This window comes from Lissotriton vulgaris, chromosome 10 (assembly GCF_964263255.1).
Source record: "Lissotriton vulgaris chromosome 10, aLisVul1.2, whole genome shotgun sequence".
In the NCBI taxonomy this organism is placed as follows: Eukaryota; Metazoa; Chordata; class Amphibia; order Caudata; family Salamandridae; genus Lissotriton; species Lissotriton vulgaris.
The window spans coordinates 1,023,986,008-1,024,052,471 of NC_141698.1; positions in this window are offsets into that span (position 1 = coordinate 1,023,986,008).

Below are 66,464 nucleotides of genomic sequence, written 5' to 3' on the forward strand. Positions count from 1 at the left end.
CCCCCAGGCTGTGCTTGGTCCAGCAGGCTGTGCTTGGTCCCCCAGGCTGTGCTTGGTCCCCCTGGTTGCTCTTGGTCCCCCAGGCTGAGCTTGGTCCCCCAGGCTGTGCTTGGTCCCCCAGGCTGTGCTTGGTCCCCCTGGTTGCTCTTGGTCCCCCAGGCTGCGCTTGGTCCCCCAGGTTGTGCTTGGTCCCCCTGGTTGCTCTTGGTCCCCCAGGCTGTGCTTGGTCCCCCAGGCTGTGCTTGGTCCCCCTGGTTGCTCTTGGTCCCCCAGGCTGTGCTTGGTCCCCTTGGTTGCTCTTGGTCCCCCAGGCTGTGCTTGGTCCCCCAGGCTGTGCTTGGTCCCCCTGGCTGTGCTTGGTCCCCCAGGCTGTGCTTGGTTCCCCTGGTTGCTCTTGGTCCCCCAGGCTGTGCTTGGTCCCCCAGGCTGTGCTTGGTCCCCCTGGTTGCTCTTGGTCCCCCAGGCTGTGCTTGGTCCCCCAGGCTGTGCTTGGACCCCTTGGTTGCTCTTGGTCCCCCAGGCTGTGCTTGGTCCCCCAGGCTGTGCTTGGTCCCCCTGGTTGCTCTTGGTCCCCCAGGCTGTGCTTGGTCCCCCGGGCTGTGCTTGGTCCCCCTGGTTGCTCTTGGTCCCCCAGGCTGTGCTTGGTCCCCTTGGTTGCTCTTGGTCCCCCAGGCTGTGCTTGGTCCCCCAGGCTGTGCTTGGTCCCCCTGGCTGTGCTTGGTCCCCCAGGCTGTGCTTGGTCCCCCTGGTTGCTCTTGGTCCCCCAGGCTTTGCTTGGTCCCCCAGGCTGTGCTTGTTCCCCCAGGCTGTGCTTGGTCCCCCAGGCTGTGCTTGGTCCCCCTGGTTGCTCTTGGTCCCCCAGGCTGTGCTTGGTCCCCCTGGTTGCTCTTGGTCCCCCAGGCTGTGCTTGGTCCCCGAGGCTGTGCTTGGTCCCCCAGGCTGTGCTTGGTCCCCCAGGCTGTGCTTGGTCCACCACGCTGTGCTTGGTCCCCCAGGCTGTGCTTGGTCCCCTTGGTTGCTCTTGGTCCCCCAGGCTGTGCTTGGTCCCCCAGGTTGTGCTTGGTCCCCTTGGTTGCTCTTGTTCCCCCAGGCTGTGCTTGGTCCCCCAGGCTGTGCTTGGTCCCCTTGGTTGCTGTTCGTCCCCCTGGTTGCTCTTGGTCCCCCAGGCTGTGCTTGGTCCCCTTGGTTGCTCTTGGTCCCCCAGGCTGTGCTTGGTCACCCTGGTTGCTCTTGCTCCCCCAGGCTGTGCTTGTACCCCCAGGCTGTGCTTGGTCCCCCTGGCTGTGCTTGGTCCCCCAGGCTGTGCTTGGTCCCCCTGGTTGCTCTTGGTCCCCCAGGCTGTGCTTGGTCCCCCAGGCTGTGCTTGGTCCCGCTGGCTGTGCTTGGTCCCCCAGGCTGTGCTTGGTCCCCTTGGTTGCTCTTGGTCCCCCAGGCTGTGCTTGGTCCCCCTGGTTGCTCTTGGTCCCCCAGGCTGTGCTTGGTCCCCCAGGCTGTGCTTGGTCCCCCAGGCTGTGCTTGGTCCCCCTGGTTGCTCTTGGTCCCCCAGGCTGTGCTTGGTCCCCTTGGTTGTTCTTGGTCCCTCAGGCTGTGCTTGGTCCCCCAAGCTGTGCTTGGTCCCCCTGGCTGTGCTTGGTCCCCCAGGCTGTGCTTGGTCCCCCTGGTTGCTCTTGGTCCCCCAGGCTGTGCTTGGTCCCCCAGGCTGTGCTTGGTCCCCCTGGCTGTGCTTGGTCCCCCAGGCTGTGCTTGGTCCCCCTGGTTGCTCTTGGTCCCCCAGGCTTTGCTTGGTCCCCCAGGCTGTGCTTGGTCCCCCAGGCTGTGCTTGGTCCCCCAGGCCGTGCTTGGTCCCCCTGGTTGCTCTTGGTCCCCCAGGCTGTGCTTGGTCCCCCAGGCTGTGCTTGGTCCCCCTGGTTGCTCTTGGTCCCCCAGGCTGTGCTTGGTCCCCCAGGCTGTGCTTGGTCCCCCTGGCTGTGCTTGGTCCCCCAGGCTGTGCTTGGTCCCCCAGGCTGTGCTTGGTCCCCCTGGTTGCTCTTGGTCCCCCAAGCTGTGCTTGGTCCCCCAGGCTGTGCTTGGTCCCCCAGGCTGTGCTTGGTCCCCCTGGTTGCTCTTGGTCCCCCAGGCTGCACTTGGTCCCCCAGGTTGTGCTTGGTCCCCCTGGTTGCTCTTGGTCCCCCAGGCTGTGCTTGGTCCCCCAGGCTGTGCTTGGTCCCCCTGGTTGCTCTTGGTCCCCCAGGCTGTGCTTGGTCCCCTTGGTTGCTCTTGGTCCCCCAGGCTGTGCTTGGTCCCCCAGGCTGTGCTTGGTCCCCCTGGCTGTGCTTGGTCCCCCAGGCTGTGCTTGGTCCCCCTGGTTGCTCTTGGTCCCCAGGCTGTGCTTGGTCCCCCAGGCTGTGCTTGGCCCCCCTGGTTGCTCTTGGTCCCCCAGGCTGTGCTTGGTCCCCCAGGCTGTGCTTGGACCCCTTTGTTGCTCTTGGTCCCCCAGGCTGTGCTTGGTCCCCCAGGCTGTGCTTGGTCCCCCAGGCTGTGCTTGGTCCCCCTGGTTGCTCTTGGTCCCCCAGGCTGTGCTTGGTCCCCTTGGTTGTTCTTGGTCACTCAGGCCGTGCTTGGTCCCCCAGGCTGTGCTTGGTCCCCCTGGCTGTGCTTGGTCCCCCAGGCTGTGCTTGGTCCCCCTGGTTGCTCTTGGTCCCCCAGGCTGTGCTTGGTCCCCCAGGCTGTGCTTGGTCCCCCTGGCTGTGCTTGGTCCCCCAGGCTGTGCTTGGTCCCCCTGGTTGCTCTTGGTCCCCCAGGCTTTGCTTGGTCCCCCAGGCTGTGCTTGGTCCCCCAGGCTGTGCTTGGTCCCCCAGGCTGTGCTTGGTCCCCCAGGCTGTGCTTGGTCCCCCTGGTTGCTCTTGGTCCCCCAGGCTGTGCTTGGTCCCCCAGGCTGTGCTTGGTCCCCCTGGTTGCTCTTGGTCCCCCAGGCTGTGCTTGGTCCCCCAGGCTGTGCTTGGTCCCCCTGGCTGTGCTTGGTCCCCCAGGCTGTGCTTTTTCCCCCAGGCTGTGCTTGGTCCCCCTGGTTGCTCTTGGTCCCCCAAGCTGTGCTTGGTCCCCCAGGCTGTGCTTGGTCCCCCAGGCTGTGCTTGGTCCCCCTGGTTGCTCTTGGTCCCACAGGCTGCGCTTGGTCCCCCAGGTTGTGCTTGGTCCCCCTGGTTGCTCTTGGTCCCCCAGGCTGTGCTTGGTCCCCCAGGCTGTGCTTGGTCCCCCTGGTTGCTCTTGGTCCCCCAGGCTGTGCTTGGTCCCCTTGGTTGCTCTTGGTCCCCCAGGCTGTGCTTGGTCCCCCAGGCTGTGCTTGGTCCCCCTGGCTGTGCTTGGTCCCCCAGGCTGTGCTTGGTCCCCCTGGTTGCTCTTGGTCCCCCAGGCTGTGCTTGGTCCCCCAGGCTGTGCTTGGCCCCCCTGGTTGCTCTTGGTCCCCCAGGCTGTGCTTGGTCCCCCAGGCTGTGCTTGGACCCCTTTGTTGCTCTTGGTCCCCCAGGCTGTGCTTGGTCCCCCAGGCTGTGCTTGGTCCCCCTGGTTGCTCTTGGTCCCCCAGGCTGTGCTTGGTCCCCCTGGTTGCTCTTGGTCCCCCAGGCTGTGCTTGGTCCCCTTGGTTGCTCTTGGTCCCCCAGGCTGTGCTTGGTCCCCCAGGCTGTGCTTGGTCCCCCTGGCTGTGCTTGGTCCCCCAGGCTGTGCTTGGGCCCCCTGGTTGCTCTTGGTTCCCCAGGCTTTGCTTGGTCCCCCAGGCTCTGCTTGGTCCCCCAGGCTGTGCTTGGTCCCCCAGGCTGTGCTTGGTCCCCCAGTCTGTGCTTGGTCCCCTTGGTTGCTCTTGGTCCCCCAGGCTGTGCTTGGTCCCCCAGGCTGTGCTTGGTCCCCCTGGTTGCTCTTGGTCCCCCAGGCTGTGCTTGGTCCCCCAGGCTGTGCTTGGTCCCCCTGGCTGTGCTTGGTCCCCCTGGCTGTGCTTGGTCCCCCTGGTTGCTCTTGGTCCCCCAGGCTGTGCTTGGTCCCCCAGGCTGTGCTTGGTCCCCCTGGCTGTGCTTGGTCCCCCAGGCTGTGCTTGGTCCCCCTGGTTGCTCTTGGTCCCCCAGGCTGTGCTTGGTCCCCCTGGTTGCTCTTGGTCCCCCAAGCTGTGCTTGGTCCCCCAGGCTGTGCTTGGTCCCCCAGGCTGTGCTTGGTCCCCCTGGTTGCTCTTGGTCCCCCAGGCTGTGCTTGGTCCCCCTGGTTGCTCTTGGTCCCCCAGGCTGTGCTTGGTCCCACAGGCTGTGTTTGGTCCCCCAGCCTGTGCTTGGTCCCCCAGGCTGTGCTTGGTCCCCTTGGTTGCTCTTCGTCCCCCAGGCTGTGCTTGTCTCCCTGGTTGCTCTTGGTCCCCCAGGCTGTGCTTGGTCCCCTTGGTTGCTCTTGGTCCCCCAGGCTGTGCTTGGTCCCCTAGGCTGTGCTTGGTCCCCCTGGTTGCTCTTGGTCCCCCAGGCTGTGCTTGGTCCCCTTGGTTGCTCTTGGTCCCCCAGGCTGTGCTTGGTCCCCCTGGTTGCTCTTGGTCCACCAGGCTGTGCTTGGTCCCCCAGGCTGTGCTTGGTCCCCCAGGCTGTGCTTGGTCCCCCTGGTTGCTCTTGGTCCCCCAGGCTGTGCTTGGTCCCCCTGGTTGCTCTTTGTCCCCCAGGCTGTGCTTGGTCCCCCAGGCTGTGCTTGGTCCCCCTGGTTGCTCATGGTCCCCCAGGCTGTGCTTGGTCCCCCACGCTGTGCTTGGTCCCCCTGGTTGCTCTTGGTCCCCCAGGCTGTGCTTGGTCCCCCAGGCTGTGCTTGGTCCCCTTGGTTGCTCTTGGCCCCCCAGGCTGTGCTTGGTCCCCCAGGCTGTGCTTGGTCCCCTTGGTTGCTCTTGGTCCCCCAGGCAGTGCTTGGTCCCCCAGGCTGTGCTTCGTCCCCCTGGCTGTGCTTGGTCCCCCAGGCTGTGCTTGGTCCCCCTGGCTGTGCTTGGTCCCCCAGGCTGTGCTTGGTCCCCCTGGTTGCTCTTGGTCCCCCAGGCTGTGCTTGGTCCCCCTGGTTGCTCTTGGTCCCCCAGGCTGTGCTTGGTCCCCCAGGCTGTGCTTGGTCCCCCAGGCTGTGCTTGGTCCCCCTGGTTGCTCTTGGTCCCCCAGGCTGTGCTTGGTCCCCCTGGTTGCTCTTGGTCCCCCAGGCTGTGCTTGGTCCCCCAGGCTGTGCTTGGTCCCCTTGGTTGCTCTTGGTCCCCCAGGCTGTGCTTGGTCCCCTTGGTTGCTCTTGGTCCCCCAGGCTGTGCTTGGTCCCCCAGGCTGTGCTTGGTCCCCTTGGTTGCTCTTGGTCCCCCAGGCTGTGCTTGGTCCCCCAGGCTGTGCTTGGTCCCCCTGGCTGTGCTTGGTCCCCCAGGCTGTGCTTGGTCCCCCTGGTTTCTCTTGGTCCCCCAGGCAGTGCTTGGTTCCCCTGGTTGCTCTTGGTCCCCCAGGCTGTGCTTGGTCCCCCAGGCTGTGCTTGGTCCCCTTGGTTGCTCTTGGTCCCCCAGGCTGTGCTTGGTCCCCCAGGCTGTGCTTGGTCCCCCTGGTTGCTCTTGGTCCCCCAGGCTGTGCTTGGTCCCCCTGGTTGCTCTTGGTCCCCCAGGCTGTGCTTGGTTCCCCTGGTTGCTCTTGGTCCCCCAGGCTGTGCTTGGTCCCCCAGGCTGTGCTTGGTCCCCTTGGTTGCTCTTGGTCCCCCAGGCTGTGCTTGGTCCCCTTGGTTGCTCTTGGTCCCCCAGGCTGTGCTTGGTCCCCCAGGCCATGCTTGGTCCCCTTGGTTGCTCTTGGTCCCCCAGCCTGTGCTTGGTCCCCCAGGCTGTGCTTGGTCCCCCTGGCTGTGCTTGGTCCCCCAGGCTGTGCTTGGTCCCCCTGGCTGTGCTTGGTCCCCCAGGCTGTGCTTGGCCCCCCTGGTTGCTCTTGGTCCCCCAGGATGTGCTTGGTCCCCCAGGCTGTGCTTGGTCCCCCTGGCTGTGCTTGGTCCCCCAGGCTGTGCTTGGTCCCCCTGGTTGCTCTTTGTCCCCCAGGCTGTGCTTGGTCCCCCAGGCTGTGCTTGGTCCCCCCCCTGGCTGTGCTTGGTCCCCCAGGCTGTGCTTGGTCCCCCAGGCTGTGCTTGGTCCCCCAGGCTGTGCTTGGTCCCCTTGGTTGGTCTTGGTCCCCAGGCTGTGCTTGGTCCCCCTGGTTGCTCTTGGTCCCCCAGGCTGTGCTTGGTCCCCCAGGCTTTGCTTGGTCCCCTTGGTTGCTCTTGGTCCCCCAGGCTGTGCTTGGTCCCCCAGGTTGTGCTTGGTCCCCCTGGTTGCTCTTGGTCCCCCAGGCTGTGCTTGGTCCCCCTGGCTGTGCTTGGTCCCCCAGGCTGTGCTTGGTCCCCCTGGCTGTGCTTGGTCCCCCAGGCTGTGCTTGGTCCCCCTGGTTGCTCTTGGTCCCCCAGGCTGTGCTTGGTCCCCCAGGCCGTGCTTGGTCCCCCAGGCTGTGCTTGGTCCCCCGGGCTGTGCTTGGTCCCCCAGGCCGTGCTTGGTCCCCCTGGCTGTGCTTGGTCCCCCTGGTTGCTCTTGGTCCCCCAGGCTGTGCTTGGTCCCCCAGGCTGTGCTTGGTCCCCCAGGCTGTGCTTGGTCCCCCTGGTTGCTCTTGGTCCCCCAGGCTGTGCTTGGTCCCCCAGGCTGTGCTTGGTCCCCCTGGCTGTGCTTGGTCCCCCAGGCTGTGCTTGGTCCAGCAGGCTGTGCTTGGTCCCCCAGGCTGTGCTTGGTCCCCCTGGTTGCTCTTGGTCCCCCAGGCTGAGCTTGGTCCCCCAGGCTGTGCTTGGTCCCCCAGGCTGTGCTTGGTCCCCCTGGTTGCTCTTGGTCCCCCAGGCTGCGCTTGGTCCCCCAGGTTGTGCTTGGTCCCCCTGGTTGCTCTTGGTCCCCCAGGCTGTGCTTGGTCCCCCAGGCTGTGCTTGGTCCCCCTGGTTGCTCTTGGTCCCCCAGGCTGTGCTTGGTCCCCTTGGTTGCTCTTGGTCCCCCAGGCTGTGCTTGGTCCCCCAGGCTGTGCTTGGTCCCCCTGGCTGTGCTTGGTCCCCTAGGCTGTGCTTGGTTCCCCTGGTTGCTCTTGGTCCCCCAGGCTGTGCTTGGTCCCCAGGCTGTGCTTGGTCCCCCTGGTTGCTCTTGGTCCCCCAGGCTGTGCTTGGTCCCCCAGGCTGTGCTTGGACCCCTTGGTTGCTCTTGGTCCCCCAGGCTGTGCTTGGTCCCCCAGGCTGTGCTTGGTCCCCCTGGTTGCTCTTGGTCCCCCAGGCTGTGCTTGGTCCCCCGGGCTGTGCTTGGTCCCCCTGGTTGCTCTTGGTCCCCCAGGCTGTGCTTGGTCCCCTTGGTTGCTCTTGGTCCCCCAGGCTGTGCTTGGTCCCCCAGGCTGTGCTTGGTCCCCCTGGCTGTGCTTGGTCCCCCAGGCTGTGCTTGGTCCCCCTGGTTGCTCTTGGTCCCCCAGGCTTTGCTTGGTCCCCCAGGCTGTGCTTGTTCCCCCAGGCTGTGCTTGGTCCCCCAGGCTGTGCTTGGTCCCCCTGGTTGCTCTTGGTCCCCCAGGCTGTGCTTGGTCCCCCTGGTTGCTCTTGGTCCCCCAGGCTGTGCTTGGTCCCCGAGGCTGTGCTTGGTCCCCCAGGCTGTGCTTGGTCCCCCAGGCTGTGCTTGGTCCACCACGCTGTGCTTGGTCCCCCAGGCTGTGCTTGGTCCCCTTGGTTGCTCTTGGTCCCCCAGGCTGTGCTTGGTCCCCCAGGTTGTGTTTGGTCCCCTTGGTTGCTCTTGTTCCCCCAGGCTGTGCTTGGTCCCCCAGGCTGTGCTTGGTCCCCTTGGTTGCTGTTGGTCCCCCTGGTTGCTCTTGGTCCCCCAGGCTGTGCTTGGTCCCCTTGGTTGCTCTTGGTCCCCCAGGCTGTGCTTGGTCACCCTGGTTGCTCTTGCTCCCCGAGGCTGTGCTTGGACCCCCAGGCTGTGCTTGGTCCCCCTGGCTGTGCTTGGTCCCCCAGGCTGTGCTTGGTCCCCCTGGTTGCTCTTGGTCCCCCAGGCTGTGCTTGGTCCCCCAGGCTGTGCTTGGTCCCGCTGGCTGTGCTTGGTCCCCCAGGCTGTGCTTGGTCCCCTTGGTTGCTCTTGGTCCCCCAGGCTGTGCTTGGTCCCCCTGGTTGCTCTTGGTCCCCCAGGCTGTGCTTGGTCCCCCAGGCTGTGCTTGGTCCCCCAGGCTGTGCTTGGTCCCCCTGGTTGCTCTTGGTCCCCCAGGCTGTGCTTGGTCCCCTTGGTTGTTCTTGGTCCCTCAGGCTGTGCTTGGTCCCCCAGGCTGTGCTTGGTCCCCTGGCTGTGCTTGGTCCCCCAGGCTGTGCTTGGTCCCCCTGGTTGCTCTTGGTCCCCCAGGCTGTGCTTGGTCCCCCAGGCTGTGCTTGGTCCCCCTGGCTGTGCTTGGTCCCCCAGGCTGTGCTTGGTCCCCCAGGCTGTGCTTGGTCCCCCTGGTTGCTCTTGGTCCCCCAGGCTGTGCTTGGTCCCCCAGGCTGTGCTTGGTCCCCCAGGCTGTGCTGGGTCCCCCTGGTTGCTCTTGGTCCCCCAGGCTGTGCTTGGTCCCCCAGGCTGTGCTTGGTCCCCCTGGCTGTGCTTGGTCCCCCAGGCTGTGCTTGGTCCCCCAGGCTGTGCTTGGTCCCCCTGGTTGCTCTTGGTCCCCCAGGCTGCACTTGGTCCCCCAGGTTGTGCTTGGTCCCCCTGGTTGCTCTTGGTCCCCCAGGCTGTGCTTGGTCCCCCAGGCTGTGCTTGGTCCCCCTGGTTGCTCTTGGTCCCCCAGGCTGTGCTTGGTCCCCTTGGTTGCTCTTGGTCCCCCAGGCTGTGCTTGGTCCCCCAGGCTGTGCTTGGTCCCCCTGGCTGTGCTTGGTCCCCCAGGCTGTGCTTGGTCCCCCTGGTTGCTCTTGGTCCCCCAGGCTGTGCTTGGTCCCCCAGGCTGTGCTTGGCCCCCCTGGTTGCTCTTGGTCCCCCAGGCTGTGCTTGGTCCCCCAGGCTGTGCTTGGACCCCTTTGTTGCTCTTGGTCCCCCAGGCTGTGCTTGGTCCCCCAGGCTGTGCTTGGTCCCCCAGGCTGTGCTTGGTCCCCCAGGCTGTGCTTGGTCCCCCTGGTTGCTCTTGGTCCCCCAGGCTGTGCTTGGTCCCCTTGGTTGTTCTTGGTCACTCAGGCCGTGCTTGATCCCCCAGGCTGTGCTTGGTCCCCCTGGCTGTGCTTGGTCCCCCAGGCTGTGCTTGGTCCCCCTGGTTGCTCTTGGTCCCCCAGGCTGTGCTTGGTCCCCCTGGCTGTGCTTGGTCCCCCAGGCTGTGCTTGGTCCCCCTGGTTGCTCTTGGTCCCCCAGGCTTTGCTTGGTCCCCCAGGCTGTGCTTGGTCCCCCAGGCTGTGCTTGGTCCCCCAGGCTGTGCTTGGTCCCCCAGGCTGTGCTTGGTCCCCCTGGTTGCTCTTGGTCCCCCAGGCTGTGCTTGGTCCCCCAGGCTGTGCTTGGTCCCCCTGGTTGCTCTTGGTCCCCCAGGCTGTGCTTGGTCCCCCAGGCTGTGCTTGGTCCCCCTGGCTGTGCTTGGTCCCCCAGGCTGTGCTTTTTCCCCCAGGCTGTGCTTGGTCCCCCTGGTTGCTCTTGGTCCCCCAAGCTGTGCTTGGTCCCCCAGGCTGTGCTTGGTCCCCCAGGCTGTGCTTGGTCCCCCTGGTTGCTCTTGGTCCCACAGGCTGCGCTTGGTCCCCCAGGTTGTGCTTGGTCCCCCTGGTTGCTCTTGGTCCCCCAGGCTGTGCTTGGTCCCCCAGGCTGTGCTTGGTCCCCCTGGTTGCTCTTGGTCCCCCAGGCTGTGCTTGGTCCCCTTGGTTGCTCTTGGTCCCCCAGGCTGTGCTTGGTCCCCCAGGCTGTGCTTGGTCCCCCTGGCTGTGCTTGGTCCCCCAGACTGTGCTTGGTCCCCCTGGTTGCTCTTGGTCCCCCAGGCTGTGCTTGGTCCCCCAGGCTGTGCTTGGCCCCCCTGGTTGCTCTTGGTCCCCCAGGCTGTGCTTGGTCCCCCAGGCTGTGCTTGGTCCCCCTGGTTGCTCTTGGTCCCCCAGACTGTGCTTGGTCCCCCTGGTTGCTCTTGGTCCCCCAGGCTGTGCTTGGTCCCCCTGGCTTTGCTTGGTCCCCCAGGCTGTGCTTGGCCCCCCTGGTTGCTCTTGGTTCCCCAGGCTTTGCTTGGTCCCCCAGGCTCTGCTTGGTCCCCCAGGCTCTGCTTGGTCCCCCAGGCTGTGCTTGGTCCCCCAGTCTGTGCTTGGTCCCCTTGGTTGCTCTTGGTCCCCCAGGCTGTGCTTGGTCCCCCAGGCTGTGCTTGGTCCCCCTGGTTGCTCTTGGTCCCCCAGGCTGTGCTTGGTCCCCCAGGCTGTGCTTGGTCCCCCTGGCTGTGCTTGGTCCCCCTGGCTGTGCTTGGTCCCCCTGGTTGCTCTTGGTCCCCCAGGCTGTGCTTGGTCCCCCAGGCTGTGCTTGGTCCCCCTGGCTGTGCTTGGTCCCCCAGGCTGTGCTTGATCCCCCTGGTTGCTCTTGGTCCCCCAGGCTGTGCTTGGTCCCCCTGGTTGCTCTTGGTCCCCCAAGCTGTGCTTGGTCCCCCAGGCTGTGCTTGGTCCCCCAGGCTGTGCTTGGTCCCCCTGGTTGCTCTTGGTCCCCCAGGCTGTGCTTGGTCCCCCTGGTTGCTCTTGGTCCCCCAGGCTGTGCTTGGTCCCACAGGCTGTGTTTGGTCCCCCAGCCTGTGCTTGGTCCCCCAGGCTGTGCTTGGTCCCCTTGGTTGCTCTTCGTCCCCCAGGCTGTGCTTGTCTCCCTGGTTGCTCTTGGTCCCCCAGGCTGTGCTTGGTCCCCTTGGTTGCTCTTGGTCCCCCAGGCTGTGCTTGGTCCCCTAGGCTGTGCTTGGTCCCCCTGGTTGCTCTTGGTCCCCCAGGCTGTGCTTGGTCCCCTTGGTTGCTCTTGGTCCCCCAGGCTGTGCTTGGTCCCCCTGGTTGCTCTTGGTCCACCAGGCTGTGCTTGGTCCCCCAGGCTGTGCTTGGTCCCCCAGGCTGTGCTTGGTCCCCCTGGTTGCTCTTGGTCCCCCAGGCTGTGCTTGGTCCCCCTGGTTGCTCTTTGTCCCCCAGGCTGTGCTTGGTCCCCCAGGCTGTGCTTGGTCCCCCAGGCTGTGCTTGGTCCCCCTGGTTGCTCATGGTCCCCCAGGCTGTGCTTGGTCCCCCACGCTGTGCTTGGTCCCCCTGGTTGCTCTTGGTCCCCCAGGCTGTGCTTGGTCCCCCAGGCTGTGCTTGGTCCCCTTGGTTGCTCTTGGCCCCCCAGGCTGTGCTTGGTCCCCCAGGCTGTGCTTGGTCCCCTTGGTTGCTCTTGGTCCCCCAGGCAGTGCTTGGTCCCCCAGGCTGTGCTTCGTCCCCCTGGCTGTGCTTGGTCCCCCAGGCTGTGCTTGGTCCCCCTGGCTGTGCTTGGTCCCCCAGGCTGTGCTTGGTCCCCCTGGAGTTCTGGACTTTTTTGGTTCCGTCCAGAGGTGTCAGGGTACAACACCCAAAGACCCCGGAGTTCCACCTGCCTTGGTGCACAAATGAACAGAAACACGGGCTTCTCGATGGTGGCGTCAAAGACCAAAGGTTTATTACTGCAGGGACACAGAAGTCACAGAATCTACGCACGGGCAGAAACTAGGAGCCTGTTCGATTTGTACAAAGTGGGTTGCTCCTTATATACCAAAAATTGTGCTCTAGGCAAATATTTCACATGTCGGTACATTCCCAAACCTTTTGTGTCTCTAAACAATAAATATTTGGCGTTACACAGGAACTGTCGATAATATCTGATACCAAACATCACGAAGAGGGGTTCCCACTAGTTCATCACAATCCCCTGTCAATATTGCTTTCAGGACCCGGACCGCCTCATCGTAAAGTTCGTTACCTCCCCCTAATAAAGATTCAGAAAGAAAGAAACAGAGCCAGGTGTGGAAGATAGAAAAGTGGGATAAGGGATGTTTGTAGGTCGTAAATGGGCAAGGCTACCGGCTTCGGCCGCCTAATCATGATCAGGTACAATGGACACGAAGACCAGTTTGGCAAGACTGGCCTTGGGCAGAGGAGGCAGCCTTTGTCGAGTCATGCAGCTACAGCGTGATCTGGTTTAAGGTGCACGTGTCATGTAAGAGGTGAATCTCCGGCTAAGGCTACGTGTCCTTAATCAAAGTGGAGTGAATGAAGTGATCCGAGGCTATTGCATATGTGAGGGCAAGGAAACACAAAATGGCGGCCATGATCTAAGATGGATGCCGTGGGTATATCAGAAATATGTCAATGGAAGGAGTGCTCTTGCTCGTAGCGTAGCGAAAACACTAGGATATACTAAATGGATCATTTGCGGTTCACTGATACCATTTTTATGTATTTCCGACAAACTTGAAAACACGGGTTCAAGTCGTCACGGAACCGTCACGGAACCTCAGACCCTCCTTTTGCCCTTACATAGGCAATTACTCAATCTATGTCTGAATCTAGTTCTATGCTCATCAGGTCAGTGACATGCTGTTGTATCATCATCCTTTCTCCTGTCTTTTCTCCAAACGCAGGTGGTTTTCTGAGACAAGTTGTAGCACAAAGACTACACAGAGCAGGACCACACTGGATAATCAGACAACATGAGAATAGGAATACTAGGATGACACCAATGACCATTAGAACTTTCCATCCCCACGCTGAGATCAGAGTCCAAAACCACTCCATGAAGGACCAGTTTCCCTTGTCTACATGAATGGAGTCCGAAATCTTGTGCAACTTAGAGATCGCCTCGTAAACTGTTGGAGCATTATTAGGAATAAAGACACAGCAGCTCGATTGGATCATTCTGCATACCCCACCTCGATCTGCAAGTATAACGTCTAGAACCATACGGTTCTGCAACGTCATGAGCCTATCCGCCTGAAGCTCAGCTGCCAGATTGCTAAGGGCACCAGCAGTTTCGGTAATAGTATATTCGACTACCCGTGTTAGCTGACGTATGTTTCTACTATTGGCCATAGGCCCCCAGAACGGAAGGAAGCCTTTGAAAAAGTCTCCAGCTTCCTGACCAGCGGTATCTTCCTTGCTGAAAACACCTCTAGCTACTCTTGTTCTGTGGTAATCCGGTGAAGCAGTGTATGTCGGAGGTAACAATCGAGCAATATAACATGATCCTGAGAAGTCGGCAGGCAACCATGTATAAGCTCTGTCTCGACAAATGAAGTAGGTACCCCTAGCAGTGAGGAAGGCAGGGGAAGAGTTAGCCGGAAACACATAAGTCTCTACGCACTCACTCCTCCCTAGCTGAGCTCTCGGATTTCTCCCATTACCTTGCAAACAGACCTGACCTCGGTGAGGTACGACCCAGATTGGAGTTGAGCTTTTACGCTTGCTTTCTCCTAAACTAAGGCGATACTCTGAAGTATTCCAACTTAAATATACTCGTAATTCGTCTCTAGGGTAAGATGGAGTATTATTGACGTCCTTGACCATGTCAATAATTCCCTGGACTAAGGCTTTGTTGGCAGAGTTATATTTAGTGGAACGTGGTGGACGTGGAGGATAGGTTTCAAGGGCATAAGCAAAGATGGTTTGGAAGGCCTGAAATGATCCATTATAGCTGTAAGGCAAAACCAGATATGGAATACCTTTATCCATAGTGTGAGGTATCAAGCCACATACCCAGCAGTCTGTAGTGTTAACTACCAGTTGGTGTTGGTGCAAGAGCTGTACAAAAGTGTTGTTGGTGAATTCTGAGCGTCTGGCTTGCTCATGTTCCGGAAACGAGTGAAAAGAGTGTATAAAGGAAACAGTAGAAATAGCAGGATCAAGGGGAGGTACTGTAGAAACTGGCACAAAAATCAAATTTATGCTAAAGACGATTCCACCCACCAATGTTGCTAAAACAATCAAAAATGTAACGGCACATTGCATCAAGAAACATTTGCTGTGAAGAATTCTATTAAGTCTGTTTCTGCGAACGTAGATCACATTCTTTCGTTGCAGCGCAGGAAGCTCCATCTTCTACAATCCGCTCGCGACCACTGATGATGTGTACGTAGATGAAAATGCCTCTGTCAGCCCTGGGAGTTCCCAGAACCAACAGAAAGATCGACCTTGTGTCAGACCCCTGCAAATTCAAACTAGGCACACAGCCACGACCCTACGGCTACCCAGACGGCAAGGCAATTTTAAAAACAATAAACAATAGCAAACTTCCTGGCTGAAGGCAAAAGTTCAAAATATATATAAATATATCAAAATCACAGTATGCAGTTGCCTGCTTTATTAGTCCTTTTTATGGCTTCTAAGGTTGTATCTTTTCTTCGCTGGTACTGTCTGATCGGAAAATAGTGTATTACTAGCAGCTGTTGCAGAGTTTAAGTTCGCAGATAGCAAAGTTTCTTGTGATGCTGGAGACAAATGTTCAGTGTTCAAAGGAGTCCTTTCAGGAGGAGAGTCAAGTTTCAAAGTGTCAGTAATCAAATCGGCATCGCTGAAAGGGACAAATTTCGGAGTTATTTCAGATTCGGAGGCACCAATTCCCTTCTTCACCCAGTCGTCGTAAGGCAGCGGCAGTGGAACACGCTTTACGTGAGAAGCGTGGATCCAGTGCTTGCGACCAGCAACACGTACAGCTGTCCTCGTCGCCAGCAGGACCTGGAAGGGGCCGATGTAGCGAGGCTGAAGATTCTTTGTCCTCGCAAAATTTCTGACCACCACGTGGTCGCCGGGTTTCAGCTGATGCCCTGGACTCTCCGGAGGTTTTGGCAAAGCATCAAAGACCTGTTGATGAATAAGACTCAATTTAGCAGTCAAGTCGTAAAGGTAATCTATCAACATAGGATATTCAATGGAGCAAAACCTTTTAGGCCTTGGCACACCCCAGATATTTGCTGGGCGGCCAAACACAATCTCATATGGAGAAAGCCCTATTCTAGAATGCACTGTTGCTCTCGTTGATAACAAAGCCAAAGGAAGTGCGTCTGGCCAAGCCAAACCTGTGGATGCTTGTATTTTGGCTATTTTAAGCTTGAGGGTGCCATTGTAACCCTCGACTAAACCAGCAGACTGGGGATGGTTTGCACTATGGAATTTTTGTTTCACTCCTAGACCAGCACACACACTCTGCATAACTTTCCCTATAAACTCACTTCCGTTATCTGACCATACAATCCGTGGCATTCCAAACCTAGGGAAATATTCCTTGAGAAGAATTTTGGCAGTTGATAGGGCAGTGTTGTCCTTTAATGGGTATGCTTCTATCCACCTGGAAAAAGCACAAACTACCACCAGGACGTACTTTAAATTGTTGCAGCGTTCCATGTGAATGAAGTCTAACTGAATCACTTCAAAGGGACAGGAAGGAGGAGCGAAATGACCAGCTGGAGTTGGAGTTCCCTTGCCAGGATTATGCATCAAGCACACCATACAATTTTTCACCACTCTCTCTGCACACTTACTGATTCCCTCATTCTTCCAGACCGGAGCTAACATCTTACATATCCCTTTAGAACTTATGTGCGCCACTCCATGCGCCATCGTCACTACTGCAAGCACATATGCATCAGGCAACATCCAACGCTGCTGTTCTGTCAAATCAATCCAACATCCATTCGAGTCCAACTTGCCCGTACTTTCTCTCCATACACGTTTCTCTTCCTCAGTCGCTTCTTTCTGAATCTCTTTCACACTTTCCATAGTGTCCTCACACATTCCAGACTCAGCAATCCATCTTGCAGACGTAGCAACGTACATTCTACTCATCATGTCTCTAGCTGTCTGTTTAGCAGTTTCATCAGCAAAGGCATTCCCACGACCAACATCATCCGTGATCGCTTTATGAGCACTGCACTTCACAATCGCAACTTCAGTCGGTAAGGTTAGAGATTCCAACAAGTCGTTAACTAGCTGACCATGTTGAATCTTAGTCCCATGGGACGTAATGAAACCCCTTTCTCTCCACAACCGGCCAAAACTATGGGCCACGCCAAATGCGTACTGACTATCTGTAAACACATTCACTCTCTTTCCCTCAGCTAAAACACACGCTCTCGTTAGAGCTATTAATTCTGCTGCTTGGGCAGAATTCTGACTCACTCTTGCAGTCTCCACAATCGTCTTCAAAGTCGTTACCGCGTAGGCAGCAGTCACATCACCATTCTCCAATTTAAAACATGACCCGTCCACATATAGCGTACCATCTGGGTCGGATAGGGGAGTATCCCTCAAGTCGATGCGACCTTTTGTCTCTTCCTCCGTTTTGAAATAGCAGTCATGTGGCTCAGAATCACTCGACTCTTGATCAGTCGGCAACAATGTTGCTGGATTCAATACATTGCATCTTTTGATCTGAATATGACTCGCTAATAATGTCAGCTCGTAACCAGATAATCTCGCACTAGTAAGGTGTTGAGTCTTCGTTCGGTTCATGAGTGTGTCCACTGCATGAGGAACCATGACCACTAGCATATTGTTCATCACCAAACCAGCAGATTGTCGAATGGAAGCTGCAGCTGCCGCTGTAGCCCTCAAACAACTAGGTAACGCTCTAGCTACCGGATCTAATGTTGATGAAAAATACGCACAAGGGCGTTGTTTATCACCAAATTTCTGTGTCAGAACACTCAACGCGCAACCTTCTCTTTCGTGAACGTAGAGCGTGAATGGCTTGCTGTAATCAGGTGTACCCAATACAGGAGCTGAACACAATGCTTTTCGTAATTCAATAAAACTCTCTTGACATTCATCAGACCATGGCACCGGACTCGGAACATTTTTCCCAGTCAAAGCTACCAACGGTTTCGCTAAAAGTGAAAAATTTGGAATCCACTGCCTACAGTAAGAGGTAATACCTAGAAAGGCACGTACTTCTCTCTGTGTGCGTGGAACACTCATCTGCGTAATTGCTTTTATTCTTTCTGGGGTCAACTTCCTTCCCTCCTTTGATAAGAGGTGACCTAGGTAGGTTACCTCTTGGCAGCAGTATTGCATTTTGGAAGGTGACACCTTGTGATTCAAATTAGACAAATGATGCAATAGTGAAATTGTAGCTGCTTTGCAAGTTTCCTTGTCATCGGCAGCCACTAAAAGATCGTCTACGTACTGTACTAGGGCAGAACCTGGAGGAAGGACAAAAGAATCTAGCTGACTTTTTAAAGCTTGACTGTAAATGGATGGACTTTCACAATAGCCTTGTGGAGCGCGTTTAAATCTGAAACTTCGACCTCCTAGACAGAAGCCGAAAATATCCCTACTTTCTTCAGCTATCGGAATGCTGAAAAAGGCATTCTTAAGGTCTATAACTGAGAACCACGTAGCTGTGGCAGGAATCAATGTTAACAAGGCAGTAATGTCTGGCACTACAGGAAACTGCGGAATTACAATCTTATTAACTTCTCTAAGGTCTATGACAAACCTATAAACTGGAGGTTTTGTAGGGTCAGTTCGCTTCAAGATCGGCAATACAGGACTGTTACAGACATTTCCTCGCGTTTCTTCAACTACACCCTTCTTAATCAAGTCTTGCACAATCAATAAAAGTGCACGCTCACCTTCACTCGATATTTTATACTGGGGAATTCTTGGAAATTTCACATTTGCTTTCAAAGTCACTACATACGGTGGAATTTCTAGGAGACCTACATCGTTGGGACCAGTCGCCCAAAGAGAATCAGGGAGTGAACGTAGCTCCGGCGGGAGTGCGTCCATTGACAAGTACATCGGAGAGGTGAGTCTTTTACCCAAAGTAAGCTGTACTCCTTCCGGAGAACAGTACAATGTCGCATATAGTCGCTTTAACAAATCTAAACCAAGCAGATTTTCATTACAACCTGTCGTCAAAATCAGGGGTGCTTTCAAGTGACACGGTCCAACAGAAATAGACAAAGGACCAGATATCGGGTTGTACACAGGGGCGCCTGAAAAACCTACGGAAACATTTGTTGAGCCAGACAAAGGTGCGCCAGGGAGTTTCGCATGCATTATAGAACTTTTTGCGGCACCAGTATCCAACAGAAACGGTTCGACTACACCTGATGTTGCTACTGCGACATAAGGCCCACTCTGATCCACTGGAACTGATACTACTCCCTCTCTCTGTCCATGGCTGTCCTAGTACCCATTTTGTTGAGAATCCTCATCTACTTCACAATAGTCTTCAACAAGATATTGTTGAGATCTATTTTGCTGAGCAGATTGTCCATTTCGTTGATCAAAGTGATTGGAGGGACGATCATTAGTTTGTGGAGGCATAGCACCTCGTCCTCGTCCTCTAGAATTCTGCACAAAACCACCACGACCTCTCTGAGCTGCTGCTGCATTATTTTGCGCCAAGATCGGACATTCATTTTTATAGTGACCCTCTTTCTTACAGTACGCGCACTGATTCCACTGATATTGAGGCCTTGATGTACTATAATCTGTCCTTTGGTATGAGTTCTGCTGCGTATTAGTCTGGTTCGCGCGAGGCGGATACGCCTGCTGCAAAAGAACTTTAGTTTTTAAATCTTTCGTTTTCTTTTCTGATTTTTCCTTTTCCTCTTTATCTCTATTTTCGTAGTACTGCGCAGTCGCAAGTATTTGCGCTGTCGTAGATACAGCCCACGCACTTTCTGAGTCTTTCAATTTATTGCATAATTCAGGTAACAAATTATGCACAAATTTATCGACAAACAATCTTTGCCCTCCTTCTGTACTCATGTCCTGGCCACTATGATCCACAAAAGTCTCTTCGAACCTCGTGAAGAAGTCCGAGACGCTTTCGTCTTTCTTTTGCCTACATGCTGACAACTTGTCCCAATTAACACGCAATGCTGGCATCAGAGTCTTCATTAGATCAATTATTCTACCTGGCAGATTAGCGATCAAAGGTTCGGGTTTCGCACCACCTATTTGTTGACCATCTGCTGCAGTGATAGCTGCCCAATCACCACCCAAAGCAACTTGATGATCTTCTCTACGAATTTTAGCCCACACTGGTTGCGGAACTACATTACCAAACAACATATCAATGTCGGCTAAGTTCATTATACAAGCCTCAACTGTCTGCGTCAATTCCTTGTAATATCCGGCTGGATTCTTACGCGGATCTGGCAAGGCCTGCTTCACTGCTAACACTTCTGCTCGCTTCCATGGAATATGTATCCATACTCTTTGGAACTGTGCTGGAGCAGCTGCAATTCCTGCATTATCATCACGTTGTACTGCTTCGCGCCAAATTGGAGGAACCTCCCTCATAGGATATTGGCGACTTGGCTTCACTTTACCTTTCTCTAAATCTCTCGGTGAACGAAGAGATGGATCACTCCTAAAACTTAAAATGAGTTCCATCGCTTGCTTTATTTTCTCACCCACTATCATTCCAGCAGCAAACTCCTTTTGAACTTTAATTAAATCTTCCAAATCTGATTCGACATCGTCTTCTTCTATCTCTTCACGTAACAACGAGCACATCTCATCAAAGACGTATCGTTGCGTTGGCTCTCCCCATTGCATAAATGTCTCTAACACATCTCTCGTACTATATCTTCTACCCTTCGAAATCCATCTGAGAGCCGTGGAGTCTAAAACTCCCCGTTCCTCAGTACTTGGAAGCTGACTCCGTCTCTGTACAGAGTCAGGAGTAGGAGTCTTAATCAAGGTTTTATATATAGGAGACAGCATATTAGTAACTGAATCAGTGATTCTTCGACGAACAGAAAGTGGAGTTAGTACACTCGCAGACATAGAGAATGCAGTAGAGGTAGGAATAGATGAGGAAGCAGTAGGAGTATTGAGGAAAATAGTTTGAGGACCAGTAGGTGCAGTGGTAGGTATAGGAGCTGGCAGTGCGGGAAGAGGAGGAGCTGTAGGAACATTTACATTCACCACAGGAAGTACAGGAACTTGGTTCTGAGGGACAGGAGCAGGAGCACCAGGTTGTCCAGCAACCGGCAATTGAACATTCGGGACGAGCGGAGCCGTAGCACCTTGTGCATACGATGGAGGTGACCGTAACAGATAAGACAGCAGAGGATCGTTTTCGGAGTCCTCCAATATCTTAGCCATTTTCGATGGCAAGGCAGGATAGCACTTGTCAATCGCTAGGTTATGCTCTCTAATGGCTACATCTATGGCCTTCTCACACTCGTTAGCCTGCAACTGTTTAGTCACTTGCTCTAGAGTTAACTCTTCTTGTTCTTTTTGCTCTTTCTTCAACCTTTTCATTTCTCTCTGTTTGGATTCTTTCCGCCAATAACGAAAAGAGTCAAACATTGCCGGCCGGGCTTTCTTCCTAAACAATTTCGCTTCTAAATTGTCGAGAATCTCTTGCTCAAAACTACCATGCAGTGGCCAACTAAGGACACCATCCTTCTTACAATAGCGGACCCATATCTCATTATAATTTATAGGACCCACACCATACTTACAATATAAATCATATAGGGGAGTCCCAATCGGAGGAACCAGACAAGAGTCCTCCAATCGCGAGTCACTGTTGCAACTAAAACAAGACAACATTTTCCGACTTACCATTTTCAGTCCGGAACACAAAACAAACAAACACGAAACAAATTGTGCACTCGAACCAAGAACTTAGGCCTACCAAAACGAACTGATGTATCGATACCCAAAACTAAACCAAATAGATTATCGTAACTAGAACAACCAATGATAATCTAACAAAACCAAACTAAACCAAGAACCGATCAAGGATTTTTAACAATCCTCACAAAAGTAACCAGCTAGCTATCACTAAATACTTAACTGAGGCACTGAAGACGTCACCAAGGAGAAACCCGTCACGTTTCGCCGTACTAAGGACTGCACCACTTCGGGTCCAAGACAGGGCGACGGTCAAGGCAACGGCCCACTGCAGCCGTCCTGAACGGGAAACCCTCGTGGAAGAGAACTTCAGGGCCACTTTTGCGATATGCCGGGATCGATGAAGTGGGGCGCCTCCCTCAGGAATCTTCACACGAAGCTTCTCGAACTCTTCAGGCTTTTGGACCGGTACCGAATGACGTCGCCCCACGTTGGGCGCCAATTGGAGTTCTGGACTTTTTTGGTTCCGTCCAGAGGTGTCAGGGTACAACACCCAAAGACCCCGGAGTTCCACCTGCCTTGGTGCACAAATGAACAGAAACACGGGCTTCTCGATGGTGGCGTCAAAGACCAAAGGTTTATTACTGCAGGGACACAGAAGTCACAGAATCTACGCACGGGCAGAAACTAGGAGCCTGTTCGATTTGTACAAAGTGGGTTGCTCCTTATATACCAAAAATTGTGCTCTAGGCAAATATTTCACATGTCGGTACATTCCCAAACCTTTTGTGTCTCTAAACAATAAATATTTGGCGTTACACAGGAACTGTCGATAATATCTGATACCAAACATCACGAAGAGGGGTTCCCACTAGTTCATCACAATCCCCTGTCAATATTGCTTTCAGGACCCGGACCGCCTCATCGTAAAGTTCGTTACCTCCCCCTAATAAAGATTCAGAAAGAAAGAAACAGAGCCAGGTGTGGAAGATAGAAAAGTGGGATAAGGGATGTTTGTAGGTCGTAAATGGGCAAGGCTACCGGCTTCGGCCGCCTAATCATGATCAGGTACAATGGACACGAAGACCAGTTTGGCAAGACTGGCCTTGGGCAGAGGAGGCAGCCTTTGTCGAGTCATGCAGCTACAGCGTGATCTGGTTTAAGGTGCACGTGTCATGTAAGAGGTGAATCTCCGGCTAAGGCTACGTGTCCTTAATCAAAGTGGAGTGAATGAAGTGATCCGAGGCTATTGCATATGTGAGGGCAAGGAAACACAAAATGGCGGCCATGATCTAAGATGGATGCCGTGGGTATATCAGAAATATGTCAATGGAAGGAGTGCTCTTGCTCGTAGCGTAGCGAAAACACTAGGATATACTAAATGGATCATTTGCGGTTCACTGATACCATTTTTATGTATTTCCGACAAACTTGAAAACACGGGTTCAAGTCGTCACGGAACCGTCACGGAACCTCACCCCTGGTTGCTCTTGGTCCCCCAGGCTGTGCTTGGTCCCCCTGGTTGCTGTTGGTCCCCCAGGCTGTGCTTGGTCCCCCAGGCTGTGCTTGGTCCCCCAGGCTGTGCCTGGTCCCCCTGGTTGCTCTTGGTCCCCCAGGCTGTGCTTGGTCCCCCTGGTTGCTCTTGGTCCCCCAGGCTGTGCTTGGTCCCCCAGGCTGTGCTTGGTCCCCTTGGTTGCTCTTGGTCCCCCAGGCTGTGCTTGGTCCCCTTGGTTGCTCTTGGTCCCCCAGGCTGTGCTTGGTCCCCCAGGCTGTGCTTGGTCCCCTTGGTTGCTCTTGGTCCCCCAGGCTGTGCTTGGTCCCCCAGGCTGTGCTTGGTCCCCCTGGCTGTGCTTGGTCCCCCAGGCTGTGCTTGGTCCCCCTGGTTTCTCTTGGTCCCCCAGGCAGTGCTTGGTTCCCCTGGTTGCTCTTGGTCCCCCAGGCTGTGCTTGGTCCCCCAGGCTGTGCTTGGTCCCCTTGGTTGCTATTGGTCCCCCAGGCTGTGCTTGGTCCCCCAGGCTGTGCTTGGTCCCCCTGGTTGCTCTTGGTCCCCCAGGCTGTGCTTGGTCCCCCTGGTTGCTCTTGGTCCCCCAGGCTGTGCTTGGTTCCCCTGGTTGCTCTTGGTCCCCCAGGCTGTGCTTGGTCCCCCAGGCTGTGCTTGGTCCCCTTGGTTGCTCTTGGTCCCCCAGGCTGTGCTTGGTCCCCTTGGTTGCTCTTGGTCCCCCAGGCTGTGCTTGGTCCCCCAGGCCATGCTTGGTCCCCTTGGTTGCTCTTGGTCCCCCAGGCTGTGCTTGGTCCCCCAGGCTGTGCTTGGTCCCCCTGGCTGTGCTTGGTCCCCCAGGCTGTGCTTGGTCCCCCTGGCTGTGCTTGGTCCCCCGGGCTGTGCTTGGCCCCCCTGGTTGCTCTTGGTCCCCCAGGATGTGCTTGGTCCCCCAGGCTGTGCTTGGTCCCCCTGGCTGTGCTTGGTCCCCCAGGCTGTGCTTGGTCCCCCTGGTTGCTCTTTGTCCCCCAGGCTGTGCTTGGTCCCCCAGGCTGTGCTTGGTCCCCCTGGCTGTGCTTGGTCCCCCAGGCTGTGCTTGGTCCCCCAGGCTGTGCTTGGTCCCCCAGGCTGTGCTTGGTCCCCTTGGTTGGTCTTGGTCCCCAGGCTGTGCTTGGTCCCCCTGGTTGCTCTTGGTCCCCCAGGCTGTGCTTGGTCCCCCAGGCTTTGCTTGGTCCCCTTGGTTGCTCTTGGTCCCCCAGGCTGTGCTTGGTCCCCCAGGTTGTGCTTGGTCCCCCTGGTTGCTCTTGGTCCCCCAGGCTGTGCTTGGTCCCCCTGGCTGTGCTTGGTCCCCCAGGCTGTGCTTGGTCCCCCTGGCTGTGCTTGGTCCCCCAGGCTGTGCTTGGTCCCCCTGGTTGCTCTTGGTCCCCCAGGCTGTGCTTGGTCCCCCAGGCCGTGCTTGGTCCCCCAGGCTGTGCTTGGTCCCCCAGGCTGTGCTTGGTCCCCCAGGCCATGCTTGGTCCCCCTGGCTGTGCTTGGTCCCCCTGGTTGCTCTTGGTCCCCCAGGCTGTGCTTGGTCCCCCAGGCTGTGCTTGGTCTCCCAGGCTGTGCTTGGTCCCCCTGGTTGCTCTTGGTCCCCCAGGCTGTGCTTGGTCCCCCTGGCTGTGCTTGGTCCCCCTGGCTGTGCTTGGTCCCCCAGGCTGTGCTTGGACCCCCTGGCTGTGCTTGGTCCCCCAAGCTGTGCTTGGTCCCCCTTGTTGCTCTTGGTCCCCCAGGCTGTGCTTGGTCCCCCAGGCTGTGCTTGGTCCCCCAGGCTGTGCTTGGTCCCCCTGGTTGCTCTTGGTCCCCCAGGCAGTGCTTGGTCCCCCAGGCTGTGCTTGGTCCCCCAGGCTGTGCTTGGTCCCCCTGGTTGCTCTTGGTCCCCCAGGCTGTGCTTGGTCCCCTTGGTTGCTCTTGGTCCCCCAGGCTGTGCTTGGTCCCCCTGGTTGCTCTTGGTCCCCCAGGCTGTGCTTGGTCCCCCAGGCTGTGCTTGGTCCCCCTGGTTGCTGTTTGTCCCCCAGGCTGTGCTTGGTCCCCCAGGCTGTGCTTAGTCCCCCAGGCTGTGCTTGGTCCCCCTGGTTGCTCTTGGTCCCCCAGGCTGTGCTTGGTCCCCCAGGCTGTGCTTGGTCCCCCTGGTTGCTCTTGGTCCCCCAGGCTGTGCTTGGTCCCCTTGGTTGTTCTTGGTCCCCCAGGCTGTGCTTGGTCCCCCTGGTTGCTCTTGGTCCCCCAGGCTGTGATTGGTCCCCCAGGCCGTGCTTGGTCCCCCAGGCTGTGCTTGGTCCCCCAGGCTGTGCTTGGTCCCCCTGGTTGTTCTTGGTCCCCAAGGCTGTGCTTGGTCCCCCAGGCTGTGCTTGGTCCCCCAGGCTGTGCTTGGTCCCCCAGGCTGTGCTTGGTCCCCTTGGTTGCTCTTGGTCCCCCAGGCTGTGCTTGGTCCCCCAGGCTGTGCTTGGTCCCCCTGGCTGTGCTTGGTCCCCCAGGCTGTGCTTGGTCCCCCTGGTTGCTCTTGGTCCCCCAGGCTGTGCTTGGTCCCCCTGGCTGTGCTTGGTCCCCCAGGCTGTGCTTGGTCCCCCTGGTTGCTCTTGGTCCCCCAGGCTGTGCTTGGTCCCCCTGGTTGCTCTTGGTCCCCCAGGCTGTGCTTGGTCCCCCAGGCTGTGCTTGGTCCCCTTGGTTGCTCTTGGTCCCCCAGGCTGTGCTTGGTCCCCTTGGTTGCTCTTGGTCCCCCAGGCTGTGCTTGGTCCCCCAGGCTGTGCTTGGTCCCCTTGGTTGCTCTTGGTCCCCCAGGCTGTGCTTGGTCCCCCAGGCTGTGCTTGGTCCCCCTGGCTGTGCTTGGTCCCCCAGGCTGTGCTTGGTCCCCCTGGTTTCTCTTGGTCCCCCAGGCAGTGCTTGGTTCCCCTGGTTGCTCTTGGTCCCCCAGGCTGTGCTTGGTCCCCCAGGCTGTGCTTGGTCCCCTTGGTTGCTCTTGGTCCCCCAGGCTGTGCTTGGTCCCCCAGGCTGTGCTTGGTCCCCCTGGTTGCTCTTGGTCCCCCAGGCTGTGCTTGGTCCCCCTGGTTGCTCTTGGTCCCCCAGGCTGTGCTTGGTTCCCCTGGTTGCTCTTGGTCCCCCAGGCTGTGCTTGGTCCCCCAGGCTGTGCTTGGTCCCCTTGGTTGCTCTTGGTCCCCCAGGCTGTGCTTGGTCCCCTTGGTTGCTCTTGGTCCCCCAGGCTGTGCTTGGTCCCCCAGGCCATGCTTGGTCCCCTTGGTTGCTCTTGGTCCCCCAGGCTGTGCTTGGTCCCCCAGGCTGTGCTTGGTCCCCCTGGCTGTGCTTGGTCCCCCAGGCTGTGCTTGGTCCCCCTGGCTGTGCTTGGTCCCCCAGGCTGTGCTTGGCCCCCCTGGTTGCTCTTGGTCCCCCAGGATGTGCTTGGTCCCCCAGGCTGTGCTTGGTCCCCCTGGCTGTGCTTGGTCCCCCAGGCTGTGCTTGGTCCCCCTGGTTGCTCTTTGTCCCCCAGGCTGTGCTTGGTCCCCCAGGCTGTGCTTGGTCCCCCTGGCTGTGCTTGGTCCCCCAGGCTGTGCTTGGTCCCCCAGGCTGTGCTTGGTCCCCCAGGCTGTGCTTGGTCCCCTTGGTTGGTCTTGGTCCCCAGGCTGTGCTTGGTCCCCCTGGTTGCTCTTGGTCCCCCAGGCTGTGCTTGGTCCCCCAGGCTTTGCTTGGTCCCCTTGGTTGCTCTTGGTCCCCCAGGCTGTGCTTGGTCCCCCAGGTTGTGCTTGGTCCCCCTGGTTGCTCTTGGTCCCCCAGGCTGTGCTTGGTCCCCCTGGCTGTGCTTGGTCCCCCAGGCTGTGCTTGGTCCCCCTGGCTGTGCTTGGTCCCCCAGGCTGTGCTTGGTCCCCCTGGTTGCTCTTGGTCCCCCAGGCTGTGCTTGGTCCCCCAGGCCGTGCTTGGTCCCCCAGGCTGTGCTTGGTCCCCCTTGCTGTGCTTGGTCCCCCAGGCCGTGCTTGGTCCCCCTGGCTGTGCTTGGTCCCCCTGGTTGCTCTTGGTCCCCCAGGCTGTGCTTGGTCCCCCAGGCTGTGCTTGGTCCCCCAGGCTGTGCTTGGTCCCCCTGGTTGCTCTTGGTCCCCCAGGCTGTGCTTGGTCCCCCTGGCTGTGCTTGGTCCCCCTGGCTGTGCTTGGTCCCCCAGGCTGTGCTTGGACCCCCTGGCTGTGCTTGATCCCCCAAGCTGTTCTTGGTCCCCCTTGTTGCTCTTGGTCCCCCAGGCTGTGCTTGGTCCCCCAGGCTGTGCTTGGTCCCCCTGGTTGCTCTTGGTCCCCCAGGCTGTGCTTGGTCCCCCAGGCTGTGCTTGGTCCCCCAGGCTGTGCTTGGTCCCCCTGGTTGCTCTTGGTCCCTCAGGCTGTGCTTGGTCCCCTTGGTTGCTCTTGGTCCCCCAGGCTGTGCTTGGTCCCCCTGGTTGCTCTTGGTCCCCCAGGCTGTGCTTGGTCCCCCAGGCTGTGCTTGGTCCCCCAGGCTGTGCTTGGTCCCCCTGGTTGCTGTTTGTCCCCCAGGCTGTGCTTGGTCCCCCAGGCTGTGCTTAGTCCCCCAGGCTGTGCTTGGTCCCCCTGGTTGCTCTTGGTCCCCCAGGCTGTGCTTGGTCCCCCAGGCTGTGCTTGGTCCCCCTGTTTGCTCTTGGTCCCCCAGGCTGTGCTTGGTCCCCTTGGTTGTTCTTGGTCCCCCAGGCTGTGCTTGGTCCCCCTGGTTGCTCTTGGTCCCCCAGGCTGTGATTGGTCCCCCAGGCCGTGCTTGGTCCCCCAGGCTGTGCTTGGTCCCCCAGGCTGTGCTTGGTCCCCCTGGTTGTTCTTGGTCCCCAAGGCTGTGCTTGGTCCCCCAGGCTGTGCTTGGTCCCCCAGGCTGTGCTTGGTCCCCCAGGCTGTGCTTGGTCCCCTTGGTTGCTCTTGGTCCCCCAGGCTGTGCTTGGTCCCCCTGGCTGTGCTTGGTCCCCCAGGCTGTGCTTGGTCCCCCTGATTGCTCTTGGTCCCCCAGGCTGTGCTTGGTCCCCCAGGCTGTGCTTGGTCCCCCTGGCTGTGCTTGGTCCCCCAGGCTGTGCTTGGTCCCCCTGGTTGCTCTTGGTCCCCCAGGCTGTAATTGTACCCCCAGGCTGTGCTTGGTCCCCCAGGCTGTGCTTGGTCCCCCAGGCTGTGCTTGGTCCCCCAGGCTGTGCTTGGCCCCCCTGGTTGCTCTTGGTCCCCCAGGCTGTGCTTGCTCCCCCTGGTTGCTCTTGGTCCCACAGGCTGTGCTTGGTCCCAAGGCTGTGCTTGGTCCCCTTGGTTGCTCTTGGTCCCCCAGGCTGTGCTTGGTCCCCCAGGTTGTGCTTGGTCCCCTTGCTTGTTCTTGTTCCCCCAGGCTGTGCTTGGTCCCCCAGGCTGTGCTTGGTCCCCCTGGTTGCTCTTGGTCCCCCAGGCTTTGCTTGGCCCCCCAGGCTGTGCTTGGTCCCCCAGGCTGTGCTTGGTCCCCCAGGCTGTGCTTGGTCCCCCTGGTTGCTCTTGGTCCCCCAGGCTGTGCTTGGTCCCCCAGGCTGTGCTTGGTCCTCCAGGCTGTGCTTGGTCCCCCTGGCTGTGCTTGGTCCCCCAGGCTGTGCTTGGTCCCCCTGGTTGCTCTTGGTCCCCCAGGCTGTGCTTGGTCCCCCAGGCTGTGCTTGGTCCCCCAGGCTGTGCTTGGTCCCCCAGGCTGTGCTTGGTCCCCCTGGTTGCTCTTGGTCCCCCAGGCTGTGCTTGGTCCCCCTGGTTGCTCTTGGTCCCCCCAGGCTGTGCTTGGTCCCCAGGCTGTGCTTGGTCCCCTTGGTTGCTATTGGTCCCCCAGGCTGTGCTTGGTCCCCCAGGCTGTGCTTGGTCCCCCTGGCTGTGCTTGGTCCCCCTGGTTGCTCTTGGTCCCCCAGGCTGTGCTTGGTCCCCCAGGCTGTGCTTGGTCCCCCAGGCTGTGCTAGGTCCCCTTGGTTGCTCTTGGTCCCCCAGGCTGTGCTTGGTCCCCCTGGCTGTGCTTGGTCCCCCTGGTTGCTCTTGGTCCCCCAGGCTGTGCTTGGTCCCCCAGGCTGTGCTAGGTCCCCTTGGTTGCTCTTGGTCCCCCAGGCTGTGCTTGGTCCCCCAGGTTGTGCTTGGTCCCCTTGGTTGCTCTTGTTCCCCCAGGCTGTGCTTGGTCCCCCCAGGCTGTGCTTGGTCCCCAGGCTGGGCTTGGTCCCCTTGGTTGCTATTGGTCCCCCAGGCTGTGCTTGGTCCCCCAGGCTGTGCTTGGACCCCCAGGCTGTGCTTGGTCTCCCTGGCTGTGCTTGGTCCCCCAGGCTGTGCTTGGTCCACCTGGTTGCTCTTGGTCCCCCAGGCTGTGCTTGGTCCGCCAGGCTGTGCTTGGTCCCCCTGGCTGTGCTTGGTCCCCCAGGCTGTGCTTGGTCCCCTTGGTTGCTCTTGGTTCCCCAGGCTGTGCTTGGTCCCCCTGGTTGCTCTTGGTCCCCCAGGCTGTGCTTGGTCCCCCAGGCTGTGCTTGGTCCCCCTGGTTGCTCTTGGTCCCCCAGGCTGTGCTTAGTCCCCTTGATTGCTCTTGGTCCCTCAGGCTGTGCTTGGTCCCCCAGGCTGTGCTTGGTCCCCCAGGCTGTGCTTGGTCCCCCTGGCTGTGCTTGGTCCCCCAGGCTGTGCTTGGTCCCCCTGGTTGCTCTTGGTCCCCCAGGCTGTGCTTGGACCCCCAGGCTGTGCTTGGTCCCCCAGGCTGTGCTTGGTCCCCCAGGCTGTCCTGTGTCCCCCTGGTTGCTCTTGGTCCCCCAGGCTGTGCTTGGTCCCCCTGGTTGCTCTTGGTCCCCCAAGCTGTGCTTGGTCCCCCAGGCTGTGCTTGGTCCCCCAGGCTGTGCTTGGTCCCCCTGGTTGCTCTTGGTCCCCCAGGCTGCGCTTGGTCCCCCAGGTTGTGCTTGGTCCCCCTGGTTGCTCTTGGTCCCCCAGGCTGTGCTTGGTCCCCCAGGCTGTGCTTGGTCCCCCTGGTTGCTCTTGGTCCCCGAGGCTGTGCTTGGTCCCCTTGGTTGCTCTTGGTCCCCAGGCTGTGCTTGGTCCCCAGGCTGTGCTTGGTCCCCCTGGCTGTGCTTGGTCCCCCAGGCTGTGCTTGGTCCCCCTGGTTGCTCTTGGTCCCCCAGGCTGTGCTTGGTACCCCAGGCTGTGCTTGGTCCCCCAGGCTGTGCTTGGTCCCCCTGGTTGCTCTTGGTCCCCCAGGCTGTGCTTGGTCCCCCAGGCTGTGCTTGGTCCCCCAGGCTGTGCTTGGACCCCTTGGTTGCTCTTGGTCCCCCAGGCTATGCTTGGTCCCCCAGGCTGTGCTTGGTCCCCCTGGTTGCTCTTGGTCCCCCAGGCTGTGCTTGGTCCCCCAGGCTGTGCTTGGTCCCCCTGGTTGCTCGTGGTCCCCCAGGCTATGCTTGGTCCCCTTGGTTGCTCTTGGTCCCCCAGGCTGTGCTTGGTCCCCCAGGCTGTGCTTGGTCCCCCTGGCTGTGCTTGGTCCCCCAGGCTGTGCTTGGTCCCCCTGGTTGCTCTTGGTTCCCCAGGCTTTGCTTGGTCCCCCAGGCTGTGCTTGGTCCCCCAGGCTGTGCTTGGTCCCCCAGGCTGTGTTTGGTCCCCCAGGCTGTGCTTGGTCCCCAGGCTTTGCTTGGTCCCCCAGGCTGTGCTTGGTCCCCCAGGCTGTGCTTGGTCCCCCAGGCTGTGCTTGGTCCCCCAGGCTGTGCTTGGTCCCCCTGGTTGCTCTTGGTCCCCCAGGCTGTGCTTGGTCCCCCAGGCTGTGCTTGGTCCCCCTGGTTGCTCTTGGTCCCCCAGGCTGTGCTTGGTCCCCGAGGCTGTGCTTGGTCCCCCAGGCTGTGCTTGGTCCCCTAGGCTGTGCTTGGTCCCCCAGGCTGTGCTTGGTCCCCCTGGCTGTGCTTGGTCCCCTCTGGTTGCTCTTGGTCCCCCAGGTTGTGCTTGGTCCCCCAGGCTGTGCTTGGTCCCCCTGGCTGTGCGTGGTCCCCCTGGCTGTGCTTGGTCCCCCAGGCTGTGCTTGGTCCCCCTGGTTGCTCTTGGTCCCCCAGGCTGTGCTTGGTCCCCCAGGCTGTGCTTGGTCCCCCTGGCTGTGCTTGGTCCCCCCAGGCTGTGCTTGGTCCCCCTGGTTGCTCTTGGTCCCACAGGCTGTGCTTGGTCCCCCTGGTTGCTCTTGGTCCCCCAAGCTGTGCTTGGTCCCCCAGGCTGTGCTTGGTCCCCCAGGCTGTGCTTGGTCCCCCTGGTTGCTCTTGGTCCCCCAGGCTGTGCTTGGCCCCCCTGGTTGCTCTTGGTCCCCCAGGCTGTGCTTGGACCCACAGGCTGTGTTTGGTCCCCCAGCCTGTGCTTGGTCCCCCAGGCTGTGCTTGGTCCCCCAGGCTGTGCTTGGACCCCCTGGTTGCTCTTGGTCCCCCAGGCTGTGCTTGGTCCCCTTGGTTGCTCTTGGTCCCCCAGGCTATGCTTGGTCCCCCTGGTTGCTCTTGGTCCCCCAGGTTGTGCTTGGTCCCCCAGGCTGTGCTTGGTCCCCCAGGCTGTGCTAGGTCCTCCAGGCTGTGCTTGTCCCCCCTGGTTGCTCTTGGTCCCCCAGGCTGTGCTTGGTCCCCCTGGTTGCTCTTGGTCCCCCAGGCTGTGCTTGGTCCCCCAGGCTGTGCTTGGTCCCCCAGGCTGTGCTTGGTCCCCCAGGCTGTGCTTGGTCCCCTTGGTTGCTCTTGGTCTCCCAGGCTGTGCTTGGTCCCCCAGGCTGTGCTTGGTCCCCCTGGTTGCTCTTGGTCCCCCAGGCTGTGCTTGGTCCCCCAGGCTGTGCTTGGTCCCCTTGGTTGCTCTTGGTCCCCCAGGCTGTGCTTGGTCCCCCAGGCTGTGCTTGGTCCCCTTGGTTGCTCTTGGTCCCCCAGGCAGTGCTTGGTCCCCCTGGTTGCTCTTGGTCCCCCAGGCTGTGCTTGGTCCCCCAGGCTGTGCTTGGTCCTCCAGGCTGTGCTTTGTCCCCCTGGCTGTACTTGGTCCCCCAGGCTGTGCTTGGTCCCCCTGGCTGTGCTTGGTCCCCCAGGCTGTGCTTGGTCCCCCTGGTTGCTCTTGGTCCCCCAGGCTGTGCTTGGTCCCCCTGGTTGCTCTTGGTCCCCCAGGCTGTGCTTGGTCCCCCAGGCTGTGCTTGGTCCCCCAGGCTGTGCTTGGTCCCCCTGGTTGCTCTTGGTCCCCCAGGCTGTGCTTGGTCCCCCAGGCTGTGCTTGATCCCCTTGGTTGCTCTTGGTCCTCCAGGCTGTGCTTGGTCCCCCAGGCTGTGCTTGATCCCCTTGGTTGCTCTTGGTCCCCCAGGCTGTGCTTGGTCCCCCAGGCTGTGCTTGGTCCCCTTGGTTGCTCTTGGTCCCCCAGGCTGTGCTTGGTCCCCCAGGCTGTGCTTGGTCCCCCTGGTTGCTCTTGGTCCCCCAGGCTGTGCTTGGTCCCCCAGGCTGTGCTTGGTCCCCCTGGCTGTGATTGGTTTCCCAGGCCGTGCTTGGTCCCCCTGGCTGTGCTTGGTCCCCCAGGCTGTGCTTGGTCCCCCTGGTTGCTCTTGGTCCCCCAGGCTGTGCTTGGTCACCCAGGCTGTGCTTGGTCCCCCAGGCTGTGCTTGGTCCCCCTGGCTGTGCTTGGTCCCCCAGGCTGTGCTTGGTCCCCCTGGTTGCTCTTGGTCCCCCAGGCTGTGCTTGGACCCCCAGGCTGTGCTTGGTCCCCCAGGCTGTGCTTGCTCCCCCTGGTTGCTCGTGGTCCCCCAGGCTGTGCTTGGTCCCCAGGCTGTACTTGGTCCCTTTGGTTGCTCTTGGTCCCCCAGGCTGTGCTTGGTCCCCCAGGTTGTGCTTGGTCCCCTTGGTTGCTCTTGTTCCCCCAGGCTGTGCTTGGTCCCCCAGGCTGTGCTTGGTCCCCCTGGTTGCTCTTGGTCCCCCAGGCTTTGCTTGGTCCCCCAGGCTGTGCTTGGTCCCCCAGGCTGTGCTTGGTCCCCCAGGCTGTGCTTGGTCCCCCTGGCTGTGCTTGGTCCCCCTGGTTGCTCTTGGTCCCCCAGGCTGTGCTTGGTCCCCCAGGCTGTGCTTGGTCCCCCATGTTGTGCTTGGTCCCCTTGTTTGCTCTTGGTCCCCCAGGCTGTGCTTGGTCCCCCAGGTTGTGCTTGGTCCCCTTGGTTGCTCTTGTTCCCCCAGGCTGTGCTTGGTCCCCCAGGCTGTGCTTGGTCCCCTTGGTTGCTCTTGGTCCCCCTGGTTGCTCTTGGTCCCCCAGGCTGTGCTTGGTCCCCTTGGTTGCTCTTGGTCCCCCAGGCTGTGCTTGGTCCCCCTGGTTGCTCTTGCTCCCCCGGGCTGTGCTTGGACCCCCAGGCTGTGCTTGGTCCCCCCGGCTGTGCTTGGTCCCCCAGGCTGTGCTTGGTCCCCCTGGTTGCTCTTGGTCCCCCAGGCTGTGCTTGTTCCCCCAGGCTGTGCTTGGTCCCCCTGGCTGTGCTTGGTCCCCCAGGCTGTGCTTGGTCCCCTTGGTTGCTCTTGGCCCCCCAGGCTGTGCTTGGTCCCCCTGGTTGCTCTTGGTCCCCCAGGCTTTGCTTGGTCCCCCAGGCTGTGCTTGGTCCCCCAGGCTGTGCTTGGTCCCCCTGGTTGCTCTTGGTCCCCCAGGCTGTGCTTCGTCCCCTTGGTTGCTCTTGGTCCCTCAGGCTGTGCTTGGTCCCCCAGGCTGTGCTTGGTCCCCCTGGCTGTGCTTGGTCCCCCTGGCTGTGCTTGGTCCCCCAGGCTGTGCTTGGTCCCCCTGGTTGCTCTTGGTCCCCCAGGCTGTGCTTGGACCCCCAGGCTGTGCTTGGTCCCCCAGGCTGTGCTTGGTCCCCCAGGCTGTGCGTGGTCCCCCTGGTTGCTCTTGGTCCCCCAGGCTGTGCTTGGTCCCCCTGGTTGCTCTTGGTCCCCCAGGCTGTGCTTGGTCCCCAGGCTGTGCTTGGTCCCCTTGGTTGCTCTTGGTCCCCCAGGCTGTGCTTGGTCCCCCAGGCTGTGCTTGGTCCCCCTGGCTGTGCTTGGTCCCCTGGTTGCTCTTGGTCCCCCAGGCTGTGCTTGGTCCCCCAGGCTGTGCTTGGTCCCCCAGGCTGTGCTAGGTCCCCTTGGTTGCTCTTGGTCCCCCAGGCTGTGCTTGGTCCCCCAGGTTGTGCTTGGTCCCCTTGGTTGCTCTTGTTCCCCCAGGCTGTGCTTGGTCCCCTTGGTTGCTCTTGGTCCCCCTGGTTGCTCTTGGTCCCCCAGGCTGTGCTTGGTCCCCTTGGTTGCTCTTGGTCCCCCAGGCTGTGCTTGGTCCCCCTGGTTGCTCTTGCTCCCCCAGGCTGTGCTTGGACCCCCAGGCTGTGCTTGGTCCCCCTGGCTGTGCTTGGTCCCCCAGGCTGTGCTTGGTCCCCCTGGTTGCTCTTGGTCCCCCAGGCTGTGCTTGGTCCCCCTGGCTGTGCTTGGTCCCCCAGGCTGTGCTTGGTCCCCTTGTTTGCTCTTGGTCCCCCAGGCTGTGCTTGGTCCCCCTGGTTGCTCTTGGTCCCCCAGGCTGTGCTTGGTCCCCCAGGCTGTGCTTGGTCCCACAGGCTGTGCTTGGTCCCCCTGGTTGCTCTTGGTCCCCCAGGCTGTGCTTGGTCCCCTTGGTTGCTCTTGGTCCCTCAGGCTGTGCTTGGTCCCCCAGGCTGTGCTTGGTCCCCCTGGCTGTGCTTGCTCCCCCAGGCTGTGCTTGGTCCCCCTGGTTGCTCTTGGTCCCCCAGGCTTTGCTTGGTCCCCGAGGCTGTGCTTGGTCCCCCAGGCTGTGCTTGGTCCCCCAGGCTGTGCTTGGTCTCCCTGGTTGCTCTTGGTCCCCCAGGCTGTGCTTGGTCCCCCAGGCTGTGCTTGGTCGCCCTGGTTGCTCTTGGTCCCCCAGGCTGTGCTTGGACCCCCAGGCTGTGCTTGGTCCCCCAGGCTGTGCTTGGTCCCCCAGGCTGTGCGTGGTCCCCCTGGTTGCTCTTGGTCCCCCAGGCTGTGCTTGGTCCCCCTGGTTGCTCCTGGTCCCCCAGGCTGTGCTTGGTCCCCAGGCTGTGCTTGGTCCCCTTGGTTGCTCTTGGTCCCCCAGGCTGTGCTTGGTCCCCCAGGCTGTGCTTGGTCCCCCAGGCTGTGCTTGGTCCCCCTGGTTGCTCTTGGTCCCCCAGGCTGCGCTTGGTCCCCCAGGTTGTGCTTGGTCCCCCTGCTTGCTCTTGGTCCCCCAGGCTGTGCTTGGTCCCCCAGGCTGTGCTTGGTCCCCCTGGTTGCTCTTGGTCCCCCAGGCTGTGCTTGGTCCCCTTGGTTGCTCTTGGTCCCCCAGGCTGTGCTTGGTCCCCCAGGCTGTGCTTGGTCCCCCTGGCTGTGCTTGGTCCCCCAGGCTGTGCTTGGTTCCCCTGGTTGCTCTTGGTCCCCCAGGCTGTGCTTGGTCCCCCAGGCTGTGCTTGGTCCCCCTGGTTGCTCTTGGTCCCCCAGGCTGTGCTTGGTCCCCCAGGCTGTGCTTGGACCCCTTGGTTGCTCTTGGTCCCCCAGGCTGTGTTTGGTCCCCCAGGCTGTGCTTGGTCCCCCTGGTTGCTCTTGGTCCCCCAGGCTGTGCTTGGTCCCCCAGGCTGTGCTTGGTCCCCCTGGTTGCTCTTGGTCCCCCAGGCTGTGCTTGGTCCCCTTGGTTGCTCTTGGTCCCCCAGGCTGTGCTTGGTCCCCCAGGCTGTGCTTGGTCCCCCTGGCTGTGCTTGGTCCCCCAGGCTGTGCTTGGTCCCCCTGGTTGCTCTTGGTCCCCCAGGCTTTGCTTGGTCCCCCAGGCTGTGCTTGTTCCCCCAGGCTGTGCTTGGTCCCCATGGTTGCTCTTGGTCCCCCAGGCTGTGCTTGGTCCCCCTGGTTGCTCTTGGTCCCCCAGGCTGTGCTTGGTCCCCCAGGTTGTGCTTGGTCCCCTTGGTTGCTCTTGTTCCCCCAGGCTGTGCTTGGTCCCCCAGGCTGTGCTTGGTCCCCTTGGTTGCTGTTTGTCCCCCTGGTTGCTCTTGGTCCCCCAGGCTGTGCTTGGTCCCCTTGGTTGCTCTTGGTCCCCCAGGCTGTGCTTGGTCACCCTGGTTGCTCTTGCTCCCCCAGGCTGTGCTTGGACCCCCAGGCTGTGCTTGGTCCCCCTGGCTGTGCTTGGTCCCCTTGTTTGCTCTTGGTCCCCCAGGCTGTGCTTGGTCCCCCTGGTTGCTCTTGGTCCCCCAGGCTGTGCTTGGTCCCCCAGGCTGTGCTTGGTCCCACAGGCTGTGCTTGGTCCCCCTGGTTGCTCTTGGTCCCCCAGGCTGTGCTTGGTCCCCTTGGTTGCTCTTGGTCCCTCAGGCTGTGCTTGGTCCCCCAGGCTGTGCTTGGTCCCCCTGGCTGTGCTTGCTCCCCCAGGCTGTGCTTGGTCCCCCTGGTTGCTCTTGGTCCCCCAGGCTTTGCTTGGTCCCCGAGGCTGTGCTTGGTCCCCTTGGTTGCTCTTGCTCCCCCAGGCTGTGCTTGGACCCCCAGGCTGTGCTTGGTCCCCCTGGCTGTGCTTGGTCCCCCAGGCTGTGCTTGGTCCCCCTGGTTGCTCTTGGTCCCCCAGGCTGTGCTTGGTCCCCCTGGCTGTGCTTGGTCCCCCAGGCTGTGCTTGGTCCCCTTGTTTGCTCTTGGTCCCCCAGGCTGTGCTTGGTCCCCCTGGTTGCTCTTGGTCCCCCAGGCTGTGCTTGGTCCCCCAGGCTGTGCTTGGTCCCACAGGCTGTGCTTGGTCCCCCTGGTTGCTCTTGGTCCCCCAGGCTGTGCTTGGTCCCCTTGGTTGCTCTTGGTCCCTCAGGCTGTGCTTGGTCCCCCAGGCTGTGCTTGGTCCCCCTGGCTGTGCTTGCTCCCCCAGGCTGTGCTTGGTCCCCCTGGTTGCTCTTGGTCCCCCAGGCTTTGCTTGGTCCCCGAGGCTGTGCTTGGTCCCCCAGGCTGTGCTTGGTCCCCCAGGCTGTGCTTGGTCTCCCTGGTTGCTCTTGGTCCCCCAGGCTGTGCTTGGTCCCCCAGGCTGTGCTTGGTCGCCCTGGTTGCTCTTGGTCCCCTAGGCTGTGCTTGGACCCCCAGGCTGTGCTTGGTCCCCCAGGCTGTGCTTGGTCCCCCAGGCTGTGCGTGGTCCCCCTGGTTGCTCTTGGTCCCCCAGGCTGTGCTTGGTCCCCCTGGTTGCTCCTGGTCCCCCAGGCTGTGCTTGGTCCCCAGGCTGTGCTTGGTCCCCTTGGTTGCTCTTGGTCCCCCAGGCTGTGCTTGGTCCCCCAGGCTGTGCTTGGTCCCCCAGGCTGTGCTTGGTCCCCCTGGTTGCTCTTGGTCCCCCAGGCTGCGCTTGGTCCCCCAGGTTGTGCTTGGTCCCCCTGCTTGCTCTTGGTCCCCCAGGCTGTGCTTGGTCCCCCAGGCTGTGCTTGGTCCCCCTGGTTGCTCTTGGTCCCCCAGGCTGTGCTTGGTCCCCTTGGTTGCTCTTGGTCCCCCAGGCTGTGCTTGGTCCCCCAGGCTGTGCTTGGTCCCCCTGGCTGTGCTTGGTCCCCCAGGCTGTGCTTGGTTCCCCTGGTTGCTCTTGGTCCCCCAGGCTGTGCTTGGTCCCCCAGGCTGTGCTTGGTCCCCCTGGTTGCTCTTGGTCCCCCAGGCTGTGCTTGGTCCCCCAGGCTGTGCTTGGACCCCTTGGTTGCTCTTGGTCCCCCAGGCTGTGTTTGGTCCCCCAGGCTGTGCTTGGTCCCCCTGGTTGCTCTTGGTCCCCCAGGCTGTGCTTGGTCCCCCAGGCTGTGCTTGGTCCCCCTGGTTGCTCTTGGTCCCCCAGGCTGTGCTTGGTCCCCTTGGTTGCTCTTGGTCCCCCAGGCTGTGCTTGGTCCCCCAGGCTGTGCTTGGTCCCCCTGGCTGTGCTTGGTCCCCCAGGCTGTGCTTGGTCCCCCTGGTTGCTCTTGGTCCCCCAGGCTTTGCTTGGTCCCCCAGGCTGTGCTTGTTCCCCCAGGCTGTGCTTGGTCCCCATGGTTGCTCTTGGTCCCCCAGGCTGTGCTTGGTCCCCCTGGTTGCTCTTGGTCCCCCAGGCTGTGCTTGGTCCCCCAGGTTGTGCTTGGTCCCCTTGGTTGCTCTTGTTCCCCCAGGCTGTGCTTGGTCCCCCAGGCTGTGCTTGGTCCCCTTGGTTGCTGTTTGTCCCCCTGGTTGCTCTTGGTCCCCCAGGCTGTGCTTGGTCCCCTTGGTTGCTCTTGGTCCCCCAGGCTGTGCTTGGTCACCCTGGTTGCTCTTGCTCCCCCAGGCTGTGCTTGGACCCCCAGGCTGTGCTTGGTCCCCCTGGCTGTGCTTGGTCCCCCAGGCTGTGCTTGGTCCCCCTGGTTGCTCTTGGTCCCCCAGGCTGTGCTTGGTCCCCCAGGCTGTGCTTGGCCCCCCTGGCTGTGCTTGGTCCCCCAGGCTGTGCTTGGTCCCCTTGGTTGCCAGTGGTCCCCCAGGCTGTGCTTGGTCCCCCTGGTTGCTCTTGGTCCCCCAGGCTGTGCTTGGTCCCCCAGGCTGTGCTTGGTCCCCCAGGCTGTGCTTGGTCCCCCTGGTTGCTCTTGGTCCCCCAGGCTGTGCTTGGTCCCCTTGGTTGTTCTTGGTCCCTCAGGCTGTGCTTGGTCCCCCAGGCTGTGCTTGGTCCCCCTGGCTGTGCTTGGTCCCCAAGGCTGTGCTTGGTCCCCCTGGTTGCTCTTGGTCCCCCAGGCTTTGCTTGGTCCCCCAGGCTGTGCTTGGTCCCCCAGGCTGTGCTTGGTCCCCCAGGCTGTGCTTGGTCCCCCAGGCTGTGCTTGGTCCCCCTGGTTGCTTGGTCCCCGAGGCTGTGCTTGGTCCCCCAGGCTGTGCTTGGTCCCCCAGGCTGTGCTTGGTCTCCCTGGTTGCTCTTGGTCCCCCAGGCTGTGCTTGGTCCCCCAGGCTGTGCTTGGTCGCCCTGGTTGCTCTTGGTCCCCCAGGCTGTGCTTGAACCCCCAGGCTGTGCTTGGTCCCCCAGGCTGTGCTTGGTCCCCCAGGCTGTGCGTGGTCCCCCTGGTTGCTCTTGGTCCCCCAGGCTGTGCTTGGTCCCCCTGGTTGCTCCTGGTCCCCCAGGCTGTGCTTGGTCCCCAGGCTGTGCTTGGTCCCCTTGGTTGCTCTTGGTCCCCCAGGCTGTGCTTTGTCCCCCAGGCTGTGCTTGGTCCCCCAGGCTGTGCTTGGTCCCCCTGGTTGCTCTTGGTCCCCCAGGCTGCGCTTGGTCCCCCAGGTTGTGCTTGGTCCCCCTGCTTGCTCTTGGTCCCCCAGGCTGTGCTTGGTCCCCCAGGCTGTGCTTGGTCCCCCTGGTTGCTCTTGGTCCCCCAGGCTGTGCTTGGTCCCCTTGGTTGCTCTTGGTCCCCCAGGCTGTGCTTGGTCCCCCAGGCTGTGCTTGGTCCCCCTGGCTGTGCTTGGTCCCCCAGGCTGTGCTTGGTTCCCCTGGTTGCTCTTGGTCCCCCAGGCTGTGCTTGGTCCCCCAGGCTGTGCTTGGTCCCCCTGGTTGCTCTTGGTCCCCCAGGCTGTGCTTGGTCCCCCAGGCTGTGCTTGGACCCCTTGGTTGCTCTTGGTCCCCCAGGCTGTGTTTGGTCCCCCAGGCTGTGCTTGGTCCCCCTGGTTGCTCTTGGTCCCCCAGGCTGTGCTTGGTCCCCCAGGCTGTGCTTGGTCCCCCTGGTTGCTCTTGGTCCCCCAGGCTGTGCTTGGTCCCCTTGGTTGCTCTTGGTCCCCCAGGCTGTGCTTGGTCCCCCAGGCTGTGCTTGGTCCCCCTGGCTGTGCTTGGTCCCCCAGGCTGTGCTTGGTCCCCCTGGTTGCTCTTGGTCCCCCAGGCTTTGCTTGGTCCCCCAGGCTGTGCTTGTTCCCCCAGGCTGTGCTTGGTCCCCATGGTTGCTCTTGGTCCCCCAGGCTGTGCTTGGTCCCCCTGGTTGCTCTTGGTCCCCCAGGCTGTGCTTGGTCCCCCAGGTTGTGCTTGGTCCCCTTGGTTGCTCTTGTTCCCCCAGGCTGTGCTTGGTCCCCCAGGCTGTGCTTGGTCCCCTTGGTTGCTGTTTGTCCCCCTGGTTGCTCTTGGTCCCCCAGGCTGTGCTTGGTCCCCTTGGTTGCTCTTGGTCCCCCAGGCTGTGCTTGGTCACCCTGGTTGCTCTTGCTCCCCCAGGCTGTGCTTGGACCCCCAGGCTGTGCTTGGTCCCCCTGGCTGTGCTTGGTCCCCCAGGCTGTGCTTGGTCCCCCTGGTTGCTCTTGGTCCCCCAGGCTGTGCTTGGTCCCCCAGGCTGTGCTTGGCCCCCCTGGCTGTGCTTGGTCCCCCAGGCTGTGCTTGGTCCCCTTGGTTGCCAGTGGTCCCCCAGGCTGTGCTTGGTCCCCCTGGTTGCTCTTGGTCCCCCAGGCTGTGCTTGGTCCCCCAGGCTGTGCTTGGTCCCCCAGGCTGTGCTTGGTCCCCCTGGTTGCTCTTGGTCCCCCAGGCTGTGCTTGGTCCCCTTGGTTGTTCTTGGTCCCTCAGGCTGTGCTTGGTCCCCCAGGCTGTGCTTGGTCCCCCTGGCTGTGCTTGGTCCCCAAGGCTGTGCTTGGTCCCCCTGGTTGCTCTTGGTCCCCCAGGCTTTGCTTGGTCCCCCAGGCTGTGCTTGGTCCCCCAGGCTGTGCTTGGTCCCCCAGGCTGTGCTTGGTCCCCCAGGCTGTGCTTGGTCCCCCTGGTTGCTCTTGGTCCCCCAGGCTGTGCTTGGTCCCCCAGGCTGTGCTTGGCCCCCCTGGTTGCTCTTGGTCCCCCAGGCTGTGCTTGGTCCCCCAGGCTGTGCTTGGTCCCCCTGGCTGTGCTTGGTCCCCCAGGCTGTGCTTGGTCCCCCTGGTTGCTCTTGGTCCCCCAAGCTGTGCTTGGTCCCCCAGGCTGTGCTTGGTCCCCCAGGCTGTGCTTGGTCCCCCTGGTTGCTCTTGGTCCCCCAGGCTGCGCTTGGTCCCCCAGGTTGTGCTTGGTCCCCCTGGTTGCTCTTGGTCCCCCAGGCTGTGCCTGGTCCCCCAGGCTGTGCTTGGTCCCCCTGGTTGCTCTTGGTCCCCCAGGCTGTGCTTGGTCCCCTTGGTTGCTCTTGGTCCCCCAGGCTGTGCTTGGTCCCCCAGGCTGTGCTTGGTCCCCCTGGCTGTGCTTGGTCCCCCAGGCTGTGCTTGGTCCCCCTGGTTGCTCTTGGTCCCCCAGGCTGTGCTTGGTCCCCCAGGCTGTGCTTGGTCCCCCAGGCTGTGCTTGGACCCCTTTGTTGCTCTTGGTCCCCCAGGCTGTGCTTGGTCCCCCAGGCTGTGCTTGGTCCCCCTGGTTGCTCTTGGTCCCCCAGGCTGTGCTTGGTCCCCCTGGTTGCTCTTGGTCCCCCAGGCTGTGCTTGGTCCCCTTGGTTGCTCTTGGTCCCCCAGGCTGTGCTTGGTCCCCCAGGCTGTGCTTGGTCCCCCTGGCTGTGCTTGGTCCCCCAGGCTGTGCTTGGTCCCCCAGGCTGTGCTTGGTCCCCCTGGCTGTGCTTGGTCCCCCAGGCTGTGCTTGGTCCCCCTGGTTGCTCTTGGTTCACCAGGCTTTGCTTGGTCCCCCAGGCTGTGCTTGGTCCCCCAGGCTGTGCTTGGTCCCCCAGGCTGTGCTTGGTCCCCCAGTCTGTGCTTGGTCCCCTTGGTTGCTCTTGGTCCCCCAGGCTGTGCTTGGTCCCCCAGGCTGTGCTTGGTCCCCCTGGTTGCTCTTGGTCCCCCAGGCTGTGCTTGGTCCCCCAGGCTGTGCTTGGTCCCCCTGGTTGCTCTTGGTCCCCCAGGCTGTGCTTGGTCCCCCAGGCTGTGCTTGGTCCCCCAGGCTGTGCTTGGTCCCCCTGGTTGCTCTTGGTCCCCCAGGCTGCGCTTGGTCCCCCAGGTTGTGCTTGGTCCCCCTGCTTGCTCTTGGTCCCCCAGGCTGTGCTTGGTCCCCCAGGCTGTGCTTGGTCCCCCTGGTTGCTCTTGGTCCCCCAGGCTGTGCTTGGTCCCCTTGGTTGCTCTTGGTCCCCCAGGCTGTGCTTGGTCCCCCAGGTTGTGCTTGGTCCCCCTGGCTGTGCTTGGTCCCCCAGGCTGTGCTTGGTTCCCCTGGTTGCTCTTGGTCCCCCCAGGCTGTGCTTGGTCCCCCAGGCTGTGCTTGGTCCCCCTGGCTGCTCTTGGTCCCCCAGGCTGTGCTTGGTCCCCCAGGCTGTGCTTGGACCCCTTGGTTGCTCTTGGTCCCCCAGGCTGTGCTTGGTCCCCCAGGCTGTGCTTGGTCCCCCTGGTTGCTCTTGGTCCCCCAGGCTGTGCTTGGTCCCCCTGGTTGCTCTTGGTCCCCCAGGCTGTGCTTGGTCCCCTTGGTTGCTCTTGGTCCCCCAGGCTGTGCTTGGTCCCCCAGGCTGTGCTTGGTCCCCCTGGCTGTGCTTGGTCCCCCAGGCTGTGCTTGGTCCCCCTGGTTGCTCTTGGTCCCCCAGGCTTTGCTTGGTCCCCCAGGCTGTGCTTGTTCCCCCAGGCTGTGCTTGGTCCCCCAGGCTGTGCTTGGTCCCCCTGGTTGCTCTTGGTCCCCCAGGCTGTGCTTGGTCCCCCTGGTTGCTCTTGGTCCCCCAGGCTGTGCTTGGTCCCCGAGGCTGTGCTTGGTCCCCCAGGCTGTGCTTGGTCCCCGAGGCTGTGTTTGGTCCACCACGCTGTGCTTGGTCCCCCAGGCTGTGCTTGGTCCCCTTGGTTGCTCTTGGTCCCCCAGGCTGTGCTTGGTCCCCCAGGTTGTGCTTGGTCCCCTTGGTTGCTCTTGTTCCCCCAGGCTGTGCTTGGTCCCCCAGGCTGTGCTTGGTCCCCTTGGTTGCTGTTGGTCCCCCTGGTTGCTCTTGGTCCCCCAGGCTGTGCTTGGTCCCCTTGATTGCTCTTGGTCCCCCCAGGCTGTGCTTGGTAACCCTGGTTGCTCTTGCTCCCCCAGGCTGTGCTTGGACCCCCAGGCTGTGCTTGGTCCCCCTGGCTGTGCTTGGTCCCCCAGGCTGTGCTTGGTCCCCCTGGTTGCTCTTGGTCCCCCAGGCTGTGCTTGGTCCCCCAGGCTGTGCTTGGTCCCCCTGGCTGTGCTTGGTCCCCCAGGCTGTGCTTGGTTGCTCTTGGTCCCCCAGGCTGTGCTTGGTCCCCCTGGTTGCTCTTGGTCCCCCAGGCTGTGCTTGGTCCCCCAGGCTGTGCTTGGTCCCCCTGGTTGCTCTTGGTCCCCCAGGCTGTGCTTGGTCCCCTTGGTTGTTCTTGGTCCCTCAGGCTGTGCTTGGTCCCCCAGGCTGTGCTTGGTCCCCCTGGCTGTGCTTGGTCCCCAAGGTTGTGCTTGGTCCCCCTGGTTGCTCTTGGTCCCCCAGGCTTTGCTTGGTCCCCCAGGCTGTGCTTGGTCCCCCAGGCTGTGCTTGGTCCCCCAGGCTGTGCTTGGTCCCCCTGGTTGCTCTTGGTCCCCCAGGCTGTGCTTGGTCCCCCAGGCTGTGCTTGGTCCCCCTGGTTGCTCTTGGTCCCCCAGGCTGTGCTTGGTCCCCCAGGCTGTGCTTGGTCCCCCTGGCTGTGCTTGGTCCCCCAGGCTGTGCTTGGTCCCCCAGGCTGTGCTTGGTCCCCCTGGTTGCTCTTGGTCCCCCAAGCTGTGCTTGGTCCCCCAGGCTGTGCTTGGTCCCCCAGGCTGTGCTTGGTCCCCCTGGTTGCTCTTGGTCCCCCAGGCTGCGCTTGGTCCCCCAGGTTGTGCTTGGTCCCCCTGGTTGCTTTGGTCCCCCAGGCTGTGCCTGGTCCCCCAGGCTGTGCTTGGTCCCCCTGGTTGCTCTTGGTCCCCCAGGCTGTGCTTGGTCCCCTTGGTTGCTCTTGGTCCCCCAGGCTGTGCTTGGTCCCCCAGGCTGTGCTTGGTCCCCCTGGCTGTGCTTGGTCCCCCAGGCTGTGCTTGGTCCCCCAGGCTGTGCTTGGTCCCCCCGGTTGCTCTTGGTCCCCCAGGCTGTGCTTGGTCCCCCAGGCTGTGCTTGGTCCCCCTGGCTGTGCTTGGTCCCCCAGGCTGTGCTTGGTCCCCCTGGCTGTGCTTGGTCCCCCAGGCTGTGCTTGGTCCCCCTGGTTGCTCTTGGTCCCCCAGGCTGTGCTTGGACCCCCAGGCTGTGCTTGGTCCCCCAGGCTGTGCTTGCTCCCCCTGGTTGCTCGTGGTCCCCCAGGCTGTGCTTGGTCCCCAGGCTGTACTTGGTCCCTTTGGTTGCTCTTGGTCCCCCAGGCTGTGCTTGGTCCCCCAGGTTGTGCTTGGTCCCCTTGGTTGCTCTTGTTCCCCCAGGCTGTGCTTGGTCCCCCAGGCTGTGCTTGGTCCCCCTGGTTGCTCTTGGTCCCCCAGGCTTTGCTTGGTCCCCCAGGCTGTGCTTGGTCCCCCAGGCTGTGCTTGGTCCCCCATGTTGTGCTTGGTCCCCTTGTTTGCTCTTGGTCCCCCAGGCTGTGCTTGGTCCCCCAGGTTGTGCTTGGTCCCCTTGGTTGCTCTTGTTCCCCCAGGCTGTGCTTGGTCCCCCAGGCTGTGCTTGGTCCCCTTGGTTGCTCTTGGTCCCCCTGGTTGCTCTTGGTCCCCCAGGCTGTGCTTGGTCCCCTTGGTTGCTCTTGGTCCCCCAGGCTGTGCTTGGTCCCCCTGGTTGCTCTTGCTCCCCCGGGCTGTGCTTGGACCCCCAGGCTGTGCTTGGTCCCCCCGGCTGTGCTTGGTCCCCCAGGCTGTGCTTGGTCCCCCTGGTTGCTCTTGGTCCCCCAGGCTGTGCTTGTTCCCCCAGGCTGTGCTTGGTCCCCCTGGCTGTGCTTGGTCCCCCAGGCTGTGCTTGGTCCCCTTGGTTGCTCTTGGTCCCCCAGGCTGTGCTTGGTCCCCCTGGTTGCTCTTGGTCCCCCAGGCTTTGCTTGGTCCCCCAGGCTGTGCTTGGTCCCCCAGGCTGTGCTTGGTCCCCCTGGTTGCTCTTGGTCCCCCAGGCTGTGCTTCGTCCCCTTGGTTGCTCTTGGTCCCTCAGGATGTGCTTGGTCCCCCAGGCTGTGCTTGGTCCCCCTGGCTGTGCTTGGTCCCCCTGGCTGTGCTTGGTCCCCCAGGCTGTGCTTGGTCCCCCTGGTTGCTCTTGGTCCCCCAGGCTGTGCTTGGACCCCCAGGCTGTGCTTGGTCCCCCAGGCTGTGCTTGGTCCCCCAGGCTGTGCGTGGTCCCCCTGGTTGCTCTTGGTCCCCCAGGCTGTGCTTGGTCCCCCTGGTTGCTCTTGGTCCCCCAGGCTGTGCTTGGTCCCCAGGCTGTGCTTGGTCCCCTTGGTTGCTCTTGGTCCCCCAGGCTGTGCTTGGTCCCCCAGGCTGTGCTTGGTCCCCCTGGCTGTGCTTGGTCCCCTGGTTGCTCTTGGTCCCCCAGGCTGTGCTTGGTCCCCCAGGCTGTGCTTGGTCCCCCAGGCTGTGCTAGGTCCCCTTGGTTGCTCTTGGTCCCCCAGGCTGTGCTTGGTCCCCCAGGTTGTGCTTGGTCCCCTTGGTTGCTCTTGTTCCCCCAGGCTGTGCTTGGTCCCCTTGGTTGCTCTTTGTCCCCCTGGTTGCTCTTGGTCCCCCAGGCTGTGCTTGGTCCCCTTGGTTGCTCTTGGTCCCCCAGGCTGTGCTTGGTCCCCCTGGTTGCTCTTTCTCCCCCAGGCTGTGCTTGGACCCCCAGGCTGTGCTTGGTCCCCCTGGCTGTGCTTGGTCCCCCAGGCTGTGCTTGGTCCCCCTGGTTGCTCTTGGTCCCCCAGGCTGTGCTTGGTCCCCCTGGCTGTGCTTGGTCCCCCAGGCTGTGCTTGGTCCCCTTGTTTGCTCTTGGTCCCCCAGGCTGTGCTTGGTCCCCCTGGTTGCTCTTGGTCCCCCAGGCTGTGCTTGGTCCCCCAGGCTGTGCTTGGTCCCACAGGCTGTGCTTGGTCCCCCTGGTTGCTCTTGGTCCCCCAGGCTGTGCTTGGTCCCCTTGGTTGCTCTTGGTCCCTCAGGCTGTGCTTGGTCCCCCAGGCTGTGCTTGGTCCCCCTGGCTGTGCTTGCTCCCCCAGGCTGTGCTTGGTCCCCCTGGTTGCTCTTGGTCCCCCAGGCTTTGCTTGGTCCCCGAGGCTGTGCTTGGTCCCCCAGGCTGTGCTTGGTCCCCCAGGCTGTGCTTGGTCTCCCTGGTTGCTCTTGGTCCCCCAGGCTGTGCTTGGTCCCCCAGGCTGTGCTTGGTCGCCCTGGTTGCTCTTGGTCCCCCAGGCTGTGCTTGGACCCCCAGGCTGTGCTTGGTCCCCCAGGCTGTGCTTGGTCCCCCAGGCTGTGCGTGGTCCCCCTGGTTGCTCTTGGTCCCCCAGGCTGTGCTTGGTCCCCCTTGTTGCTCCTGGTCCCCCAGGCTGTGCTTGGTCCCCAGGCTGTGCTTGGTCCCCTTGGTTGCTCTTGGTCCCCCAGGCTGTGCTTGGTCCCCCAGGCTGTGCTTGGTCCCCCAGGCTGTGCTTGGTCCCCCTGGTTGCTCTTGGTCCCCCAGGCTGCGCTTGGTCCCCCAGGTTGTGCTTGGTCCCCCTGCTTGCTCTTGGTCCCCCAGGCTGTGCTTGGTCCCCCAGGCTGTGCTTGGTCCCCCTGGTTGCTCTTGGTCCCCCAGGCTGTGCTTGGTCCCCTTGGTTGCTCTTGGTCCCCCAGGCTGTGCTTGGTCCCCCAGGCTGTGCTTGGTCCCCCTGGCTGTGCTTGGTCCCCCAGGCTGTGCTTGGTTCCCCTGGTTGCTCTTGGTCCCCCAGGCTGTGCTTGGTCCCCCAGGCTGTGCTTGGTCCCCCTGGTTGCTCTTGGTCCCCCAGGCTGTGCTTGGTCCCCCAGGCTGTGCTTGGACCCCTTGGTTGCTCTTGGTCCCCCAGGCTGTGTTTGGTCCCCCAGGCTGTGCTTGGTCCCCCTGGTTGCTCTTAGTCCCCCAGGCTGTGCTTGGTCCCCCAGGCTGTGCTTGGTCCCCCTGGTTGCTCTTGGTCCCCCAGGCTGTGCTTGGTCCCCTTGGTTGCTCTTGGTCCCCCAGGCTGTGCTTGGTCCCCCAGGCTGTGCTTGGTCCCCCTGGCTGTGCTTGGTTCCCCAGGCTGTGCTTGGTCCCCCTGGTTGCTCTTGGTCCCCCAGGCTTTGCTTGGTCCCCCAGGCTGTGCTTGTTCCCCCAGGCTGTGCTTGGTCCCCATGGTTGCTCTTGGTCCCCCAGGCTGTGCTTGGTCCCCCTGGTTGCTCTTGGTCCCCCAGGCTGTGCTTGGTCCCCCAGGTTGTGCTTGGTCCCCTTGGTTGCTCTTGTTCCCCCAGGCTGTGCTTGGTCCCCCAGGCTGTGCTTGGTCCCCTTGGTTGCTGTTTGTCCCCCTGGTTGCTCTTGGTCCCCCAGGCTGTGCTTGGTCCCCTTGGTTGCTCTTGGTCCCCCAGGCTGTGCTTGGTCACCCTGGTTGCTCTTGCTCCCCCAGGCTGTGCTTGGACCCCCAGGCTGTGCTTGGTCCCCCTGGCTGTGCTTGGTCCCCCAGGCTGTGCTTGGTCCCCCTGGTTGCTCTTGGTCCCCCAGGCTGTGCTTGGTCCCCCAGGCTGTGCTTGGCCCCCCTGGCTGTGCTTGGTCCCCCAGGCTGTGCTTGGTCCCCTTGGTTGCCAGTGGTCCCCCAGGCTGTGCTTGGTCCCCCTGGTTGCTCTTGGTCCCCCAGGCTGTGCTTGGTCCCCCAGGCTGTGCTTGGTCCCCCAGGCTGTGCTTGGTCCCCCTGGTTGCTCTTGGTCCCCCAGGCTGTGCTTGGTCCCCTTGGTTGTTCTTGGTCCCTCAGGCTGTGCTTGGTCCCCCAGGCTGTGCTTGGTCCCCCTGGCTGTGCTTGGTCCCCAAGGCTGTGCTTGGTCCCCCTGGTTGCTCTTGGTCCCCCAGGCTTTGCTTGGTCCCCCAGGCTGTGCTTGGTCCCCCAGGCTGTGCTTGGTCCCCCAGGCTGTGCTTGGTCCCCCAGGCTGTGCTTGGTCCCCCTGGTTGCTCTTGGTCCCCCAGGCTGTGCTTGGTCCCCCTGGCTGTGCTTGGCCCCCCTGGTTGCTCTTGGTCCCCCAGGCTGTGCTTGGTCCCCCAGGCTGTGCTTGGTCCCCCTGGCTGTGCTTGGTCCCCCAGGCTGTGCTTGGTCCCCCTGGTTGCTCTTGGTCCCCCAAGCTGTGCTTGGTCCCCCAGGCTGTGCTTGGTCCCCCAGGCTGTGCTTGGTCCCCCTGGTTGCTCTTGGTCCCCCAGGCTGCGCTTGGTCCCCCAGGTTGTGCTTGGTCCCCCTGGTTGCTCTTGGTCCCCCAGGCTGTGCCTGGTCCCCCAGGCTGTGCTTGGTCCCCCTGGTTGCTCTTGGTCCCCCAGGCTGTGCTTGGTCCCCTTGGTTGCTCTTGGTCCCCCAGGCTGTGCTTGGTCCCCCAGGCTGTGCTTGGTCCCCCTGGCTGTGCTTGGTCCCCCAGGCTGTGCTTGGTCCCCCTGGTTGCTCTTGGTCCCCCAGGCTGTGCTTGGTCCCCCAGGCTGTGCTTGGTCCCCCTGGTTGCTCTTGGTCCCCCAGGCTGTGCTTGGTCCCCCAGGCTGTGCTTGGACCCCTTTGTTGCTCTTGGTCCCCCAGGCTGTGCTTGGTCCCCCAGGCTGTGCTTGGTCCCCCTGGTTGCTCTTGGTCCCCCAGGCTGTGCTTGGTCCCCCTGGTTGCTCTTGGTCCCCCAGGCTGTGCTTGGTCCCCTTGGTTGCTCTTGGTCCCCCAGGCTGTGCTTGGTCCCCCAGGCTGTGCTTGGTCCCCCTGGCTGTGCTTGGTCCCCCAGGCTGTGCTTGGTCCCCCAGGCTGTGCTTGGTCCCCCTGGCTGTGCTTGGTCCCCCAGGCTGTGCTTGGTCCCCCTGGTTGCTCTTGGTTCACCAGGCTTTGCTTGGTCCCCCAGGCTGTGCTTGGTCCCCCAGGCTGTGCTTGGTCCCCCAGGCTGTGCTTGGTCCCCCAGTCTGTGCTTGGTCCCCTTGGTTGCTCTTGGTCCCCCAGGCTGTGCTTGGTCCCCCAGGCTGTGCTTGGTCCCCCTGGTTGCTCTTGGTCCCCCAGGCTGTGCTTGGTCCCCCAGGCTGTGCTTGGTCCCCCTGGTTGCTCTTGGTCCCCCAGGCTGTGCTTGGTCCCCCAGGCTGTGCTTGGTCCCCCAGGCTGTGCTTGGTCCCCCTGGTTGCTCTTGGTCCCCCAGGCTGCGCTTGGTCCCCCAGGTTGTGCTTGGTCCCCCTGCTTGCTCTTGGTCCCCCAGGCTGTGCTTGGTCCCCCAGGCTGTGCTTGGTCCCCCTGGTTGCTCTTGGTCCCCCAGGCTGTGCTTGGTCCCCTTGGTTGCTCTTGGTCCCCCAGGCTGTGCTTGGTCCCCCAGGTTGTGCTTGGTCCCCCTGGCTGTGCTTGGTCCCCCAGGCTGTGCTTGGTTCCCCTGGTTGCTCTTGGTCCCCCCAGGCTGTGCTTGGTCCCCCAGGCTGTGCTTGGTCCCCCTGGCTGCTCTTGGTCCCCCAGGCTGTGCTTGGTCCCCCAGGCTGTGCTTGGACCCCTTGGTTGCTCTTGGTCCCCCAGGCTGTGCTTGGTCCCCCAGGCTGTGCTTGGTCCCCCTGGTTGCTCTTGGTCCCCCAGGCTGTGCTTGGTCCCCCTGGTTGCTCTTGTTCCCCCAGGCTGTGCTTGGTCCCCTTGGTTGCTCTTGGTCCCCCAGGCTGTGCTTGGTCCCCCAGGCTGTGCTTGGTCCCCCTGGCTGTGCTTGGTCCCCCAGGCTGTGCTTGGTCCCCCTGGTTGCTCTTGGTCCCCCAGGCTTTGCTTGGTCCCCCAGGCTGTGCTTGTTCCCCCAGGCTGTGCTTGGTCCCCCAGGCTGTGCTTGGTCCCCCTGGTTGCTCTTGGTCCCCCAGGCTGTGCTTGGTCCCCCTGGTTGCTCTTGGTCCCCCAGGCTGTGCTTGGTCCCCGAGGCTGTGCTTGGTCCCCCAGGCTGTGCTTGGTCCCCGAGGCTGTGCTTGGTCCACCACGCTGTGCTTGGTCCCCCAGGCTGTGCTTGGTCCCCTTGGTTGCTCTTGGTCCCCCAGGCTGTGCTTGGTCCCCCAGGTTGTGCTTGGTCCCCTTGGTTGCTCTTGTTCCCCCAGGCTGTGCTTGGTCCCCCAGGCTGTGCTTGGTCCCCTTGGTTGCTGTTGGTCCCCCTGGTTGCTCTTGGTCCCCCAGGCTGTGCTTGGTCCCCTTGATTGCTCTTGGTCCCCCAGGCTGTGCTTGGTAACCCTGGTTGCTCTTGCTCCCCCAGGCTGTGCTTGGACCCCCAGGCTGTGCTTGGTCCCCCTGGCTGTGCTTGGTCCCCCAGGCTGTGCTTGGTCCCCCTGGTTGCTCTTGGTCCCCCAGGCTGTGCTTGGTCCCCCAGGCTGTGCTTGGTCCCCCAGGCTGTGCTTGGTCCCCCTGGCTGTGCTTGGTCCCCCAGGCTGTGCTTGGTTGCTCTTGGTCCCCCAGGCTGTGCTTGGTCCCCCTGGTTGCTCTTGGTCCCCCAGGCTGTGCTTGGTCCCCCAGGCTGTGCTTGGTCCCCCTGGTTGCTCTTGGTCCCCCAGGCTGTGCTTGGTCCCCTTGGTTGTTCTTGGTCCCTCAGGCTGTGCTTGGTCCCCCAGGCTGTGCTTGGTCCCCCTGGCTGTGCTTGGTCCCCAAGGTTGTGCTTGGTCCCCCTGGTTGCTCTTGGTCCCCCAGGCTTTGCTTGGTCCCCCAGGCTGTGCTTGGTCCCCCAGGCTGTGCTTGGTCCCCCAGGCTGTGCTTGGTCCCCCAGGCTGTGCTTGGTCCCCCTGGTTGCTCTTGGTCCCCCAGGCTGTGCTTGGTCCCCCAGGCTGTGCTTGGTCCCCCTGGTTGCTCTTGGTCCCCCAGGCTGTGCTTGGTCCCCCAGGCTGTGCTTGGTCCCCCTGGCTGTGCTTGGTCCCCCAGGCTGTGCTTGGTCCCCCAGGCTGTGCTTGGTCCCCCTGGTTGCTCTTGGTCCCCCAAGCTGTGCTTGGTCCCCCAGGCTGTGCTTGGTCCCCCAGGCTGTGCTTGGTCCCCCTGGTTGCTCTTGGTCCCCCAGGCTGCGCTTGGTCCCCCAGGTTGTGCTTGGTCCCCCTGGTTGCTTTGGTCCCCCAGGCTGTGCCTGGTCCCCCAGGCTGTGCTTGGTCCCCCTGGTTGCTCTTGGTCCCCCAGGCTGTGCTTGGTCCCCTTGGTTGCTCTTGGTCCCCCAGGCTGTGCTTGGTCCCCCAGGCTGTGCTTGGTCCCCCTGGCTGTGCTTGGTCCCCCAGGCTGTGCTTGGTCCCCCAGGCTGTGCTTGGTCCCCCTGGTTGCTCTTGGTCCCCCAGGCTGTGCTTGGTCCCCCAGGCTGTGCTTGGACCCCTTTGTTGCTCTTGGTCCCCCAGGCTGTGCATGGTCCCCCAGGCTGTGCTTGGTTTCCCTGGTTGCTCTTGGTTCCCCAGGCTTTGCTTGGTCCCCCAGGCTCTGCTTGGTCCCCCAGGCTGTGCTTGGTCCCCCAGGCTGTGCTTGGTCCCCCAGTCTGTGCTTGGTCCCCTTGGTTGCTCTTGGTCCCCCAGGCTGTGCTTGGTCCCCCAGGCTGTGCTTGGTCCCCCTGGTTGCTCTTGGTCCCCCAGGCTGTGCTTGGTCCCCCAGGCTGTACTTGGTCCCCCTGGCTGTGCTTGGTCCCCCTGGCTGTGCTTGGTCCCCCAGGCTGTGCTTGGTCCCCCTGGTTGCTCTTGGTCCCCCAGGCTGTGCTTGGTCCCCCAGGCTTTGCTTGGTCCCCCTGGCTGTGCTTGGTCCCCCAGGCTGTGCTTTGTCCCTTTGGTTGCTCTTGGTCCCCCAGGCTGTGCTTGGTCCCCCAGGCTGTACTTGGTCCCCCTGGCTGTGCTTGGTCCCCCTGGCTGTGCTTGGTCCCCCAGGCTGTGCTTGGTCCCCCTGGTTGCTCTTGGTCCCCCAGGCTGTGCTTGGTCCCCCAGGCTTTGCTTGGTCCCCCTGGCTGTGCTTGGTCCCCCAGGCTGTGCTTTGTCCCTTTGGTTGCTCTTGGTCCCCCAGGCTGTGCTTGGTCCCCCTGGTTGCTCTTGGTCCCCCAGGCTGTGCTTGGTCCCCTGGTTGCTCTTGGTCCCCCAGGCTGTGCTTGGTCCCACAGGCTGTGTTTGGTCCCCCAGCCTGTGCTTGGTCCCCCAGGCTGTGCTTGGTCCCCTTGGTTGCTCTTGGTCCCCCAGGCTGTGCTTGTCTCCCTGGTTGCTCTTGGTCCCCCAGGCTGTGCTTGGTCCCCTTGTTTGCTCTTGGTCCCCCAGGCTGTGCTTGGTCCCCTAGGCTGTGCTTGGTCCCCCTGGTTGCTCTTGGTCCCCCAGGCTGTGCTTGGTCTCCTTGGTTGCTCTTGGTCCCCCAGGCTGTGCTTGGTCCCCCTGGTTGCTCTTGGTCCACCAGGCTGTGCTTGGTCCCCCAGGCTGTGCTTGGTCCCCCAGGCTGTGCTTGGTCCCCCTGGTTGCTCTTGGTCCCCCAGGCTGTGCTTGGTCCCCCTGGTTGCTCTTTGTCCCCCAGGCTGTGCTTGGTCCCCCAGGCTGTGCTTGGTCCCCCAGGCTGTGCTTGGTCCCCCTGGTTGCTCATGGTCCCCCAGGCTGTGCTTGGTCCCCCACGCTGTGCTTGGTCCCCCTGGTTGCTCTTGGTCCCCCAGGCTGTGCTTGGTCCCCCAGGCTGTGCTTGGTCCCCTTGGTTGGTCTTGGCCCCCCAGGCTGTGCTTGGTCCCCCAGGCTGTGCTTGGTCCCCTTGGTTGCTCTTGGTCCCCCAGGCAGTGCTTGGTCCCCCTGGTTGCTCTTGGTCCCCCAGGCTGTGCTTGGTCCCCAGGCTGTGCTTCGTCCCCCTGGCTGTGCTTGGTCCCCCAGGCTGTGCTTGGTCCCCCTGGCTGTGCTTGGTCCCCCAGGCTGTGCTTGGTCCCCCTGGTTGCTTTTGGTCCCCCAGGCTGTGCTTGGTCCCCCTGGTTGCTCTTGGTCCCCCAGGCTGTGCTTGGTCCCCCAGGCTGTGCTTGGTCCCCCAGGCAGTGCTTGGTCCCCCTGGTTGCTCTTGGTCCCCCAGGCTGTGCTTGGTCCCCCTGGTTGCTCTTGGTCCCCCAGGCTGTGCTTGGTCCCCCAGGCTGTGCTTGGTCCCCTTGGTTGCTCTTGGTCCCCCAGGCTGTGCTTGGTCCCCTTGGTTGCTCTTGGTCCCCCAGGCTGTGCTTGGTCCCCTTGGTTGCTCTTGGTCCCCCAGGCTGTGCATGGTCCCCTTGGTTGCTCTTGGTCCCCCAGGCTGTGCTTGGTTCCCAAGGCTGTGCTTGGTCCCCCTGGCTGTGCTTGGTCCCCCAGGCTGTGCTTGGTCCCCCTGGTTTCTCTTGGTCCCCCAGGCAGTGCTTGGTTCCCCTGGTTGCTCTTGGTCCCCCAGGCTGTGCTTGGTCCCCCAGGCTGTGCTTGGTCCCCTTGGTTGCTCTTGGTCCCCCAGGCTGTGCTTGGTCCCCCAGGCTGTGCTTGGTCCCCCTGGTTGCTCTTGGTCCCCCAGGCTGTGCTTGGTCCCCCTGGTTGCTCTTGGTCCCCCAGGCTGTGTTTGGTTCCCCTGGTTGCTCTTGGTACCCCAGGCTGTGCTTGGTCCCCCAGGCTGTGCTTGGTCCCCTTGGTTGCTCTTGGTCCCCCAGGCTGTGCTTGGTCCCCTTGGTTGCTCTTGGTCCCCCAGGATGTGCTTGGTCCCCCAGGCCGTGCTTGGTCCCCTTGGTTGCTCTTGGTCCCCCAGGCTGTGCTTGGTCCCCCAGGCTGTGCTTGGTCCCCCTGGCTGTGCTTGGTCCCCCAGGCTGTGCTTGGTCCCCCTGGCTGTGCTTGGTCCCCCAGGCTGTGCTTGGTCCCCCTGGTTGCTCTTGGTCCCCCAGGCTGTGCTTGGTCCCCCAGGCTGTGCTTGGTCCCCCTGGCTGTGCTTGGTCCCCCAGGCTGTGCTTGGTCCCCCTGGTTGCTCTTTGTCCCTCAGGCTGTGCTTGGTCCCCCTGGCTGTGCTTGGTCCCCCAGGCTGTGCTTGGTCCCCCAGGCTGTGCTTGGTCCCCTTGGTTGGTCTTGGTCCCCCAGGCTGTGCTTGGTCCCCCTGGTTGCTCTTGGTCCCCCATTGCTGTGCTTGGTCCCCCAGGCCTTGCTTGTTCCCCTTGGTTGCTCTTGGTCCCCCAGGCTGTGCTTGGTCCCCCAGGTTGTGCTTGGTCCCCCTGGTTGCTCTTGGTCCCCCAGGCTGTGCTTGGTCCCCCTGGCTGTTCTTGGTCCCCCAGGCTGTGCTTGGTCCCCCTGGCTGTGCTTGGTCCCCCAGGCTGTGCTTGGTCCCCCTGGTTGCTCTTGGTCCCCCAGGCTGTGCTTGGTCCCCCAGGCCGTGCTTGGTCCCCCAGGCTGTGCTTGGTCCCCCAGGCTGTGCTTGGTCCCCCAGGCTGTGCTTGGTCCCCCTGGTTGCTCTTCGTCCCCCAGGCTGTGCTTGGTCCCCCAGGCTGTGCTTGGTCCCCCTGGTTGCTCTTGGTCCCCCAGGCTGTGCTTGGTCCCCCAGGCTGTGCTTGGTCCCCCAGGCTGTGCTTGGTCCCCTTGGTTGCTCTTGGTCCCCCAGGCTGTGCTTGGTCCCCTTGGTTGCTGTTGGCCCCCCAGGCTGTGCTTGGTCCCCCAGTCTGTGCTTGGTCCCCCTGGTTGCTCTTGGTCCCCCAGGCTGTGCTTGGTCCCCCAGGCTGTGCTTGGTCCCCCTGGTTGCTCTTGGTCCCCCAGGCTGTGCTTGGTCCCCTTGGTTGCTCTTGGTCCCCCAGGCTGTGCTTGGTCCCCCTGGCTGTGCTTGGTCCCCCAGGCTGTGCTTGGTCCCCCTGGTTGCTCTTGGTCCCCCAGGCTGTGCTTGGTCCCCCAGGCTGTGCTTGGTCCCCCTGGTTGCTCTTGGTCCCCCAGGCTGTGCTTGGTCCCCCAGGCTGTGCTTGGACCCCTTGGTTGCTCTTGGTCCCCCAGGCTGTGCTTGGTCCCCCAGGCTGTGCTTGGTCCCCCTGGTTGCTCTTGGTCCCCCAGGCTGTGCTTGGTCCCCCTGGTTGCTCTTGGTCCCCCAGGCTGTGCTTGGTCCCCTTGGTTGCTCTTGGTCCCCCAGGCTGTGCTTGGTCCCCCAGGCTGTGCTTGGTCCCCCTGGTTGCTCTTGGTCCCCCAGGTTGTGCTTGGTCCCCCTGGCTGTGCTTGGTCCCCCTGGCTGTGCTTGGTCCCCCTGGTTGCTCTTGGTCCCCCAGGCTGTGCTTGGTCCCCCAGGCTGTGCTTGGTCCCCCTGGCTGTGCTTGGTCCCCCAGGCTGTGCTTGGTCCCCCTGGTTGCTCTTGGTCCCCCAGGCTGTGCTTGGTCCCCCTGGTTGCTCTTGGTCCCCCAAGCTGTGCTTGGTCCCCCAGGCTGTGCTTGGTCCCCCAGGCTGTGCTTGGTCCCCCTGGTTGCTCTTGGTCCACCAGGCTGTGCTTGGTCCCCCTGGTTGCTCTTGGTCCCCCAGGCTGTGCTTGGTCCCACAGGCTGTGTTTGGTCCCCCAGCCTGTGCTTGGTCCCCCAGGCTGTGCTTGGTCTCCTTGGTTGCTCTTGGTCCCCCAGGCTGTGCTTGTCTCCCTGGTTGCTCTTGGTCCCCCAGGCTGTGCTTGGTCCCCCAGGCTGTGCTTGGTCCCCTTGGTTGCTCTTGGTCCCCCAGGCTGTGCTTGGTCCCCTAGGCTGTGCTTGGTCCCCCAGGCTGTGCTTGGTCCCCCAGGCTGTGCTTGGTCCCCCTGGTTGCTCTTGGTCCCCCAGGCTGTGCTTGGTCCCCTTGGTTGCTCTTGGTCCCCCAGGCTGTGCTTGGTCCCCCTGGTTGCTCTTGGTCCCCCAGGCTGTGCTTGGTCCCCCAGGCTGTGCTTGGTCCCCCAGGCTGTGCTTGGTCCCCTTGGTTGCTCTTGGTCCCCCAGGCTGTGCTTGGTCCCCTAGGCTGTGCTTGGTCCCCAAGGCTGTGCTTGGTCCCCCAGGCTGTGCTTGGTCCCCCTGGTTGCTCTTGGTCCCCCAGGCTGTGCTTGGTCCCCTTGGTTGCTCTTGGTCCCCCAGGCTGTGCTTGGTCCCCTTGGTTGCTCTTGGTCCCCCAGGCTGTGCTTGGTCCCCTAGGCTGTGCTTGGTCCCCCAGGCTGTGCTTGGTCCCCCAGGCTGTGCTTGGTCCCCCTGGTTGCTCTTGGTCCCCCAGGCTGTGCTTGGTCCCCTTGGTTGCTCTTGGTCCCCCAGGCTGTGCTTGGTCCCCCTGGTTGCTCTTGGTCCCCCAGGCTGTGCTTGGTCCCCCAGGCTGTGCTTGGTCCCACTGGCTGTGCTTGGTCCCCCAGGCTGTGTGTTATATCCTGATCATCTCTTTCCCTGCTGCTCAGCCTGTGTGTGTGATGTCATTGGAATGTTCCTGTGTGCATGGTTTGAATGTGTAGTCAGTTTGATTGAGTGGGCTGAGCAGCTGGATGCTGCTCCCGGTGGGGCCTCCTTCTTACCTTCCTTATTACCAACTTTAACCAATAAATACCTACTTAAGAATACCAACGTCTACTGGATCTACTTACATGAATAAGTACCTTTTTGGAATGCAATACTGTGCTTGGTCCCCCAGGCTGTGCTTGGTCCCCCTGGTTGCTCTTGGTCCCCCAGGCTGTGCTTGGTCCCCCAGGCTGTGCTTGGTCCCCCAGGCTGTGCTTGGTCCCCCAGGCTGTGCTTGGTCCCCCTGGTTGCTCTTGGTCCCCCAGGCTGTGCTTGGTCCCCCAGGCTGTGCTTGGTCCCCCTGGTTGCTCTTGGTCCCCCAGGCTGTGCTTGGTCCCCCAGGCTGTGCTTGGTCCCCTTGGTTGCTCTTGGTCCCCCAGGCTGTGCTCGGTCCCCCAGGCTGTGCTTGGTCCCCTTGGTTTCTCTTGGTCCCCCAGGCAGTGCTTGGTCCCCCTGGTTGCTCTTGGTCCCCCAGGCTGTGCTTGGTCCCCCAGGCTGTGCTTCGTCCCCCAGGCTGTGCTTGGTCCCCCAGGCTGTGCTTGGTCCCCCTGGCTGTGCTTGGTCCCCCAGGCTGTGCTTGGTCCCCCTGGTTGCTCTTGGTCCCCCAGGCTGTGCTTGGTCCCCCAGGCTGTGCTTGGTCCCCCAGGCTGTGCTTGGTCCCCCTGGTTGCTCTTGGTCCCCCAGGCTGTGCTTGGTCCCCCAGGCTGTGCTTGGTCCCCCTGCTTGCTCTTGGTCCCCCAGGCTGTGTTTGGTTCCCCTGGTTGCTCTTGGTACCCCAGGCTGTGCTTGGTCCCCCAGGCTGTGCTTGGTCCCCTTGGTTGCTCTTGGTCCCCCAGGCTGTGCTTGGTCCCCTTGGTTGCTCTTGGTCCCCCAGGATGTGCTTGGTCCCCCAGGCCGTGCTTGGTCCCCTTGGTTGCTCTTGGTCCCCCAGGCTGTGCTTGGTCCCCCAGGCTGTGCTTGGTCCCCCTGGCTGTGCTTGGTCCTTCAGGCTGTGCTTGGTCCCCCTGGCTGTGCTTGGTCCCCCAGGCTGTGCTTGGTCCCCCTGGTTGCTCTTGGTCCCCCAGGCTGTGCTTGGTCCCCCAGGCTGTGCTTGGTCCCCCTGGCTGTGCTTGGTCCCCCAGGCTGTGCTTGGTCCCCCTGGTTGCTCTTTGTCCCTCAGGCTGTGCTTGGTCCCCCTGGCTGTGCTTGGTCCCCCAGGCTGTGCTTGGTCCCCCAGGCTGTGCTTGGTCCCCTTGGTTGGTCTTGGTCCCCCAGGCTGTGCTTGGTCCCCCTGGTTGCTCTTGGTCCCCCAGGCTGTGCTTGGTCCCCCAGGCCTTGCTTGTTCCCCTTGGTTGCTCTTGGTCCCCCAGGCTGTGCTTGGTCCCCCAGGTTGTGCTTGGTCCCCCTGTTTGCTCTTCGTCCCCCAGGCTGTGCTTGGTCCCCCTGGCTGTGCTTGGTCCCCCAGGCTGTGCTTGGTCCCCCTGGCTGTGCTTGGTCCCCCAGGCTGTGCTTGGTCCCCCTGGTTGCTCTTGGTCCCCCAGGCTGTGCTTGGTCCCCCAGGCCGTGCTTGGTCCCCCAGGCTGTGCTTGGTCCCCCAGGCTGTGCTTGGTCCCCCAGGCCGTGCTTGGTCCCCCTGGCTGTGCTTGGTCCCCCTGGTTGCTCTTGGTCCCCCAGGCTGTGCTTGGTCCCCCAGGCTGTGCTTGGTCCCCTTGGTTGCTCTTGGTCCCCCAGGCAGTGCTTGGTCCCCCAGGCTGTGCTTCGTCCCCCTGGCTGTGCTTGGTCCCCCAGGCTGTGCTTGGTCCCCCTGGCTGTGCTTGGTCCCCCAGGCTGTGCTTGGTCCCCCTGGCTGTGCTTGGTCCCCCAAGCTGTGCTTGGTCCCCCTTGTTGCTCTTGGTCCCCCAGGCTGTGCTTGGTCCCCCAGGCTGTGCTTGGTCCCCCAGGCTGTGCTTGGTCCCCCTGGTTGCTCTTGGTCCCCCAGGCTGTGCTTGGTCCCCCAGGCTGTGCTTGGTCCCCTTGGTTGGTCTTGGTCCCCCAGGCTGTGCTTGGTCTCCCTGGTTGCTCTTGGTCCCCCAGGCTGTGCTTGGTCCCCCAGGCTTTGCTTGGTCCCCTTGGTTGCTCTTGGTCCCCCAGGCTGTGCTTGGTCCCCCAGGTTGTGCTTGGTCCCCCTGGTTGCTCTTGGTCCCCCAGGCTGTGCTTGGTCCCCCTGGCTGTGCTTGGTCCCCCAGGCTGTGCTTGGTCCCCCTGGCTGTGCTTGGTCCCCCAGGCTGTGCTTGGTCCCCCTGGTTGCTCTTGGTCCCCCAGGCTGTGCTTGGTCCCCCAGGCCGTGCTTGGTCCCCCAGGCTGTGCTTGGTCCCCCAGGCTGTGCTTGGTCCCCCTGGTTGCTCTTGGTCCCCCAGGCTGTGCTTGGTCCCCTTGGTTGCTCTTGGTCCCCCAGGCTGTGCTTGGTCCCCCTGGCTGTGCTTGGTCCCCCAGGCTGTGCTTGGTCCCCCTGGTTGCTCTTGGTCCCCCAGGCTGTGCTTGGTCCCCCAGGCTGTGCTTGGTCCCCCTGGTTGCTCTTGGTCCCCCAGGCTGTGCTTGGTCCCCCAGGCTGTGCTTGGACCCCTTGGTTGCTCTTGGTCCCCCAGGCTGTGCTTGGTCCCCCAGGCTGTGCTTGGTCCCCCTGGTTGCTCTTGGTCCCCCAGGCTGTGCTTGGTCCCCCTGGTTGCTCTTGGTCCCCCAGGCTGTGCTTGGTCCCCTTGGTTGCTCTTGGTCCCCCAGGCTGTGCTTGGTCCCCCAGGCTGTGCTTGGTCCCCCTGGTTGCTCTTGGTCCCCCAGGTTGTGCTTGGTCCCCCTGGCTGTGCTTGGTCCCCCTGGCTGTGCTTGGTCCCCCTGGTTGCTCTTGGTCCCCCAGGCTGTGCTTGGTCCCCCAGGCTGTGCTTGGTCCCCCTGGCTGTGCTTGGTCCCCCAGGCTGTGCTTGGTCCCCCTGGTTGCTCTTGGTCCCCCAGGCTGTGCTTGGTCCCCCTGGTTGCTCTTGGTCCCCCAAGCTGTGCTTGGTCCCCCAGGCTGTGCTTGGTCCCCCAGGCTGTGCTTGGTCCCCCAGGCTGTGCTTGGTCCCCCTGGTTGCTCTTGGTCCACCAGGCTGTGCTTGGTCCCCCTGGTTGCTCTTGGTCCCCCAGGCTGTGCTTGGTCCCACAGGCTGTGTTTGGTCCCCCAGCCTGTGCTTGGTCCCCCAGGCTGTGCTTGGTCTCCTTGGTTGCTCTTGGTCCCCCAGGCTGTGCTTGTCTCCCTGGTTGCTCTTGGTCCCCCAGGCTGTGCTTGGTCCCCCAGGCTGTGCTTGGTCCCCTTGGTTGCTCTTGGTCCCCCAGGCTGTGCTTGGTCCCCTAGGCTGTGCTTGGTCCCCCAGGCTGTGCTTGGTCCCCCAGGCTGTGCTTGGTCCCCCTGGTTGCTCTTGGTCCCCCAGGCTGTGCTTGGTCCCCTTGGTTGCTCTTGGTCCCCCAGGCTGTGCTTGGTCCCCCTGGTTGCTCTTGGTCCCCCAGGCTGTGCTTGGTCCCCCAGGCTGTGCTTGGTCCCCCAGGCTGTGCTTGGTCCCCCAGGCTGTGCTTGGTCCCCTTGGTTGCTCTTGGTCCCCCAGGCTGTGCTTGGTCCCCTAGGCTGTGCTTGGTCCCCAAGGCTGTGCTTGGTCCCCCAGGCTGTGCTTGGTCCCCCTGGTTGCTCTTGGTCCACAAGGCTGTGCTTGGTCCCCTTGGTTGCTCTTGGTCCCCCAGGCTGTGCTTGGTCCCCTTGGTTGCTCTTGGTCCCCCAGGCTGTGCTTGGTCCCCTAGGCTGTGCTTGGTCCCCCAGGCTGTGCTTGGTCCCCCAGGCTGTGCTTGGTCCCCCTGGTTGCTCTTGGTCCCCCAGGCTGTGCTTGGTCCCCTTGGTTGCTCTTGGTCCCCCAGGCTGTGCTTGGTCCCCCTGGTTGCTCTTGGTCCCCCAGGCTGTGCTTGGTCCCCCAGGCTGTGCTTGGTCCCACTGGCTGTGCTTGGTCCCCCAGGCTGTGTGTTATATCCTGATCATCTCTTTCCCTGCTGCTCAGCCTGTGTGTGTGATGTCATTGGAATGTTCCTGTGTGCATGGTTTGAATGTGTAGTCAGTTTGATTGAGTGGGCTGAGCAGCTGGATGCTGCTCCCGGTGGGGCCTCCTTCTTACCTTCCTTATTACCAACTTTAACCAATAAATACCTACTTAAGAATACCAACGTCTACTGGATCTACTTACATGAATAAGTACCTTTTTGGAATGCAATACTGTGCTTGGTCCCCCAGGCTGTGCTTGGTCCCCCTGGTTGCTCTTGGTCCCCCAGGCTGTGCTTGGTACCCCAGGCTGTGCTTGGTCCCCCAGGCTGTGCTTGGTCCCCAAGGCTGTGCTTGGTCCCCCTGGTTGCTCTTGGTCCCCCAGGCTGTGCTTGGTCCCCCAGGCTGTGCTTGGTCCCCCTGGTTGCTCTTGGTCCCCCAGGCTGTGCTTGGTCCCCCAGGCTGTGCTTGGTCCCCTTGGTTGCTCTTGGTCCCCCAGGCTGTGCTCGGTCCCCCAGGCTGTGCTTGGTCCCCTTGGTTTCTCTTGGTCCCCCAGGCAGTGCTTGGTCCCCCTGGTTGCTCTTGGTCCCCCAGGCTGTGCTTGGTCCCCCAGGCTGTGCTTCGTCCCCCAGGCTGTGCTTGGTCCCCCAGGCTGTGCTTGGTCCCCCTGGCTGTGCTTGGTCCCCCAGGCTGTGCTTGGTCCCCCTGGTTGCTCTTGGTCCCCCAGGCTGTGCTTGGTCCCCCAGGCTGTGCTTGGTCCCCCAGGCTGTGCTTGGTCCCCCTGGTTGCTCTTGGTCCCCCAGGCTGTGCTTGGTCCCCCTGGTTGCTCTTGGTCCCCCAGGCTGTGCTTGGTCCCCCAGGCTGTGCTTGGTCCCCTTGGTTGCTCTTGGTCCCCCAGGCTGTACTTGGTCCCCCAGGCTGTGCTTGGTCCCCCTGGTTGCTCTTGGTCCCCCAGGCTGTGCTTGGTCCCCTTGGTTGCTCTTGGTCCCCCAGGCTGTGCTTTGTCCCCCAGGCTGTGCTTGGTCTCCCTGGCTGTGCTTGGTCCCCCAGGCTGTGCTTGGTCCTCCTGGTTGCTCTTGGTCCCCTAGGCTGTGCTTGGTCCCCCAGGCTGTGCTTGGTCCCCCAGGCTGTGCTTGGTCCCCCTGGTTGCTCTTGGTCCCCCAGGCTGTGCTTGGTCCCCCAGGCTGTGCTTGGTCCCCCTGGTTGCTCTTGGTCCCCCAGGCTGTGTTTGGTTCCCCTGGTTGCTCTTGGTACCCCAGGCTGTGCTTGGTCCCCCAGGCTGTGCTTGGTCCCCTTGGTTGCTCTTGGTCCCCCAGGCTGTGCTTGGTCCCCTTGGTTGCTCTTGGTCCCCCAGGATGTGCTTGGTCCCCCAGGCCGTGCTTGGTCCCCTTGGTTGCTCTTGGTCCCCCAGGCTGTGCTTGGTCCCCCAGGCTGTGCTTGGTCCCCCTGGCTGTGCTTGGTCCTTCAGGCTGTGCTTGGTCCCCCTGGCTGTGCTTGGTCCCCCAGGCTGTGCTTGGTCCCCCTGGTTGCTCTTGGTCCCCCAGGCTGTGCTTGGTCCCCCAGGCTGTGCTTGGTCCCCCTGGCTGTGCTTGGTCCCCCAGGCTGTGCTTAGTCCCCCTGGTTGCTCTTTGTCCCTCAGGCTGTGCTTGGTCCCCCTGGCTGTGCTTGGTCCCCCAGGCTGTGCTTGGTCCCCCAGGCTGTGCTTGGTCCCCTTGGTTGGTCTTGGTCCCCCAGGCTGTGCTTGGTCCCCCTGGTTGCTCTTGGTCCCCCAGGCTGTGCTTGGTCCCCCAGGCCTTGCTTGTTCCCCTTGGTTGCTCTTGGTCCCCCAGGCTGTGCTTGGTCCCCCAGGTTGTGCTTGGTCCCCCTGTTTGCTCTTCGTCCCCCAGGCTGTGCTTGGTCCCCCTGGCTGTGCTTGGTCCCCCAGGCTGTGCTTGGTCCCCCTGGCTGTGCTTGGTCCCCCAGGCTGTGCTTGGTCCCCCTGGTTGCTCTTGGTCCCCCAGGCTGTGCTTGGTCCCCCAGGCCGTGCTTGGTCCCCCAGGCTGTGCTTGGTCCCCCAGGCTGTGCTTGGTCCCCCAGGCCGTGCTTGGTCCCCCTGGCTGTGCTTGGTCCCCCTGGTTGCTCTTGGTCCCCCAGGCTGTGCTTGGTCCCCCAGGCTGTGCTTGGTCCCCCAGGCTGTGCTTGGTCCCCTTGGTTGCTCTTGGTCCCCCAGGCAGTGCTTGGTCCCCCAGGCTGTGCTTCGTCCCCCTGGCTGTGCTTGGTCCCCCAGGCTGTGCTTGGTCCCCCTGGCTGTGCTTGGTCCCCCAGGCTGTGCTTGGTCCCCCTGGCTGTGCTTGGTCCCCCAAGCTGTGCTTGGTCCCCCTTGTTGCTCTTGGTCCCCCAGGCTGTGCTTGGTCCCCCAGGCTGTGCTTGGTCCCCCAGGCTGTGCTTGGTCCCCCTGGTTGCTCTTGGTCCCCCAGGCTGTGCTTGGTCCCCCAGGCTGTGCTTGGTCCCCTTGGTTGGTCTTGGTCCCCCAGGCTGTGCTTGGTCTCCCTGGTTGCTCTTGGTCCCCCAGGCTGTGCTTGGTCCCCCAGGCTTTGCTTGGTCCCCTTGGTTGCTCTTGGTCCCCCAGGCTGTGCTTGGTCCCCCAGGTTGTGCTTGGTCCCCCTGGTTGCTCTTGGTCCCCCAGGCTGTGCTTGGTCCCCCTGGCTGTGCTTGGTCCCCCAGGCTGTGCTTGGTCCCCCTGGCTGTGCTTGGTCCCCCAGGCTGTGCTTGGTCCCCCTGGTTGCTCTTGGTCCCCCAGGCTGTGCTTGGTCCCCCAGGCCGTGCTTGGTCCCCCAGGCTGTTCTTGGTCCCCCAGGCCGTGCTTGGTCCCCCTGGCTGTGCTTGGTCCCCCTGGTTGCTCTTGGTCCCCCAGGCTGTGCTTGGTCCCCCAGGCTGTGCTTGGTCCCCCAGGCTGTGCTTGGTCCCCCTGGTTGCTCTTCGTCCCCCAGGCTGTGCTTGGTCCCCCAGGCTGTGCTTGGTCCCCCTGGTTGCTCTTGGTCCCCCAGGCTGTGCTTGGTCCCCCAGGCTGTGCTTGGTCCCCCAGGCTGTGCTTGGTCCCCTTGGTTGCTCTTGGTCCCCCAGGCTGTGCTTGGTCCCCTTGGTTGCTGTTGGCCCCCCAGGCTGTGCTTGGTCCCCCAGTCTGTGCTTGGTCCCCCAGGCTGTGCTTGGTCCCCCTGGTTGCTCTTGGTCCCCCAGGCTGTGCTTGGTCCCCCAGGCTGTGCTTGGTCCCCCTGGTTGCTCTTGGTCCCCCAGGCTGTGCTTGGTCCCCTTGGTTGCTCTTGGTCCCCCAGGCTGTGTGTAGTAAGTAACAACACTACATTGATAGTTGAAAGGGTTCTTTATTCTAAGTAAGTGCATGGATGTCGTCAGCTGTCTTCTGTGGATGGCGCTGCTCTGTCAACATTCTAGAGCGAGCGCCTCTTGACACATGGGGTGTACCAAGTGCAGCAATAAAGGGAGGGGGGAAAGGACACAGAGGTGAAGGACCGGGTCAAAGGGGCAAGTTACAACACATCATCCTCCCTATAGAAACAAATAGCAGAAGATGAGAACATGTGCAGGACAAAAAAGAAATCTGAGAAAGCTAACTCATTAGATACTGTTTTTGCCATTGGGGGGCGTGCCTTTGCCTACAACTTCTCCTGTCCAATCTAGACTCCCCTCTGATGTCTCCACCCTCATACCTATCGGTGTGTGGCCTGGAAACCTCTCTTCCAGCTGGCACTACCCTATCCTGGCTCCACATTCTTCCATCCTCCATGACTACTGAATTCTTGTTAAGTGTCTTGATCGTGCTGGGGGCATAGTATTTGTCTCCTCCTATTCTCAGTCTTTCCGGCTTTCTTACATACACTCTTTGTCCTTGCTGGAATCCTCTCTCCTTAGCTCCCCACTTCTTGTCATACCATTCTTTGTATTTACGTTGATTGGCTTCAATCTTCCTCTTGATCTCCAGGTGGTCGGCTTCCACAACTTGACTTCTTCCCATCCAACTGGGTGTGAGTTTAGTGCCTGCTTTTCTTCCTCTCAGTAACTCGAAGGGTGTGCATCCTGTGGTAGACTTGGGCGTGGTATGGTAGGCCCACAGCATGTCCCTTAACGCTTCCTCAATGTTCCGTCCCGCTTGTTTTGCCAGTTGTATGCACTCTTTCACCATGCGGTTCACTCTTTCCACCTTGCCGTTAGCCTTGGGGCAGTACAGTGGTGTGCGGACATGTGCAATGGAACAATCCTTGAGGAAATCCTTCATTTCTTCAGATATAAGCTGTACGCCATTGTCTGTCACCAGAGTCTCCGGCACCCCCTCTCTCGAGAACACCTCTCTCATGAACTCGATGATCGTCCGGGTATTCACGTTGTGGACTACCTTGTAGGTCACCCAACTAGAGTAGTAGTCCACCATGACAATGAGGTACCAATCTTGGGGCCCTCTTCCATGTATAGGCCCAGTTATGTCCAAGCCGAGCTTGTTCCACGGTGCTTCAGGTACCTCCACAGGTGCCAAAGGAGATCTTCTCACGGTCTTGGACTTGTCGCTTAAGCTGCATGCGTAGCAATCACGCACTTTGTCCTCCATCTCACTGTCCATCATGGGGAACCAATAGTCCGTACGAAGTCTGGCTTTGCTCAGGCTCCTTCCCAAGTGACCTTCGTGAGCCAGCTCCACTATTTGGTTTCTCATTGCTTCTGGGGGAACCAGTTTCCCGGATTTCAATATTAAGTCTCCTTCCACTGATAGATCCTCTCTCACGTTCCAATATGGTTGAATCTCGCTCTCCATTTCTTTGCACTTCTTCGGCCATCCCGTGAGTATGAACCTCTTTACTTTCTTCAGTGTCTCATCCTGACCAATTTCTCTTTCCCATGTGTCCTTTTCTATGGCTGCTAACCGCAACTCCAGGACTGGGTCACCTCTCATCTTCTCCTCTGCCTCTTCCTCCATTGGCGCTCTTGACAGGAAATCGGCTACCTTATTCTGCTGTCCTGGGATGTATGACACTCTGAAATTGTATGCTTGTAATCCTACTGCCCATTTGGCTATGCGTGGAGTCATGCTTTCCATATCTTTTTTTGTGAATATAGAGACTAAAGGTTTATGGTCAGTCTGCACTTCGAAAGGAGTTCCCCAGATGAAAAACTTATAGTGACAGACCGCCCAGTAGACTGCTAATGCTTCTTTCTCTATAGTAGAGTAGTTTTTTTCTGATGCCGTGAGAGTCCTGGAAGCAAAGGCCACCACCTTGATTTTACTCCCATCTCTTTGTGCTAGGGTGGCCCCTACCCCTCGGTTGCTGGCATCCGTAAAGATGATTGTCTCTCCATTAGGGTCAAACTTCCCAATGAATGGGGCTTCAATGATAGCTTTCTTGATGTCTTTCATAGCCGCCTCTTGTTCCCTGCCCCAATTGAAAACACTGTCTTTTTTGATCAAGTCTCTTAGCGGCTGTGAAACCATAGCAAAGTCTTTTATAAACTTGGCCATGTATTCAGCAAGACCTAGAAATGATAGGATGTCCTCTTTTGACTTAGGCGTAGGAGCGTCTCTCACGGCCCTGATCAGATCGCTCTTGGGCTTGATCCCCTCTTCCGAGAGGGTGTGACCAAGGTAGTCTACAGCACCCACTCCTAACTTGCATTTTGAAGGTTTTGTGGTAAACCCCACATCTCTCAATTTTCCCAATACCTCCCTTGCCATTTCGTTGTGCTCCGCTTCATTTCCCCCGTAGATTAGTATGTCGTCTTGGAAGCAAAGGGTGTTCATGCAGTCCTTTAGTACATGTTGCATGACTCTTTGGAAGGCCGCAGCCGCAGACGCCAAACCAAATGGCATGCGCAAGAACTTAAAGTTTCCAAACGGGGTCGTGAAAGCAGTGAGCAGTTGGGAATCCGGGTGAAGTCTGATCTGATAATAGGCTGACGATAAGTCCAGCACACTGAAATACTTAGCTCCCTTAATGGTGCTCAACATTTCGCTTATTCTGGGAAGTGGATATCTGTCCACCAGGATGTTGGCGTTGAGGCCTCTCAGGTCCACACAGAGCCTAATGGTATTTCCTCCATCTTTTGCCGTGATCACAATCGGGGCCAACCAAGCCGAACTTTCAATCTCTTCGATGACTCCCTGACTAATCAATCTCTGCAGTTCCTGCTCAAGAGGTTCTCTCATGCGCAAAGGTACGGATCTTGTCTTTTGCACTACAGGTTCTGCCCCCTCCTTGAGGATGATCTTGTGCATATAGTTCTTAAACACACCTAGATTGTCACTGAACACTTCTTTAAACTCTTCCGTTATGTTTCCTGCTATGCCCAAAGGGTCAATCAACAACACTTGTTCTGTGTTATTTGGATCTAAGGTGATACCTAACTGTTTCTGATGCTTCCAGCCCAACAGTGTGGAGCCCCTGGAGGATACATACACCTTTCCCACCGTGTGTCTATCCTTAAAGGAAATCTTCATCGTCACCATGCCCTCCAGTGGTATTCTCCCCTCATTGTACCCCTTGGGACTGATGTCAGGTTGCAACAATTTTACAGAGTGATTAGCAAACTTTTCTTCAAAAACATTTTTTTCCACCAGGGTGTAGGGGGAGCAAGAATCAGCATACATATTAAATTTAACACCATCAAGGAAAACATCACATTTGGGATACAAGACCGCATCATCTTCCTCATCCCCACTCACTTGAAAAACATATGATCTTTCTCCTTCCTCCCCTTGGTTGGTTTCTTCAATGACATTCACAGCCTTGCCTGGCGTTTTACACACTTTAGAGAAGTGTCCCCACCTGTTACACTTCCTACACTGTACGTTCCTAGCAGGACACTTCCAGTTACTAGCTAAGTGGTTGGGACTTCCACATTTGAAGCACACAATGGGGCCTGACTTACTGCGCACCCCCTCTTTACTTTTGTCCCCTACTTTACAGACGGTTTCTCCCTCAGTGCTAGACTTGCTTTCCGTCCTCTCTTTATTCGCCCCCTCAGGTGATTTCATTTCCCTAATACATCTCGCAGTATGTTCCAGACCCTTGGCTATGTTTACAGCTTCTTCTAGATTGGGATTCTTGGTGAGCAACTCCTCCTGCGTCTTAGTGTCGTTAGTGCACCGCACCAGTTGATCTCTGATTAAAGAGTCGGTGAGCTGCCCAAATTCGCATGTGGCAGACAACCCTCTCAGTACCG